Source organism: Lampris incognitus, chromosome 10 (assembly GCF_029633865.1).
Source record: "Lampris incognitus isolate fLamInc1 chromosome 10, fLamInc1.hap2, whole genome shotgun sequence".
In the NCBI taxonomy this organism is placed as follows: domain Eukaryota; kingdom Metazoa; phylum Chordata; class Actinopteri; order Lampriformes; family Lampridae; genus Lampris; species Lampris incognitus.
This window is the reverse complement of record NC_079220.1, coordinates 22,075,725-22,130,484: the sequence shown is the minus strand read 5'-3', so window position 1 is coordinate 22,130,484 and position 54,760 is coordinate 22,075,725. Positions and strand designations below refer to the sequence as shown.

The window sequence follows — 54,760 nt, the reverse complement described above, 5'->3', positions numbered from 1 at the left end:
GACCCTGTGTTTAAAAGAAAGAGGTACAGGAGAAGGATAGGAGGAGAGATCGGGAATCTGGAAAAAAAAACAACAAAAAACAAAAACAACAAAAAACAAAAACAAAGATATAATTAGATTGCATGACTCTGTTCTATTGAAGATGATCATTTTTGTCTTCATTGGATAGGAAAGTGTTGTGGCACGGCGGTGCAGTGGTTAGCACGGTCGCCTTACAGCAAGAAGGTTCTGGGTTCAAGCCCCGGGGTAGTCCAACCTCGAGGGCCGTCCTCTGTGTGGAGTTTGCATGTTCTTCTCCTTGTGTCTGTGTGGGTTTCCTCCCACAGTCCAGACATGTAGGTCAGGTGAATCGGCCATACTAAATTGTCCCTAGGTGTGTGTGATGGCCTGGTGGCCTGTCTAGCCTGCTGGGATAGACATTTTATCCTGAGAGCAGGATAAGCGGTTTGGATAATGGATAGGAAAGTTTAGGGACATGAGGTGGAGGAGTAAAGACAGATGGGGAGGTAAACCCCCCCCCCCAAAAAAACTGGTTGAGCCACCATCAACCCTGGTTACCACCATTTTCGTTTTTTATGGTTTGATTCTAAAACATTTCAAGCAAACGTGGTTCTCAGCAGTGCCGAAGAGCTGCTGAAATACCCTCTGATAAATACTCAACCTAATGGGCAGCCGTCTCCCTCCGCCTCTTACTGTTAGACCCGCCTTAGTGGAGGTGTCCCTGTGATGAGAAGACTGAATGCTTAACACGAGGTCAGACTGGATGAGGGACATTCCAATAGAGGGAGAGAGAGAGAGAGACAGGAAGGCAGACACAGATAGATAGACTGTTATGGCCCCAGTGTTGTGTACAATTACCCTCCCGTATACAAACTTAGGGTTTGTTTTTATGGGAGGGGGTGTTACCGCCCTAGTGCCTAATGTTCCCTCTCCAGGTAATGCCCCGCCTCCTGTGGCACTGCTGATTGAGCCCAGGTGACCCCGATTGTTCATCAGCTGGAGAGACACCCAACAGTGCCAGTGGGCCATTGTTGTCAACCAGAGAGGGAGCTCTTGTGTCATGACTCTATACTCCTTGAGAAGGAGGGAGAAAACCTGTTAGTGTTCTTGTTTCTTTGTTTTTGTTCTTTTTGATCCGTGTTTGTTTTGTTAAAGCCTGGTTAGCTAAGAGCCAGCATCTTTAGTTGCCTTTTTATTCTATATTTTGATTGCAGGTTAATTTTTGTAAATACATCTTTTATTTTTACACCTGGTTCTGCCTCCCACCTTTCTTATTCCGCGGGACACTTTTATTTTATTTCCTTCCCCTCATCCCCTGGACTTTTAACGGGGAACATAACATAGACAGACAGACAGAGGCAGGCAGATACACGCGTAGACTCAGAGACAGACAGACAGATGGATAGAGAGAGAGAGAGAGAGAGAGAGAGAGATGGGGTGCACACTCTCCTCCCACTGGTTTAGGATCCATTTTGCAATGTCTTGTTTTGTGACTAGGATCTCATCCAGCCCTCTTCCTTGCGATTGGCTCGGCATTCAAACTGCTTCCCATTCCAAGATTTCTGTCAGTCTTGCACAAAATCTGTCTAGAGAATTCAAAGAAAGCTGAATCGGCATCAATCACAGTATGGTAAGGTGGTGACAATGTACTTTTAGCCCCCCCTCGGTTCCTAAGAGTACATCTGTCACCCTTTTACTATGCAGTGATTACAAACACTCCCAAATCCTCTGAATAGTACACATGGCCATTGTATCTCTAGTTAATGGTCTATATTCACCTATAGTCGCATCTGAAACCAGTCGTTGGTTTTGGTCTTTATGCCACTGTATTGTTTATAAGGGTGGGGATACCTGCAGTCAGTTTACACTGAAGATGTCACTTAGATGAGTGGCGAAACGTTGTATCCAGATGAACTGATTCAACCTTCTTTGATTTTCTTACCTGTATTATTAGCATGCATAAAGATATCTAGAGAACCGAGAATTATGAAGTTGTGCAGAACAAACATGTTTCTTCTTTTCTATTTTTATAGAGGTAATAAACTACTAAAGGAAATTAAGGTATTCCAAGCTTCCAAATGATCAACAACAGAATCTCTCAGTTGATTTTTAAGTACAAATCATTATTCAAGCGTCATTGTAGAGGTACATGTAGTACATACGTATATACAAGCACTTGATAAAAATGGAAAAGAAACTGGTGGGTACAGGTGTCGTCTTCTGAAACTTTCCTCCTCATCCATGAGGTCAGCCATCTGTTGTCCAAACCACCATGCGTTATTTATGTCTCCCGAAGAATCTCCTTGTGAAAAGCGGTGGTGGTTTTTTTGTTTTTTTTTGCCCAGTCCATTTGGTGAGCTCCATTAGGTTGCACTATCACCCACCATCTGTTTTCTAATTCTTTGTGGCCAAGATCAGGACTTTCAAAGGTTTCAACACTTAGGTGAATTTTCTTTTTACTCGAGCATCTTATAAATGCCATGAGGACATATTGTTCTAGCATAAGTAACCCCTTTAAAACCCAGGCAGTGGTGCCGTTATGTTCTACCCATCCAGCTACGCAGGAACAGTCACATTGTTATGGCTGTGTAAAGGATGTGAAAATAAAAACTGCTCAGTTGTGAACTGTGAAAGAAAATGTGAACGTGTACCACAAAGACTTAGAAAACCAGACTTCCTGTTGTGGTGTGGGTGCAGCCAACGTTCCTCTTCAGAAGTCCTTGTAGTGCAGCAGCCTGGAGGGAAATGACAAGGAAAAATGGTCAAACGGTATCGCCTTGCCTACTTTAGCACAGATACAATGAACCTGACAGTTCCTCTGCGCTTCTCTATGGAATTCCCCTACTGACTCATCAGGGTTTTCACTATAATAACATGTGAGTCTTAGTGATGCTATTTTCAATACCACTGATAACTGGTGTTACTACCTTTCCCCACTAGAGGGGGCTATTTACATACTTTATTGTACATCAAGGCCATTCTCTTTTACTGAAGGGGACAATCCTGAAGATTTACATGCAAACAAATGTCCTTTTCAATACTTTCTATTGCTGGTGTATGTAAGGCAATAGCTAATCCACAAATATGCGGCCCACAAATGCTTCTGGAGTTCCTCATTTTAATGACTACTGTATAGTCAGACTTTATCTGGAGAAACGATACAGCATAGACAGTTTTCCGTCTTTACCTTGGCAACAAAATGTGAAAAAACAAGGTAGGAAGTGGCCAGTTTGAACAGGCAAAGTTGTGGCTGGCAATCAAGATTAGCTGGTTATACTACATCAAACAGCTAAAATCTATGTTCAACCACAGTTTTGTTTTTTTGGTTGTGGGGAAGGTGCTGTGACAGAATAGCACTTGGGAACCATTTCATTTTTAATGGGATTCTGACAGCGGAAACAGCACTGCAATTACCACAAATCACCATAGGTGTCAGTAAAATAAAAATAACAATCTTCAGGCTTCCAATCTTAAAGGTGCAATTTGTAATACTGCAGGTTTCCTGAAGCACAATAAGACTAGTAAATATCAGTATATATTGCTGAGTGGTTGTAACTGTTATGTATGGATGAGGCTATTCTACCAATGACCACTAGGTGGCACCTGTATTCTATATTGCTGTTGTCTGGGTTGTAACCAACAGAAGAAGAGTTCCTAGTAAAGCATGGAAATGAACAGCCGTGTGTGCGTTGTGGTCCCTGCATCGTGTGTGAAATTGTTTACACCATAGTGTTATTAGCCAGCTACATAATAGTAACCATTACAAATTAAACAACTCGTAGCTTGGACAACATTTCATAGCACAAAGCAATATAGTCTTCAGTGAGGTCAAAGGTGAAACTTTGGAAATTTGTAATCAACATTTTAGGTAGAACTTATGACAGGCTCTGGATTAGGAACCTGGAACAAACACCCCAGATGGTGTAAATAAAAGACAAGTGAGGGCTGGCTGTCTGACCTGAACAGGGGGGCTCCACCATTGTTGTTGGCCAATGAGAAGAAGCCACTGTTAGGGGAGAAGTCGAAGCAGGTAGTCCGGAAAATTATTTTCCTTTTGAATATTGGGAAGTTGGAGAACACTGTCAGGCTGGGCAGGTGGACCTGGACAGACAAACATACAGAACCACGTGACACAGCACATCCTAATGCTCCAAAAACAAGAAACCAAGTTTTTAGCTGGGGGGCTTATGTTTTGAATAGCTCTCTCCTTGGTCTTGACTTTTAATGTCCACTCTAAAAAAGATAATTCAGTCAAAATGCAACTGTATTAAACTTAAAAAAGCAGGAGGCGTCAAGGTAGCGAAGTGGTCTATTCCATTGCCTACCAACACGGGGATCCCGGTTCGAATCCCTGTGTTGCCTCTGGCTTGGTTGGGTGTCCCTACAGAAACAATTGGCCATGTCTGCGGGTGGGGATGTGCCTTAGTCGCAGCACTAGCGCCTCCTCTGGTAGGTCGGGGTGGCTATTCGGGGGGGAGGGAAAACTGGGGGGAATAGCGTGATCCTCTCACGTGCTACATCCCCCCGGCAAAACTCCTCACTGTCAGGTGAAAAGAAGTGGCTGATGACGCCACATGTATCGGAGGAAGCATGTGGTCATCTACAGTCCTCCCTGGATTGGCAGAGGGGGTGGAGCAGAGAAAGGGAAGGCTCAGAAGAGTGGGGTAATTGGCTGGATACAATTGTGGAGAAAAAAAAAGGGAGGAGGAGGAGGAGGAGGAGGAGGAGGAGGAGGAGGAGGAGGGGGAGGGGAGGGGGGGGTAAGGAGTGGGCAAATTGACCCCGTTTACTTCCAAAAAAGAGCCAAGTATAATTTGAGACCAGGATACCAAAGGGCCAAATTCATTTTTTTGTAAATCAGAGACCTAGGTAAGCTACAGAACAGCTTTACTGGTGCTATTGGGGGATTATATGTCTTGTTTGAGTCCACAGGACAAATTCACTCATATGAGCTAACATGAGAGAACTGAGCTTAGATATGACGAGTACACAACAATATAGAAAACTCTAATCCTGGTATTGTCATACAGCTTTGAATGCAAGACTCTGATTTGAATCACCAAAACAATGATGATTATTCCCCTATGACCCTTGTGAAAAGTGGACACACTGGGTCATGGGTGGTGGTGATGGGTTGAATTTGAGATCTTCAGGCCACAAGACAAAGTCTCTATGGCTTCCTGGGCACAAACTCACCAATCGCAGAGCGTCGTCTGTCACCCTGGACGCAATGGCCAGGATCTCAGAGGAGGGGTTAAAAGACAGGGAGGTCGCCGAGGTCAGGAGGTTCATCAACGCTTTAAGAGGCTTGGGATTATCTGAATTAAGACATGCATCCTGGGAGTACATGTTGACTACCCCTGACTCAGAGCTGAGTGAGAGAGAGAGAGAGAGAGAGAGAGAGAGAGATGTTACATTCTTCATTCCAGATTTTTAGCTTCGACTCTTATGCAGAGAGGCTTACGATGAGACCAACAATCGAAAAAGATTTACTCAAACATGTTAAATGAGGGTCCTTCTCTCTTTGTTTTGCAGAAATCACAGACAGAATAGCTGAATCTGGGATAAATAACACAAAGCGACCAAGACTTGAAAAGATGGTGTCCTTCTAGAGTTGGGTGGTTTATTGGGCAAGTTGTTATTCTTCTTGTCAGCTAATATTGATTATATTTCATAGTAGGCAAAGATAAAGACAAAGAAAAGTACTTGGTAATATAATAAAGCACTTGCCAACAGCCACGCCATGGCAACTGGGCCCTGATCTTTTTGGAAGGTTGGGGCGGACAGACCCTCCACTTCTGGCTGCCATCTTTTGTAATGTCCACAAATCATTTTTTTATTTTTTTGGCTTTTTCTCCCTTTTTCTCCCCAATTGTATCCGGCCAATTACCCCACTCTTCTAAGCCGTCCCGGTCGCTAATCCACCCCCTCTGCTGATCCGGGGAGGGCTGCAGACTACCACATGCCTCCCCTGACAAATATGGAAGTCGCCAGCCACTTCTTTTCACCTGACAGTGAGGAGTTTCGCCAGGGGGACGTAGCGTGTGGGAGGATCATGCTATTCCTCCCAGTACCCCCTCTCCCCTGAACAGGCGTCCCGACCGACCAGAGGAGGCGCTAGTGCAGTGACCAGGACACATACCCACATCTGGCTTCCCACCCACAGCCACAGCCAATTGTGTCTGAATAGACGCCCGACCAAGCCGGAGTTAACACGAGGATTCGATCCGGCAATCTTGGTATGCAGTGGAATAGACTGCCACGCTACCCGGCACCACAATCCATTTTGAGCATTATTCATGTAACAAATACATTTTCATTTGCATTTTTATCAAAGACTGAATTAGAAAAAAAAACTTCTGCGTCTCAAGCAATAGTAAAAACTTATAGATTGAACAAATGCCAATAGATATTCGTCACTCTTAAAGTCAATATGTGATTTGCATAAACGTGTACTGGGAATACTTGGCTAATTTATGCATGCATTATCTGTGTGCTCCTTTATTATTATTATTGCTCACATGCTCCAAATGTAACTGTGTGTTTATATAATTGTGTATGTTTTCCATGTGTGTTTTTTTAAACCTCAAATTGTGCTTATACAAGTTTGTAACCCCCCCCCCTTTTCTCCCCAATTGTATGCGGCAATTACCCCACTCTTCCGAGCCATCCTGGTCGCTGCTCCACCCCCTCTGCCGATCCGGGGAGGGCTGCAGACTACCACATCTCCTCCAATACATGTGGAGTCGCCAGCCGCTTCTTTTCACCTGATAGTGAGGAATTTTGCCAGGGGGAGGATCACACTACCCCCCCCCAGTTCCCCCTCCCCCCCAGCAGGCGTCCTGACCGACCAGAGGAGGCACTAGTGCAGCGACCAGGGCACATACCCACATCCAGCTTCCCTCCCGTAGACACGGCTAATTGTGTCTGTAGGGACACCCGACCAAGCCGGCGGTAACACAGAGGTTTGAACCAGCGATCCCTGTGTCGGTAGGCAACGGAATAGACCGCCACGCCACCTGGACGCCCCTTGAGTGTGTAACTCTTACCCGCAGGCCAAATACTGTCCGTTTCTTGAAGCAGCGATGGAAATTCCTCTCACACAACCGTCATCTGCAAAACGGTTCACACATCGGCTGCTCCGCATGTCCCACACATACACCTCTCCTTCCTCTGCGCGCACACACACACACACAAAGATTTTCTTTAATTTATTGATACTTAAGGTGATACTGTTAAATGCATTGCTGTCTGATCACTCAAATCCCGGAGGACCTTGTGTAATGAAATGGCGTCACCATGGTGACTGCAGTGCCATGGTGACACCATTTTGCGAGCGTTTTGTGGGCATCTTACTCACCGCCCATAAATAACATGGCTGAACCTGACTTGCACCTGTTGACATGGTCGTATGTGTCGGTAAAGAGCTTCTGCAAGCTTACTCGACTCGTTGGCCACAACAATTTTACACCTTTGAGAAAGTTGTTTGCTACCTGAAATTTTCTTCGGTGCTGACTGCTCTGGTGAAAATATAACATTTTGTGGTCTTATATCAAGTTCTATCAACAGTAACCATTATAATCAGCAACTACAAAAGTGTCAATGATTTGAATATTAACAAATAAGCTATTATTTGAAATATGCCAGAGAAAGTATGGGACACTTGTTTGTATATAAATATTTGGGACAGCAGCTTTTAAGATAACTAAACACCAGGCCATTTAAGTGAGTTTGACATCCACAGGTTAAGACCATGCAAAGGTTAAAAACAAAGCAGACTGGACTTGGTACTCTGTGATGTTAGCATAGCAGGATAAACATAGCCGCAGTTAATATATTAATAATGTGTCATTTGGATTTAAAAAAATTTTTTTTAACTACTTTTATTAATCCCCGCGGGGCAATTCTCTCTGCATTTAACCCATCCTAGCTGTGTGGCTAGGAGCAGTGGGCAGCTGCCGTGCAGTGCCCAGGGACCAACTCCAGTTCGTTTTGCCATGCCTCGGTCAGGGGCACAGACAGGAATATTAACCCTAACATGCATGACTTTTTGATGGTGGGGGAAACCGGAGCATCCGGAGAAAATCCCCCGCAGACAAGGGGAGAACATGCAAACTCCACACAGAGGACGACTTGGGATGACCCCCAAGGTTGGACAACCTCGGGGTTCGAACCCAGGACCTTCTTGCTGTGAGGTGACAGTGCTAACCACTGGGCCACAGTGCTGCCCGGATGAAGGTGTACCAGCACACCTATCAGCACTGACAGACATGCAGGCACTAACAATTGATATCAGCAAACTCACTACAATGGTCTTGGTTTTTTTAGTTACTCTTTAAGCGATCAGTCGGCGTACAGTGAACTTTCGGAGATGCACACACAATGTACGAATACACTCAACACACATGCTCAAACAACAAACATGCACAGACATACACCTGTTTACCCACCAGAGTTAGTGAAGATCTTGCTGCCGTCATGAGAAAAGGCCACTCCTGCAACTTTACCGTTGATTTTCATACTGCGCACCACCTCCCTAGTCTGAAAACACAAACACACACACACACACATACACACGCACACACGCAGGTTACAGGTAACATCAACAAAGTCACAGTCAACCCTTTACAAAGTTGCAATGAATAGACCATTACAGAATAAAATCAAATCACGGTCATTATAAACATCCATCATTATTTCACTGTGATTTTTCAGGCAATAATGTAATTTGAATATTCTACATCGATTTTTATTTTGCTTTCGATCTTGTTGTTTGCTAAACCTTTATCTTTTAGTGCCTCCTCGTTTTTCCTCGCTTAAAAAAAGTTTTATGACTTTATTCTCTAATTTTTTTGATTGCAGAAAAAAATTGTACACTTTCTAAAAACTCCTGAACATGTAGTTAGTTTTTTTTCTCCTTTCCCCTCCCCAATTGCACTTGGCCAATTACCCCACTTTTCCGAGCCATCCCGGTCGCTGCTCCACCCCCTCTGCCATCCCAGTCACTCAGCCATCCCGGTCGCTGCTCCACCCCCTCTGAGGCAAGTGGTAGTCAGCAACCCTCCCCCGACTACCACTTGCCTCCTCCGATACATGTGGAGTCGCCAGCTGCTTCTTTTCACCTGACAGTGATAAGTTTCACCAGGGGGACATAACACGTGGGAGGATCACGCTACTCCCCTCCCCCCCGAACAGGCACCCCGATCGACCAGAGGTGCTAGTGCAGCGACCAGGACACATACCACACATCCGTGCTTCCCACCGGCAGACACGGCCAATTGTGTCTGTAGGGATGCCTGACCAAGCCGGAGGTAACACGGGGATTCGAACCGGCGATCTCTGTTGGTAAGCAACGGAAAAGACCGCCACGCCACCTGGATTATTCTGTATTTTTTTGATCGCAGAAACACTCTGTACACTTTCTAAAAACTCCTGAATATGTAGTTTAGTTTTTACTGAAATGTAGCCTAGCTAATCCTTTAATTCATATTTATTTTTCGCATGACAAAATCTTTTTTTAATCTCTCACTTTAACAGCCTTGCCTTCTGATGTCTGAAATATGCAGTAGAAGTTCAAGTTGAAGTTACAACTGAGTTCAGATGACTGGTTGATTTGAATGCACCATCCTGAGTGATGTCTGGGGCTGATGGGCTCTCTGTGTCCCTCACAACCTACTTTGAGCGTCATGACATGCAGATATCCGTTGTTTCCGGTGAGCAGCAAAGTTTCTCCTTGTGGGGCGACGTAGAAGTCCTTCACCCGGGGCTCATTCAGGCCTGCAGAGAGACACAAACACCAAAACAGTGAACACCACCTATGCTTTCCAGACCAGGAAACTGCACCGTATCTCCGAGTCGGTCTTGCAACGCACAACATGGATAAAAGGACATGAGATGTAAACACTGTATATTAGAGTGTATGACAATGTCTGCAGGAGTGTTTCCATACCTGAGAATATACGACTGTCAAAATATCTTAGTTGCCAAGTAAAGGATTAAGAAATGATTCATATCTTTCTGTACGTAGCGAAAAAGCAAAAACTAATCATGAAAAATAGGATCTACCCAATCTTAATACTGGGTCTCTGTCTTAAGAATTTTATATACATGTCCCCCCCCCCGCTTTTTCCCCAGTTGTACCTGGCCAATATTCCCTGTCTCAACCATCCCGGTCGCTGCTCCACCCCCTCTGCTGAGCCGGGGAGGGCTGCAGACTACCACATGCCTCCTCCAATACATGTGGAGTCGCCAGCTGCTTCTTTTCACCTGACAGTGAGGAGTTTTGCCTAGGGGATGTAGCGCATGGGAGGATCACGCTATTCCCCCCCAGTTACCCCTCCCCCCCGAACAGGCGCCCCGACTAACCAAAGGAGGGGCTAGTGCAGCGACCAGGACACATACCCACACCCGGCTTCCCACCTGCAGACACAGCCAATTGTGTCTGTAGGGATGCGCGACCAAGCTGGAGGTAACACGGGGATTCGAACTGGCGTTCCCCATGTTGGTAGGCAATGGAATAGACCGCTATGCTACCCAGATACCCCTCTATATAGCATTTTAAAATTGTAGTGATATGAAACATTGTTGCTATGGAAACAGAGGGAACATCAGCTGGAGTGGGTGGTTTTAAATGGTTTTGTTACGTTACGGAGAGAACATGTATTTTTATAATTCCCAGTCTTTCTTCTCCTGTCATCTTGTCCTTGTTCAGATTTGAATCCAGCCCAACAGGTTCACATTTATGGCTTTAGACTTTAGTGGCCACATTACTAAATACGGCCACCTTCTGAAAGATGCTAAAACCTTAACCTTCTCCAGAGCACCACACAAGCTGGATGACTCTTCATCCCTACCAGAAGAGCAGAGAATATTCCCTCTTTTGGGGGATGAACAGTTTATCAAACCAAAACTAATCAAGTGTCTTTGTCTCCGTTTTCCTCGTATTTTTTTATCTCTCTCCTAAACTCTTCTACGGCCTCCATTCCTCCCCCTCCTTCTCTTGTAAATGGCTGTCGCTTAGAAATATAAGATATCCCAGCACTCCTTTGAGACAAAAACAATAGACAATTACAAAAAAAAAAAAAGATTGATAAAGAGCAGCCACAATTTTTCTGTCTTCTTCGTCTTTTTTTTTTTTTTTGATTTTTCCCTTTTTTCTCCCAATTTAGTGGCCAATTGATCCCTATTTTAATTAAAACACCCACCCTTGTACTTCATGCGTTCGCCAACTGCATCTCTCCGGCCGGCAGTCTCGAAGGAGACCGCCTCCCCACTTTCGTGACAAGGCGACTCCAGGACGAACCACTGTTTTTTCCGACACACACAGAGACGCATTCACGTGACGAACACAAGCCAACTCTGCCCCCCTCCCGAAGACAGCGTTGCCAATTGTTGCTGCTTCATCGAGTCCGGCCATAGTCGGATCTGATGAGACCGGGGTGCGAACCCCAGTCCCCAGTGGGCAACTGCATCGACACAAAGCCAATGCTTAGACCGCTACACCACCGCGGATCCCTTCTGTCTTCTTTTTAAGTACTTCTTTCACGTCACAGTACAGTGATTAACACTGTTAATGTTAATGTTTGTCTTTCTTGAGTTCTAGCCCTTTTATCATCACACATCTCTCCTCAGGCCCACCACAACTGCTCTCCTTTCCTCTGACTGTCTGCCTGTCAATCAATCATTCCACCATCGTTAAGGTTCAGAGTGTTCTTTCCTGCCATCTGGAGCCTCCACCTTTCTCTCTGTCTCACCTCGGACCGAGTGCACAGGCACCACACGTCCCTCCATCATATCATACAGGTAGAACATCTTGTTCTTCATGCTGGTGGCCACCACCTTCTCCCCGTCAGCTGTGAACTGGGCTTTGTGGACCGGGAAGCGCTCAAGATTGATGCTCTGGATCTTTGGGTTGGTCTTCCCATCTACCTGCTCAGGAGGATAGGGATGGGGAGGGAGGGAAAGCGAGATTTTCACTTGAACTTGAAAAGATCAGATACCACGCAGGGGTCTGCTCTAAGCATTTTTTTAATCCATCCATCCATTCTCTAGGGATGGGTACCGAAACCCGGTATTAAACAGGCACCGGTGCTAGATTATTAAAGACTTATCTCACCAATTCCATTTCTAATTTAAAATAAAATGAAGACATTTGTCTATGATGCATTTTCGCTATTTCCAATCCAGAAGAGATCTCTCTCTCTCTCTCTCTCTCTCGGAGCCTGTCGTATATGTGAGCCGAGGGGGCCGGGCCAGCTCTCGGCCTCTCTCAGATGCGCGCACACACGCACGCGCACGCACGCACGCACACACACACACACACACACACACACACAGAGCCTGCTCTTAATGACAATGGCGGAGACAGAACTAAATGGTCAAAAGTCTGGTTATATTTCACTGGAGTTGATGCTGTCAGTGCTCATTGCCACAAGTCTTTTGCATACAAGGACGGAAACACAAGCAATCTTTACAAACATCTAGTGAAAGTGCATCAAATACAGGTGGCGAAATACACAGTTTTCAGCTGCCTAGCTCGTAGTTCATCTCTCGTTGCCCCATCCACCTCAGCTATGTTATGTGTGCTAGCAGCCTACTTAGCCCACACAGAGTTAACTAAATTATACAAACTCTAGCAGAGGTACCCGGAGTTGCCCGGGGAAAATGTTCTCACCAAAACAACCAACAAGATCTGATCTTTACGATATAATCGATGATGAAATATAGGATAACTTATGATATGATACATGTGATAAACAAATGTTGAACAATCTTATTAACGAAAATTATCAAATGTTATAATTTTCAATCCATTCATCAAGCTTCTTTGCCAATGTGTGTATTAATCACTCAGTGCTCAAGCGCCTCAGGGTAAACCACATTGTGTGTCTTGTGGCAACAAAAAATTGTCACACGCTTTGTGATAAGTAAGCTAAGAGTGCTCACCACTGTCACTCTTGCAACCTCCAATCCAGGGTGACAATCTGCACTAATAACCCTGGCATCGAGGCTGAAAAATTCCTTTGATTGATATGACATAACAATGTATGGCATTGAATATCAAAGAGACGCCACATTTTGCCACAAAATAAACTAAATTTTGCAAATAAATCTACATTTTTACTTGGTTTTTGAAATATTTTTTGAACTGTGCAATCCTTGGAAAGTGCTGATTCTAAAGACACCTTTCTTTTTGTTCTACGATGAGTATTTGTGGAGTTTTAAGCAAACATACAACCATACACTCTTGCTTTATATATATAGATGGGAGAGTGATTAAAAGTAACGCTCTGTCCAGACATGAGAAAATAAAGCAATGTTGATTCTTTCTTAATTTGTTTTGTTTTTTTCTCTTAAAAAAACAAAACAAAAAGAAGCGATAAGAGTACTGGATCAATAAGCAGTATCAGTAATAGTAGTAATGTTAAAATCTTAATAACACTCATCCCTACCATTCTCTTAGGGAAAGTGTTGGCCAGACTGTACCTGGAAGAGGGAGATTGACCTGTCGTGGCCTGCTGTCATGATGACCTGTGCCGAAGGGTGGAACTGGACTGTCGTCAGCCTTTTAGTTGACGTACGATCGCAGTTGGCATGGCTGCACTTTTTCATCTGAAAAAGACAGGGGCCAATTTACACCTGGTATTATCATGCAGTCTGGATGTGTTGTCTTCATAATGAAGTATGTAATCATACCCTTTGAATTTTCACCTGGTATCTAAATGTACGTTTTTTTGTCTGCACTGTGATCGGACATAATTTTTCACACAAAAGTGGCAAGGCAGTCTACTAAAACAAAGGCAAATAAAAAAAACAAAACGGCTGAAGAGCAGAAATTTAAAATGATAATTAAAGGAGTTCGTTTTATAACTCTCACACAAAAAAATGACGCTTTTGCTGCTGTCAAGTATGCAGCTGCGGTGAATATCAATACAGCAGCTTGGGCGTCCACGCAGCCTGGCGGTCTATTCCATTGTCTACCAACACGGGGATCACCGGTTTGGTTGGGCGTCCTTACAGACACAATTCGCTGTGTCTGCGGGCGGGAAGCTGGATGTGGGTATGTGTCCTGGTCGCTGCATTAGCGCCTCCTCTGGTCAGTCAGAGCGCCTGTTTGGGGGGGGGGGGACTGGGGGAATAGTGTGATCCTCCCATGTGCTACGTCCCCCTGGTGAAACTCCTCACTGTCAGGTGAAAAGAAGAGGCTGAGAGGCTGAGAGGCTGGCGACTCCACATGTATCGGAGGAAGCATGTGGTAGTCTGCAGCCCTCCCTGGATTGGCAGAGGGGGTGGAGCAGCAACCGAGATGGCTCGGAAGAGTGGGCTAATTGGCTGGATACAATTGGGGAGAAAAAGGGGAGGGGAAAAAAACACAGTGGCTTAAATTGTTGTGGGAGTGGTTTGTGCCAAAGTTTGACGAGTCTGGGTTGATGGGAAACTTCAACATGTGCTGCCATATGCTTAACTGTTTCCTGTGGGGGGTGACGTTTCTTTCCCGAGGTTGGGACTCTCACCAATGCGAGCACGCTGCATTTACACCTGGCTAATCACAGCTGATCACAATGCAAGCCAGACTAGCGTCAGAGGAGGTCTGGAGGATCCAAACAGGTTCCCATTGCAATCAGAGATGTATGTGTTTGTGCATTACTTTTCATTTTCACTTATCCACAGAAGACATCCAAATGCAGATCACATGCTAATGTGTAGGTGTAAATGGGGCCAAAAATACAGAAACAAAGACTCAAATATGCAGGGACAAAAAAAATCAATCTGAGTCACCCTCTCTTGTGTTCAATGAAATAAATGCTAGTAAACTTGAAAGTATAACCAGATTTAAAAAAATAACTGGGCTATCAATAACTTTGGACTATCAATAATAATAAAACATTCAATACATGTAAAAATGTTTGCCTCTTCTCATAAGTAACCATTATGGCTTGCAAGGTCCACATTTTCATTTTTCTCAGAACATTATAATCTTTTTAAACAGGATTAAAAGATATTTGTCAGTGTCTCACATGACTTATGGATAGTCACCAACAATATGATTCAATTTGATGATACCACCCCATAGCTCAAGATTATATGTTACAACAAATATCATAGCATGAAAAATACCCATGTTAGAAAAAAGGCACTTTTCCGAGAATATTCCTAAATTTTTTGCTTAATTCCATATCTTTTCTGGATCAGCAAACTATAATATTTAATTTACATATTTCATAACTGTTAGGATTTGCACACAAGCCCCAAAGGTGTCTCTTATCTGCCTCTTAAAATTTTAGCCAAAAGATTGAATTGTTGGGGTGGGCTAGGTTGGTAAAGTATGGTCGCCATTACTGACCTCCAGGATCCCTGCAGGCAGGCTGGCAGACGAGGACACAAAATTCCCCGTCTTCCTCAGAAGGTCATCATCTTCATCATCTTCATCCTCCTCATCATTATCATCCTTTTCCACTGATTAAGACACATAGATATGAACATTTTAAACATCAAGAAACCCTTGTTCAAGCATAACATCTTGCACAGATGACACACATTGATGGGGGGGCATGTTGTCAAAAAGTTGTCAAAAAAAATTATGTTTGTTTTTGCTGCTGCTAATCTCTTACCAGGTGTCCCTTAAAGAGAAATGTTTAAAGTTGAGGTGATTTACTGCTTTAAAAATTAGAGCTGTCGCAAATACCTTTTTTTTGGGCTTCGAATATTCGGCAACAAATTACAGCCGTAGACTATAAAAACTAAATTGCTTGAGCAGCTCAGTGGCGTGGGTCTATTCTGCTGCCTACCAACACGGGGATTGCTGGTTCGAACCCCGTGTTACCTCTGGCTTGGTCAGGCGTCCTTACAGACAATTGGCCGTGTCTGCGGGTGGGAAGCTGGATGTGGGTGTCCTGGTTGTTGCACTAGCGCCTCCTCTGGTCGGTCGGGGTGCCTGTTTGGGGTGAGGGGGAACTGGGGGGTATAGCGTGATCCTCCCATGCACTACGTCTCCTTGGCAAAACTCCTCACTGTCAGGTGAAAAGAAGCAGCTGGCGACTCCACATGTATCGGAAGAGGCATGTGGCAGTCTGCAGCCCTCCCCGGATCAACAGAGGGGGTGGAGCAGAGATCGGGATAGCAGGGAAAGTGCTCAACAAATAAGGAGCAAAATAGTCCAGTGAGTCAAGTAAATGACTTGACTCACTGGACTTTTATATATATATATATATATATATATATATATATATATATATATATATATATATATATATATATATATATATATAGATAGATAGATAGATAGATAGATAGATAGATAGATATCATCTCCCAGGGAAAGAAATTGCCGCCAATAACTATGGCAATGATCAAACGCTTCAATGCATTCGGTTCAGCCCTGTTAAAATTTTTTAACAAAATAAAAATATCTCTACATGCCTAGAGGCTTCCCAGCACCACAACCTTATACTGTTGGCCACTGGAGTAGTGGCTGGCTCAAAGTCAATTTTACTGCATTTATTGAGGGATGTGCACCGGCAGCCCTTCCAATCACAGGTCTGCTGCTTAAACTTTTCACTCAACATTTGCAATATAACATTTAAATGTGCTAATTTATCTGTGCTCCATGAGGCACATGACAGTAAAACAGCCTCCTGACACAGTACTCCAGAGGTAAGATCTGTGAAAGCTTGAGATGATGTTTTGTTACCTTTCCTCTTGTTCTTCTTCTTCTTGACTTTGGTTTCAGCCCAGGATGGAGTGCCTCCCATGGACTTCTGAAACCTGGTAACAGACAGACGGAGAGAAGAGGATGGAATGTGTGGTTGAGATAGAGACAACAAGAGACAAAGGGGGCAGAAAAGGAGAAGTGATGTATGTAGACAAAGACAAAGAGACTAACAGACACACAAACCAGAGAAGGAAAGAGACAGTGAAGGGAAAAAAAGCCAGGACAGGTAGGAAAAGAGAAATAGGGAATATTAGAAATGAGAGTCAGGCGACAGACAGAAAAAGACAGCGAGAGAGAGAGATGGTGATAGATAGAAAGAAGGAAAGAGATGGGTGAAGATAATGAAAGAGAGACAGTAATAGGCAGAAAGACGGTGAAACAGGAAAAAAAAACATGGGAGTTAGAATGTGGTACATCACATAGTGTATGTGTGTGTCACTCACTGCTCCTTCATCCTCTTTTGTAACTTCTGTTTAGTCATTGTCATCTCCTTATCTCCTTTCATCAGATTTCTGCGGTAACGATGGGTCATGTCCACCCTGGGAGAAAGAGAGAAAAGATGGTGATGAGAAAGAGCAGGACACAAAAGCTGAACTGAGAGGAGCTCTCTGGTGCTCCATGTAAAGATGAGAAAATTCAGCTTCCAAAGGAAATGGGGGGGGGGCAATAGAAGGTTCCCATATGTCAGCAAGAACAACGATGACTCAACCAAATAAACAACATGTCTGAAGGGCATTATGATCAGTTGACAAAATGGACATGGTGAAAAAATGGCTACAGGTATTGATAAGTTGTGCAACTAAACTGAAGAGCAGGATTACACTAGCTGTGATGACTGAGATTTAGAAGGTCAGCAGCAACAAAAATGTATTTCATCACTGACCTGGGTGGTGAAATTTGCTTTGGAGGGACACAAAATGTGTTCCCTGCTTATTTTGTGGTGACCAGCTACTGTCTATATGGTATATAACTTCACTCTAACTTAGGATGATAGTTGCTTTGGTCCAGTGTTGGTGGTCTAAAACTGAAACAAGTTCAGAACAGTCAAAATGCGATGGCATCCCACTTCACTTGAGTCTTTTGGAGTGCACAGGGCCATTGTTTTTAGCACATCTCACTGACACTTACTGTGAGAAATCTTCTTAAAATGCCCTATGACAGGAATACTATCTGAGCCAATTTTCTCTCACAAACACACACACATACAGATGCACACGGGCTTCTTCTTACTCTTCCTCAATCTCATCATCCTCATCCTCCCAGGCAGGTTTACTGGATGATGGGACCTGAAGGTGGGCCTCACTCTCCCCTTCTGATTCTCCAGAGTCATGATGGTCGGTATCGTCGTCCAACTGGGTTCCACTTTGTCCATCCTTAAAAATGAGTAGAAGGCTTGAGATGGTGCTGGACAATATGGAAAATATTACTACCATGATAATCAGATGGACTTTTACACGATATCGATATGTTTCAGTATCTGCTTTTATATGCAAAAATATCATGCTTAAGAATCTAGCTGAAGTTCATTGTAGTGGATTATTTGGTCAAGTATAACTTCAAACCAAAACTAAATTTCTCACGAATATTTCAGACCTTATTTTGTGCTAGGTAACATTTTGTGATGGGTAACTGATTCTCTCTATCATTAATCTAGACAACAAATCTATCACATTATGTCAATAACCGAATGTCATCCAAATACAATACCATCAAAGATAATGGATGATAGTATTGCACTATTGCCCAACCCTAATCACAACACATTAACACAAAATCGTATGCAAACTATTTATATGTATTTATGCTATTAAACTAGGATGTGCTCCAACATTCTTAACGTTTGCAAATATTACTCCCTTCAAATTTACAAGTAATCCCACAAGAAACACTGAGAAATGTAGCCATTAGCAGGGCTATCCGGTCAGCTTTAAAATATTCCTTATTAACCCGTCTTCTGATGGAAAACACCTCACAGCTATACTGTTAATATCTCATCTCCGCTGCAGATGCGTTGTAGCAATAATGGCCAACTTTAACTAGATCATTTAAAACGCAGTAAAAAGTTGCACTGCTCTGGAACAGGTAGGCATTAGTAGTTTAAACTTTTACACTAACCCTCAAATCCAGCCACTTAAATCAAGTGTCGCAGTACACAGACAATAACGGGTAGAGAAACCAAAGTTAATTGCCGCAAAATCCGGCGGTGATTAGTATCCCATAATGTTGGGTCCCTGGATGATTTTGTGAGACATAAAAATACTACGTAGAGAAATAGCGAGGGGACATGTGCATTTACAAAGCAAGTGATAACGCATGCTAGAGAGAGACATAAGGGGAGAGGTGGGGAGGTTTCTCCTTTAGCTTAGCGTCGTTACCTCCACGAGTCGCTCCACCAGCTCGTCCTCTGCCCCGAAGACGAGATCTTCTAACTGTTTGACCGACGGGTCCTTCTGTCCCAAAACCTTCAGCGTCTTCACATTTTTCCGCCGCTTTATTTCTTCTTTTTCGGGATCATATTTGAGTACCAGGGTCCTCTTTTTGGTTGAGGGTTTCTCATTTGTGTCGGGTAACTTTATCACTTCCTCCATGTTCAGCGCGCAAAACACCACCTACCGAGCAGTCCGGGAGGGAGCCGTTATAACGCCAAGAGTTTAATTACTATGCAACTGAATATAGCACTATTTTAAATTAGTTAGTGAATTATGAACGAATTCGATTCGGAATCAACACTTCCCACATGGTGAAAATGTTTTCGTTTAGAAGCACTTCCGGCTCAGGAACTTGTGACCTCGGAAAGGTTTAATTGGAGCTCGTGGGAAATATCGCGATATCTAGAATTAGAGGCTCTGACGAAGACGTTCAAGATCCGAGGTGTAGCTGCTCAAGTCTACCACTCTTAACTACAAGTGACACGCAAATGATTGTGAATGGCCCAAATTAGAAGAATTAGATCCTGCACCAGGGTTCGTACGGTCATGAAAAACCTGGAAAAGTCATGGAATTTTAAAATGCAATTTCCAGGTCCTGGAAAAGTTATGGAAAATAATATTTTTTCAGAAGTTTTGGAAAAGTCATGGAAATATATCTAAAGTTTCATCAATTAATCCAAACAAAATCGATGTGTCATAATAAAATGGAAATTGCCACGGACCGTCGTGATATTTTGGTGGTGTGAAAAGTTTATTCAGTCTGGCTCAGTCTGTGTTACTGGGCATGCGCCGTGCAAGCGCCTAGGATCTGCAGGCACGCCCACTAGCCTGCAGTTGCTTCTGCTAGCAAACGGACCATTTCGACAAAATGCCAGGGAAGTGCGGCTTCAATAATGCATGGCTTTTTAAGGGTAAATACCAATTATGGCTGGCAAAAGACACTGCTCGTTAGCCACTTGAAGGGGAAAAAGCACAAGACTGTAGCCGCAGTTGCTAGCAGTGCAATACCCATAGGTGAGTTTATGAACGCGGATGCTGTGAGGATGTCCAGCAACACTGCTACAGTTTCCACAGCAACAGAGCGGACAACTTTGGACGTTTCTGCAAAAAATGAAGTCCTCAAAGCGGAGATACTGTGGGCACTAAAAATCATGAATTCACACTACTCATTCAAGTCATCCGAGGACACGACCCGTGTTTTGGCCGCCATGTTCCCGGACAGCCAGATTGCAGCGAAATGTACCTGTGGTGAGAACAAGTGTGCCTATGTCTGCACTTTTGGGCTTGCTCCGCCGCACTTTAAAAGACTCTTACTGTCAGAAGTGTCCCAACAAAAGGCATATGTAGCGCTGTTTGACGAAAGCCCAAACCACCGTTTGCAGTCCAAACAAATGGATTTACACGTGAGGCTGTGGGATGGCGCAGAAGTAAAGACTAAAGACGACACACTGAGTTCCAGACTTTGCATATTCCGTCTCTAGTTTTAGGAGTGGAAGTTAATTTTGGAAGATTTATTTAATTTATTTATGTTATGTCTTTTTTTATACTGACAACTCATGTACTGATTACTGAGTAATCAGTAGTTAGCACTGGCATTCCTACCCCAATGCCCTATTTCTCTGTTTATCTCTGACAGAAAATGTGATGGCATTTTTATCTTTTGAGACATTGACAAAAATGTTAAACCGTTGGAATTAAAATATGAGAAAATTTATCTAAGTGTGCCTGTCTGGTGTTTTTTTTTTTGTTTTAGAGAGGCACCATACATTTCAGATGTAAACCTAATTTTACTTCGTGTTACGATAATTAGTTTTCGGTGGTCCCATTGAGATAAAATAATTTCTTTTGGTCATGGAAATTCAGTAAAAGGTTTTGGAGAAGTCATGGAAAATCATTGGTGAAAAAGTGTAAGAACCCTGCTGCACGATGAAATACTTGTCAGATATTTCTCATCTGTAGGTCTAAATTAGATAGTTTAACATATTGGTACGTTTGGGTTCTCAGAGCAGCTATCTTTGTTGGTTGGCATGTTGTAGATATAAGCTAGGAGCCACAAATAATGTAGAAGTTCCAGCAATCTAATACGTTATGGAAAACCGTCCCTGTATTTAAACCCTAACCATTTATACGGCCAATTACCAAAGAAGGCTCAACCCCCCCCCCCAAAAAATGCACCCCAAATGACCAAATAACACACGGACAGTTTTACTTATTTGGACACCGACCTTTTAATCTGAAGTTTTAGCTGAAACCGTACAACAGCTGGCTGCGCGAAAGACGTGCGAGAACGAGTCAAAGAAATTGATGGGGTTACGATTTTAGGATCAGAAGGAGAAAGAAATTAGAAAAGCGATGAAGAAAAAGGATGGAGAAAATTTGAGAAGGAGATAATTAATTGGGCAGTGTTTATCTCGACGCACAAATCTAGGCTTTTATGCATCTTAAGGAACGGGAGCTTAAACAGACCCATTATCTCCCAAGGACAAATTGCAGGGAAAGATGGAGTATGCGAGATACCATCATCCCCCCCATCTACTTTCCATATTTGTTTAGTCCCACAATTTTATCCTCAAGCCTATTAGACTAACAGTGCTACTTTTCTACCAAGGTATTGTTTTTTTTAAATCAATGGCAAGTATTAAGTCACTTATTAAACAATTCACATATTTTCATTAATCTTTTCAACATAGATGTATACAAATCCTGAATCAACGTGTTTTACAGCGACTGTTTCATAAGGCAAAAGATGAGCGATGGATGGAAGAGGGGGAGGACTACGAAGAGGAGTAAGCATTTTGAATGACAGTTAAGGGTGCTTGTTGTTGCCATGTCTACAGTCAGTAGGAAAATGATGCCGGAAATTTTGAGTAAAGTGCCATTTTCCCACCAAGAATCCTTTTTGTCATCGTACAGTTTGTCAGTAGAGGATACCGCAACAGGGAAAGTTAGGGCTACGTAGGTACAATTACAACCCCAAACCTAACAAAACACAAAGATCCTCTAAGTCAGACTTGCATTGGGGGTTCAAAACCAGTTGTAAATGGGGCTGAAAAGCCTGGACCCCAACCAAACCCCAACCAATTTCCCTTACCCCGTTTTCACATCTGTATGGACAAAAAAAGTCTTGCTCTTTCAATATCAACAACCATGGAAGGACCCTTTGAAACAAGATTTCTAAAAAAAAAAAAACAAACAATGAGCAAAACTCCTTCACTACTGCAGCCACAGGGTCTTTGAAGACACGTTTCATGTCCTCATGACAGACCATAACTCATAACAGTGGGCCTCCTGAAGGCCATCTGGGTTGGAGGGGGCTTCACGTTAAGGTGCCAATTTCGGTAAGGATAGGGTAGGGAAACCTACTTTTAGTAACCAGCCAAGAAAAAAGTTTCTACCTGATGAGCTTCAATAGACTTAAAACAAGGCCACACCATTAATGTTTACACAAGGAAATGATAAGTCTAAGCATTAGTGTTAACTGTATCCGGACAGCCATATTTTTCATTGGGGGTCCTTATACTTTGTTATGATATCTAGATTAAAAAAAAAAAGGAAAAAAAAGAAATAGTTGTTAGTGATCATCATTATTGCAGAATTGTTATTAAAGCTGGTATCAGTGTAGTCTGAAAACCCATATTAGATACTAGGTCATTATCAGTGTTAACGTGGCACTGCCATGCTGTATTGTCCCTGCAGCATGAGTCAGGGGATCTGTAAGGTTCTCATCTTGGGACCATCACTATGACCCAGTCACATTAAAACAGTGGTAATCCTGTCAGGTCAAGACACATAAAAAACAAAACAAAACAAAACAAAACAAAGCATGACACATTTTTAGGTTCTGGACTATAATGTGGGAAACACTGAACGGATGCACAATCCACTTCATTGTAAATTAAAAACGCAAAACAAAAGAAAGTGTCACATTGGGTTCAAATAATGGGGACAAAAATATTTCTGTGCTCGTTTTAACCCTCCCTGAATATGAAATCAGTGGGGTTTTAGCTCGCTGAGACAATCCATTGTGTATTGGATAAGTTGTGAAACCGACAAACATTTTAAGATGGGTTTCAAATATCCTGTGACCGTCAAAACTATCCTATATGGCAAACACCACTGATCTGGCACTCTGAGGTTAAAACACATGCTACCCTTTTCTTTTCTTTTCTTTTTTTTTTAATACTACTTTAATACCGATTCTCTCTACTGGCCCACAGTTCATCATTGTTAGATACAAGCAACGTAAAGGATGGAATGAAAAGGAATGGATTAGATAAAATTGGTCTGTGTTCACACTTTTCTGCCTTTTCCAAACTGCCCCACCTATTTTTTTATTTTTCAATAACCAACATTTTCGAAGTGCTATTCAGAAGCGCAGCAGACTTTAAGTACTTTTTCTGAGTCGACCAATCACAACAGCTTCTGCGCTGTATTGCCAGCAGCCAGTTTGTGCCGACAGGCAGAATCAATGTGGCGAAAACAAACACAAAAGTTGGTCAGCTTCGAGAAAGTCTCAATAGGAAGTCAGCGTTGGAACATATTGGCTTATTGTGTGAGCTTCTGTTGGGTGTTCAAGAGTTGTAGCTTCTTTTTTTTTTGCATGCCAAGAGTAGCAAATACTCAACTACTGCTGTTAGTTAGTTGGCAAAAATTTGGTTAAGGCAGAGCATTTCCACCAAAAAAGTGGATGGTGTGAACACAGCAATGGAGGGTTACCCCATCTTGGATTATCCAATAATACTGCATGTAGAATCCCAAGGTTGCCCCATCATGCTTTTTAACATAGACTGATTAAAGAAAGATAACATGCATCATTTCAGGTATTTCCTCAGAGGAGAGAGGGAGGAAGGAGAGAACATTTCATTTGCTGCAGGATCCCCACATAAACAAAGACATCATCACACACACGGAAGACTGAAATCACGATTGTCTCGGTCCCATCAATCCCCTCACACCCCTATTCCAACAACATGGTACATTCCAGTCCCATTTATCTAACCATGGAGGAGACCATTGACATCCTTGCAGCAGGAGGGTAAGTTGGCTAGCTGTTGGGTTAGATTCATAGAGGAGGAAGAGAAGGCGGGTTCTCAGTTCAATTTTGCCCATCTTGGCACTTGTGTAATTCACCTCCTCAAAAGTCTTTTTTTTTTCCAGAGGAAAAAAACTATTCAGTATGTGAAAACTCTGCTGTAATGGAGGCTTAAGATGATTTTGATATCACTTTCCTCCCTTGCATGTCCTCAAACAGAGCCAGGCCATTTTAAGAGTCTGGTCACTCAAATCATAAGTTTTCCAAAATAGTTCCCATTGCTTTCCATTTCCTGGGATTTTTCATGGATGGGTTTATGGCTACTGGAAGTTCCCACAGAGATGGTGCTCCAGGTTTGGAGCTGCTGTCCACCTGGACCTGTTTCCATGGCAATCAGTTTTTGTGCAGCTTCTAAAATGTTTTGTCTTATTGCATTGTTCTTTAGCACAAGAAAAGCAGTCTGGTCAGTCTCGTTACGTGACGTTCCATCAGGTCTGTGTGCATGGTTTAATCCACAGTACTGGTTCCTATGTTTATCCCCAGAGTCAGGGGACGGCAAACTCGTTAATTACACAGTGAGCGAGCAGCAGACAAATACAATATTTCAACTTCTGACAGGCAGGAAGGGTATCGGACAATTTTATATTTTTAGTAAATGGGTCCAGTTACTATACAGAAAATGTTTCTCATCTGCTGAATGCATTGCCCCCCATGCTGAGCTGCGGTAATACCCCCAAATGTACCAAAGTAGCTTCATAAGTCATCCAGACAGATCGAACATGCCCATGGACCAGCTAGTCTGTTTCCTGCCAGGACCCTCTCACAGTCTGTCTACTACCTTGCTGCAAATTGCTGAAACCTCCCAGAATTAAGTGTCTTTACATATCATCACCCTCATCCAATGTCCTATTAACATGAATAAAACCAAAAGAAAAAAAGAAAAAAATTTGGGTGATTGACATTTGAATTTTTTTAAGAATCTCTTTTCAAGACGCATATTGAAGTTTGAGCAAGTGAATGCAAAGCGAGCCATCAGCAATACAACAGCATGCAGGCTCTGAAAAAAAAAAAAAAAAAACAGCCCTTGACAAATGCCGACTTAAAAAAAAACAAAAGTGCTTCTGTTCAATCATTTTGGATTGAGTTCTCTTCACATTTGTTGACAATTTGGGTCTTAATCTAGTAGTTCATTATGGAGATCTTAAACACCGGACCAACACTGGACACAGTTTTAACAACAGCACTTTATGGGGCACGGGAACATGATCGTCAGACTTTTTCCACAAGTCAAATTTAACCCAATTATCTGAACCACGCATTTGGCAGTGAAAATGAAAGTGAATGTTAATAGTTATCTGAAATGTCCAATATTATCTACGGTTCACAACATTGCTGAGCTACTTCCTGGTTCAACACGCAGGAATGACAATCTTACTTATGGCAGGTAGTAACCACCGACTAACTACCTGGCCAGCGCAAATGAGGAAGTCATAGATAATGGGAAATCCTTAGATAATGCGCGGCACAGTGGCGCAGTGGTCAGCGCTGTCGCCTCACAGCAAGAGGGTCCTGGGTTCAAACCCTGGGGTTGTCCAACCTTGGGGGTCATCCCAGGTCATCCTGTGTGTGGCGTTTTCATGTTCTCTCCATGTCTGCGGTGGGTTTTCTCCGGGTGCTCCGGTTTCCCCCACCATTAAAAAGACATGCAGGTTAGGGTTAATACTCCTGCCTGTGCCCGACCAAGGCATGGCAAGACGAACTGGAGTTGGTCCCCAGGCGCTTCCCACTACTCCTAGCTACACAGCTAGGATGGGTTAAATGCAGAACGTAATTTCCCCACGGGGATCATTAAAGTATATCAAAATAAAAAAATAAAAAATAATAATGATGCATACAGCCTAACAGACACACTACGTTTTTTGTCATTGTTTTGAAAGGACAGGTTTAAGGCTCGTGTTGCGATGCCAGTGATGCCTGTAATGGGGTAGGGTGTGGACCAGCTGCCCAAGTCAGCCTCATTCACTCAGGGCAGATAAAATGGCTTAAACTCCAGAGACACAACAACATTGCTGCGAAGCTGTGCCTGGAGGTGGTCCTGTGTCCAAAATCAGCAAAATGAAGCTGATGAGTGAAATGACATTATAATTGATGTACATGATGGCAAAAAATATGAGCATAAGAACCAGATTGTAAAAAAAAATGGAAGTGGATAAAGTCCAGATGAATGTTATTTCCAGAGCAAGGAAACAATGCCTTGTAATTAGATGTTTTGTTGCATTTTAGAGCACGGACATCTTGAAGAAGGGTGCGTTTCAACATGTCTTTACACTTTAACAGGGATGGACGTGTTTGGCTGTGATGAAAGGACTGAACTTGTAACCCATACGTTGTTTCTTAATCCTGGAGAATGGCTTTTTACTAACCCCCCCCCAAATAAAAACAAAAATAATTAAAAAAAATACTCTTAACTACAGCAAATACTCTTCACTACAGCCTTCTGAGGAGTTGTGTTTCAGAAACCACCAGAGGTCCTTTCACTTCCCAGATGAAGCCTTATGCCATGTTGGGCATCGTCTTGAACATCATCAGGTAGCTATAATACAAGCCAACAACGACATAATTTAGGTGGAACTGTTTGTCTCCAGGTTGACGATAGCAGGTGCACTAATGAACAACATGCACGAGTGGTCAAGCTGGCGAGATGAGGTGGAGACAGGCGTCGAAACAGTTGACCACACACACCCCCACCACATGGTGTGGTGCGATATAAGGTGCAGGTTTGCCAGCAAGAACAGGCAGTCTGGCCCAACTGCCTCAAGGTTACGCTCTATACGGGTAGCAGCAGGTTAAAAGCCTTTAAATTAATTTTTTTTTAAATCTTCTACGCAGTACTTGTACTATATATTCCACGTTCTTCTGTTTTAAATCTCCCTCATTTTGAGAAAACAAGTCTTTCCAAATCAGTCTTCTTTTGCATTAAGAATCCAAGGTTTAATCTTAGAAAATGAGAGCTGTTCTGGTCCTCTAGCTCCTTTCCTGTCCAGTCGCTTGCTCTTGCGGTTCCTTGTGAGAGGGGCTGGAGAACAGCCAAACTGGATCGGTTCGCGTAGCTGTCTGCCACGCTCTCAGATCAGTTGCTCACATCCAGTGAGGAGTGAGTGTCGATGAGGCCAAGATGAACTGAGGATAGAGGCTGGATGCTGCAGAAAAAGTCTTCAAATGAAATGATGTGTGTGTGTGTGTTTCTATGAATCTGTTGGTATCTGTGTGTATATAGTTACATCTATGGAGTGCCTCTATCTATACATGTGTGTTTCTGTTTGTATCTGTAAATGCTTGTGCATGTGTCCTTTATGTGTGGGAAAAAAGTATACATATATACCCATGTAGATATGTATGTATGAATGTGTGAAAGAGAGAGAGAGAGGAAGAGAGAGAGAGAGAGAGAGAGAGAGAGAGAGAGAAAGAGAGAGAGAGAGAGAGAGAGAGAGAGAGAGACTAGGAGTCTAGTCCAGCTTTGATAGCCTTGGTTCACCTCCCAACTGGAGGAAGTGGAGGGGCTCCCCTCATCACTGGAACAACAGACAAACAAACAAACAAACAAACAAACATCAGACAGATAATAATACAAACCAACATTATATGAGTCAGCCAGTACTAACTGAATGAGATTTACTGTTTTGGTCTGATTATGAGACAGTCCTGATTTTAAGACAACTCAACCTTTTCAAAGACTTCTTTTTCTAAGTTTCATGAAAGACCAAATGTTGTCCTTCATTCGGAAATACTTTTACTAAACAAAAGTGCTCTGGTAATACAAAACCAGAAAATCCGTTGTACACAAGAGGTAGGATAAATTTACAGAGAATACTACTAATAAAATATAGAGTAGGCAGATTGAGATAATGAAACTGGATTGTAAAAATAAAACCAAGAGTGCTTTTTCTGTAAGGAAATCACATACTGCAAAAAGAAAGAAAGAAAAAAGTAGCTTCTTTCTAATGTAGCTTAGGAGCAAACGCTGAACTGGGTTTGCTGCCATGCAGTTGGACAGGCTATTGCTGCACATCACTCTTTTACACCAGCCAAGCTCACTTTAAACTCAGTTGTGGGTATGCAGTTTGTTGGCTAATCCCGAAGCTTTCAGCTGGGAAAAAAAAAGCCTCTTAGAAGCAAAACAGAGGTATGTCCATCACCTGTGACTTATCTGCAGTCTCCTATAATGCTCTTCAAAGTGGATGCTTTTGGGACCAAAAAAATGCCTCCCTGCCTGCTAGCATTCGAAGCTGGTCTTCCCCGTTTTCCCACATTACACTGTCATGCCATACTTCTTGGCCAAGAGGGACCTATTTGACACCTCCAATTCCCGGCCACCACATTTTAAAATTGTCAAAAATCTTTCTCATGGGCATCCGGGTGGCGTAGCGGTCTATTCCGTTGCCTACCAACATGGGGGATCACCAGTTCGAATACCCGTGATATCTCCGGCTTGGTCAGGCGTCCCTACAGACACAACTGACCGTGTCTGCAGGTGGGAAGCCACATGTGGGTGTGTGTCCTGGTTGCTGTACTAGCGCCACCTCTGGTCGGTCGGGGCGCCTGTTTGGGAGGAGGGGGAACTGGGAAGAACAGCATGATCCTCCCATGTGCTACGTCCCCCTGGCGAAACGCCTCATTATCAGGTGAAAAGAAGAGGCTGGCGACTCCACATGTATTGGAGGAGGCATGTGGTAGTCTGCAGCCCTCCTGGGATCGGCAGCGACCGGGGCGGCTCGGAAGAGTAGGGTAATTGGCCGGATACAACTGGGGAGAAAAAGGGGGGAAAAAGCCCCCCCCCCAAAAAAATCTTTCTCATTCCTCAGGTTAGTTGGTCTACTGTGGAAAATCTATTCTTATTGTGATCACTGGGTTTTCTAGATTTATCCATCTTTTTCTCTCTCCCCCTGACATTTATAGGACTCATCCTGCTCCAAGTAAGTAAGGGAACCCCCGCTTTACTGGAAATTGGCTCCAAACACAACTGGTTGTTGTGAAGTGTAAGTAAAAATGTTTTAAGTGTAGTTCCCAAATTTAATTTGACTGCTGTTTATTCCACTGTATTTTCAGCAAAAAAGAAAAAAAAGAAAAAAGAAAAAAAAGTACCACCTTTAAGCTGGGGCAATAGAGTTAATGAATTAGCTAGTAAACCAATTACTTGATGTGTTAGCTCTTAGAGCTTGTGTGAGTAAGCCCGTGTAAGCGTGTGGATGTGGATACCTCTGTTAGCCTTGCTGGGGTAGATCTTGGTGAAGTGGCGATATTCATCTGGGGGAGGGAAGTCATCCAGAGAATGGAAAGAATACTTAGACTCAAAATCATCTGTTAAAGAGGAGAGGGGAGGAGGAGAAATGAGAGGGAGAGACAGACGGTAAAGAAGATAAGTGGTGGATAGAGAAGAGATTAGAAGAGAAGATTGGGAGAGTTGGCGCAGGAAAATTTTAATCACTTTTTTCACCATCAGTGTGAAAGACAAAAGATTCAACTAGACAAGTGCACTCAGTAGAGTGCAGACCCCCGACCAGGCATATCTCCCTTCCCTGGTGTTCGAACTTGGCAACAAACCACCTCTTTTTTCGCCTACCGGGAAAAGGTAAACTATGGAGGCACTGCCAGCATATTGCCCCTTCTCCGGTGCTCGGACTTAGGCGAAAAACCAGCTGAGAAGTTAGCACTCAATTGCGGTGCAAAAACAGGTTTTTCAAAGATTTTGAATCACCTCAACCATGAGAGGTCCTTGATCACAGTCATAACTGTGCACAAACATGATTAGGCTGAAAAGCCCAGTAGTATGTGAGCTTAGCAGCGGACAGATGCACACACAAACAGAAAAAACACAGTTTTTCCAGCCATTATAAGACCTTTGCCCAGCGCCCAAGTCTTCTGAAGGGGTAATATGGAAAAAATAAGCTTTACTATACAGTGCTCAAGCTAAAAATCTACCTAATGAAAGCGTTTTGTCTGGCAGTCTGTGGATGCGCAGCCTCCTAGGTGGACCCTCGCAAGAATGCGACCAAGTCTTACATGAACTTGGACTTTGCAAAAAGAAAGGGTCTACTATGTGACTATTTTGGTGAGCATAAACAATTTAGCCAGCTTTATTATATTATGAAAATAAAGACAGAAGGAAGGGCGTCCAGGTGGCATAGCGGTCTATTCCATTGCCTACCAACATGAGGCTCGCGGGTTCGAATCCCCATGTTACCTCCGGCTTGGTCAAGCGTCCCTACAGACACAATTGGCCGTGTCTGCAGGTGGGAAGCCGGATGTGGGTATGTGTCCTGGTCACCGCACTAGCGCTTCCTCTGGTCGGTCGGGGCGCCTGTTCGGGGGACTGGGGCAAATAGCGTAATTCTCCCCCGTGCTATGTCCCCTTGGCAAAGCTCCTCACTGTCAGGTGAAAAGAAGCGGCTGGCGATTCCACATGTATCGGAGGAGGCATGTGGTGGTCTGCAGCCCTCCCCGGATCAGCAGAGGGAGTGGAGCAGTGACCGGGATGGCTCGGAAGAAGGGCAATTGGTCAAGTACAATTGGGGAGAAAAATGGGAAAATATTAAAAAAAGAAAAAAGATAGAAGGAATTTTGGTTCATCCAATGTTCCTCCAGTTCTCCTATGCTGAGATCAGCAGTGAATGATTTGCTAACTTGCAAAATACAATCCATTTCTCATTTACTTTCAAGACTCATACCCGAATACAATGTTTTGACACTGTCGCTGCCCGATCAAAGTCAACCATGTGCATTTGTACGCATGCGGGACTCGCATCTACAGTTGACTCAGATTGGGCAGCGACAAAGAGCAGTGTTGGTCAAGCAAGCTACAGAATGAATGAAGAGAGAGTGGCGGTAGCGAGAACAAACGTTTTTCAAAGGCTTTGAATCACTGCATCCACGAGAGGTTTTTCATCATACAGTCATAACTGTGCACAAAAAAATATTAGGCTGATAGGTCCAGTACCATGTGAGATTAGCTGCGGACAGATACACATGCACACACGACCAAATGCATTATTATCCCCTCCAGGTGGTAGCCTGGAGGGGATAATGAACCATCTCTGAATAGAGCCGGCCTGCATATTTTTTAAAGACTGAAGATCATGCAGCTAGTAAAAGCAGCTCTTTATAAGCTGACCTGGTTTAGAAAGAAAAATAAGAGTTGCAGCAACACACAGTAACCTTTTGGTCTGTTCACATAGAGGACAAACAAAAGAACAGGTGAGGATAAAAAGGAGAAAGAGTGAAAAAGGAAAAAAAAAGGAGGCAAAATAGCGATCTGCAAAAACTTCAATCGTATAAATTGGATCACAGTTTTGAACTATTTTTCAATAATAAGAATATCTGTCTTCTACAACGGAAGAAACATATATAATGATATATTAAACTATATACAAGCAAGTACATACACATTAGTTCATATTACTTTAACTGAGTTCTATCTAATTAACAAAGTTTTAGTGACCTTAAAATTTAACTTTAAACTTCAAGTCTCTATTCTTTAACTCCCACAAACTTCGGAACGTCAGAAAAGACAATATCGCTGCCACAACCATGCCACTGGAACTCAGCACCTGTCCTCTGGCCTCTATTTAAGCCCCATCCCTCTGAATGAACAGGTCTACCTTCTCATACACAGCAACCAAGTAACAGACAGACTCACCAACAAATGAGCGAGGGACAGAGGAATGTCCATTGCGGAGAGGAGGGGGGGGGTGGGGGAGGTCCGGCAGGGGTGCGGGAGGGCGGGGGAGGAGGGGGTTTTCCCCGGGTGGTGGTGGGGTCAGCAGAGGACAGTGAGGGGCTACCGTGCGTCCTGTAGGGAGGGAGTGGCGGGGCTTCTCGGCTGCCTGTCCTCGACGATGGCTGGCCTGGAACTGGAGGCGCTGCAGCAAGAAAAGGAGACAGCTGTCAGTACAAAGAGAAGACGTGAATGTGTTTGACTAACTCCAATGGGTGAATCATTCTCGGTTAAAAATCACTTCCATCAAGCATCATTATACACAGAAATGAAGGTTCAATGTGACATCCAGCATTTAAGGTTTGGCATATGGCTCTGTTGTCTCCATGGCGCCAGGGGTACCATGGAACAAGGCATTGGTTTTGGCATTCCAAATTTAGTATCCAAGCAAAACAATCTATGACAGTGTACACAACATTAGAACATTCTGGAGATGAGGGACTTCTGGGTGGCATAGCGATCTATTCCATTGCCTACCAACATGGGGATCGCCAGTTCAAATCCCCATGTTAGCTGCGGCTTGGTCGGGCGTCCCTACAGACACAACTGGCGGTGTCGGCGGGTGGGAAGCCGAATGTGGGTATGTGTACTGGTCACTGCACTAGTGCCTCCTCTGGTCGGTCAAGGCACCTGTTCAGGTGGAGAGGGGTAACTGGGGGGAATAGCGTGATCCTCCCACGCACTACGTCCCCCTGGCGAAACTCCTCACTGTCAGGTGAAAAGAAGCGGCTGGTGACTCCACATCTATCGGAGGAGGCATGTGGTAGTCTACAGCCCTCCCCGGATTGGCAGAGGGGATGGAGCAACGACAAGGACGGCTCGGAGAGTGGGATAATTGACCGGACACAATTGGGGAGAAAATGGGGGGAACCACCCCCCAAAAATAAATTCTGGAGGACACCAATATAGAAGAGGAGAGTTGAAATATTGCGTCATTTCTGTAAAGCAACTGCTGTGGAAACTATCAGATGACCAAGCATAAATTAAAGGGGGATGGGTCCTTTTTTGTGTTCATGAGGTTTTCATGTCATTCTTTGGCTTTTCAGTAGCGTTCCCTATGTATTCAAGCCCGAAAATTCAAATTTTAGTCGAAATATGTATGTTTAAGCACCAAAATGCTATTTTTCCAAGCCCTTCGAAAAACTTTTCCCCATGTGACCCAATATAGGTTTCTGCACTCTTTTAACACTTTCATCACTCTCCACGTTTACACTTTCAGCGAACTGTGTGTGTGTGTGTGTTGTGTCTGTGGAGGAGGGGTTGAGGGAGGGTCGTGTATCGGCACTATCCCGCGTCACTGCTTACTGCTATCGGCTGAGTGGGTATTTCCATTTGAGCAACCCAGAAAAGAACGCAAATGGCATCGCCCTTTAACCTTGCAGCTACATCTCACATAAATTACATAAAACATTAAAATGGTTCCTGTGGCGATATTGCATTGCTGCAGATAAAAGGAACAAATGATCGCAAAAAGGGAACTTCAACAGAGCAAAACCATATATACCAAGATACAATACAGTATATGTACAAAAGTATTGGGACACCTGGTCATTATACCTACAGCAGCTTTTATGACATCCCATTCTAAATCCATAGGCATTAATATGGAGTTGGTCCCCCTTTGCAGCTACTATAACAGCTTCCACTCTTCTGGGAAGGCTTTCCATAAAATTTTGGAGCGTGTCTGTGGGAATTTTTGCCCATTCATCCAGAAGAGCGTTTGTGAGGTCAGGCACTGATGTTGGACAAGAACACCTGGCTCGCAATCTCTGTTCTAGTTCATCCCAAAGGTGTTCGATGGGGTTGAGGTCAGCGCTCTGTGCGGGCCAGTCAAGTTCTTCCACACCAAACTCACCAAACCATGTCTTAATGGACTTTGCTTTGTGCACTGGGGCACAGTCATGTTGGAACAGAAACGGGCCCTCCTGAAACTGTTCCCACAATGTGGGGAGCATAGAATTGTCCAAAATGTCTTGGTATGCTGAAGCATTAAGATTTCCCTTCACTGGAACTAAGGGGCCTAGCCCAGCCCCTGAAAAACAACCCCATACCATTATCCCTCCTCCACCAAACTTTACAGTTGGCACAATGCAGTCAGGCAGGTAACATTCTCCTGGCATCCGCCAAACCCAGACTGGTCCGTCAGACTGCCAGACAGAAGCGTGATTCGTCACTCCACAGAACACGTTTCCACTGCTCCAGAGTCCAGTGGCAGCGTGCTCTACACCACTCCATCCGACACTTGGCATCGTGCTTGGTGATGTAAGGCTTGCATGCAGCTGCTCGGCCAGCTCCCGGTGCAGTTTTTGTGCTGATGTTAATGCCAGAGGAAGTTTGGAACTCTGCAGCTATTGAGTCAAGAAACTTTTGTGCACTATGCACCTCAGCACTCGTTGACCCCGTTGTGTGACTTTACGTGGTCTGCCACTTCGTGGCGGAGTTGCTATTGTTCCTTAACGCTTCCACTTTTCAATAATACCACTTACAGTTCACCATGGAATATCTAGCAGGGAAGAAATTTCATGAACTGACTTATTGCAAAGGCAGCATCCTATGACAGTACTGACAGTACTGAATTCACTGAGCTCTTCAGAATGACCCATTCTTTCACAAATGTTTGTAAATGCAGACTGCATGGCAAGCTGCTGGATTTTATACACCTGTGGCAATAGGTCTGAATGAAACACCTGAATTCAATGATTAAGAGGTGTGTCCCAATACTTTTGTACATATAGTGTATTTTGAGTATAAAGATTAAAAGATATATAAATTGTCCGCTTATATGTTGGTATCTAATACTTAAAATGTGTTTCTATTGATGTGTACTGCTTGTTTCTGCCATAGCAACCACTGACTACTGAGTGAGTGACACAGACACACACACAGAGAGAGAGAGAGAGAGAGAGAGAGAGAGAGAGAGAGAGAGAGAGAGAGAGAGAGAGAGAGAACATACGGGGAAAGCATGTCAACAGTGCTCTGGCTCTGTTGATGTAATGATCACGGCTCGGACCCTTTAGTTGACTGGTTAGTGTAGTAGCCTGTGGTGCGGGGAACCCAGGTTTGATCCCTGGCTGCGACCTGAATTCACTACATTGGTGTCAGAAGTGGGATGGTGAGACCGTGAGGCCCACCGGAAGCACGTGCGCCCAAAGTCGTGAGGGAGCTGATATGTTGAAGCCGGGGACGCACTTCCCAAAGGAGGAAGGTGGTGTTACGATCACAGATGCCTAGACTCGCTAGCCCTTGGCTAATGGATAGGACCCTTTAGTTGACTGGTTAGCGCAGTCGCCCATGGTCCGGGTTCGATTCCTGGCTGCGACGCATTCTCGGCTGCCCCTGAATTCACTACATTGACATTCCGACCAAAATAACCCATACTAAATTGTAACCTGCGCAACAATGATACTGCACGATGCTTAGAACCAAAATGTTCAATATGGCAGCACTTCCATGCTGCATGTTTTCAAACATACCTGCTCCTCTTCCTGGTGCCTCCCTAACTGGGGGAGGCGGCCTGTTGGCTCCATGCTGGGAGGGGGTGGGGGAAGAGGGGGGAGGAGGTGGAGGAGGAGCAGGGCCCCTGGTAGGTGTGTGGCCTCCGGGCGAGGGGGCGGGCCTCTTATTGCTAAGGGAATTGTGCCTCTGTGGCAACTCAGGCGCCGCCTCACCGCCAACAGGACTAGACAGACCATTAGTGATACGGTAGGGAGGCGGGGGAGGAGCCAAAGAGGAGGAAGAAGAGGAGGACATGGCATTTCCCCCAGAGGTTGGAGGTCGCCTGCTGTTGCCAGGAGAGGGGGGTGGTTTGGCTGGAAGGGGTGGAGTGTTGTTAGGAGTTGGCGGGAGTGGTTTTTCTCTGTTGTAGGAGGAGGGAGGAGAGGGTGCATTGCCACGTCGACATAGAGGGGGAGGCGGAGGGGGGGCAGAGGACGAGTGCTTCATGCCAGTGGAGGGGGAGGTGGCTGTGGATGAAGGGGAGGAGGTGCAGGGGGAGGAGGTGAGATTGGGGAGCGAGGGGCGCTGGAAGCGGGCCGTCTCCGTGGGTGATGAGGCCTGAGGGGAGGGGCTGTCTGTGTCGTCATGGCGATGGCTGGGTGGGCGTGGAGCAGCTGCACGTGTGGACGAAGAGCGACCAACGGAACCATCTAGAAGAGACAATTTCACTTTAGTAAGGCATTCATAACATCCACTTGCTCCATGACCATCAATCAGCAAGCTACCCACCCCCCACTGGCCGCAGTTTGGGAACGCCTCCTTGGAATAGCCCTCCAATTGGTGGAGCAGTGCCCAAGGGGCTTCCTGCTCCGCTGCCAGTGGCTCCTCCTGCTCCTGTCCCACCTCCTTTAGGCTCTGAGAACCATAACCAATGGACAGGTCAGACAAACTGTTGTACCATAAGTGGCATAATAATACCATGCTACACAAACTCTATGACTACTTAGTAACACTACTGCATGAATGTTTAGTAATGGGAAGATGAACTCCGTGGCATGGCAAATTTCTAATGTTCTAATATTGTGTATCTAATGAGATGAAATGCGATGAAATGAGATTCAGTGAGATGAGACAGTAAAATATAATGATTTTTTACGGTCCCACGCAGCTCCTCAGACATCGAAGGAAAGCACAACATATGTAACAGACAAACAGTTGTAAAACATCATTTTACAGTAATGTACATCACAAAACTAATAGGACTGCACAATTATCTGTGAAGAAAAATAAATCTAAATCTCAGCGTTAAAAATTGCAAGTCAGTCAAATGAATTGAAATTGCAGTTTGAATTGCAGACACTGCATTTTGAAGAAACCGCTCAACCTGCCTCGACAAAGCTGAAGATGGTCTTATGCAGAATGGGACACATGAATTACATTGCTCAAAACTGTATATTAAAAGAAAATCTTTTTTTGATCAAAAGGGGAGGGGGCAATCATTTTTTTTCTTCCCCTAGAAACTCTTGGTCAAAACTTTTGGTCAAAAAGATTTATGGGCTTTTCTTCCCAATGACTTAAAAAGAAACTGGAGAATTTATGCCCCCAGTTTTCAAAACTCCTCTTGAAATTGAAACATTAATACTAATGTTGAAAAAACATTTGTTATTGTGCAGCCCTAAGAGATATCCTCCACATAATGGGCCAGATTGTTGCAAAATGTCTGCTACCCAGTTTTATTATGGCAGAAAGCTAGAGCCAGCTAGCAGGAAGAGCTCAGAAGTCTCAATGCCAGAGCCAATTTCATACTCTTGTCACATTTTACTTTACATCCTACTGTTGGCTCTCTTATGAGAATTTCCATTCAACTGAGCAGTTTTATTGGTGGTAAATACTCCACGATATACATACTAAGCTATCAAAATCACTAAACACCAAACACTTTGCTTTTGGAAGTAGCATGGCAAACTGAATATGGTTACCTCCAAAATGCTACGAGTCCATTCTACAGCCAAAAGGACACCTGATCGAAGTGTTACCTTTTCGTAAGTAAAGACCTTGAGAAAGCCAAATACTTCATGTTTCACAATGTGTTGGGACAAATGGTGGAGCCCTCATTTTTGAGAGAAACTCTGAATGGTGTCAAACCAGGACACAGACATTTTTATGCACCTGCTGTTACGTTCCAACCTTTCCTCCGGCCCATTAAAAATATTCCACAGTAGCAAGCAGTCATTGATAAGAGCAGTAGCCTCTATGCAGGATGCCATCAGCTTTGCTCTAGCCAGCCATTTGATTACCTGTTCATTAGCAAAACTTAATCTTCAAGCATTTTAATGCTGTGATTTAAACTGCCAATTGTATACAATGACACACACACGCACATAGTTTAAAAGTGGTGGTAGTGTTCTAGCTAGCTAGCTAGCTAAACGGAAAATACTTAAGTGCTCTTTTAAGATTATCTAAATATTGGTGCTAGACAAAATTAGCCCATTTCCATCCATGGTGTAGTGACAGGAGCTGGTGTTAACCCATCAGTCATTCAAATACTGAGAGTAAGTACTAGTTTAGTCACAACTCCCCTGCTAATTAATCATTAGCAAGAAAAAATAAATAAATAAAAGGAAAAGGTTAAGTGTGGAGAAAAGTACATTACCATAAAAAAAGACGATTCTTAAGATGGGCTAATAAAAATGTCATGACAATTAAAAATACTTGAGCAGAACAGACAGTAAAAACACAGCAGAAGATAGACAACAGAGGTATTAAAAAAAACACAAACAAATGTGCATGAACTAATGATTTACAATCAGATGGGGGAACACATGTATCTAAGCTGGTATTGTCATGAGATCTTGTGCCCCAGATGAATGATGCACAAAAAGATCTGCGCTGATAGGCTGTGTAGGATTACACAACTAGAATTTTCCACCAAAGCATCTGATAGGTCAAAGACACGTTCTAGCTATGCTGGTAATGATAACAGTTACTATGTAGTGTTAGACTCTAGTTTGTTTGTTCTCAATGTTAATAATGTTTAGTTTGAAATCTACATTGTAGAGAGCCAATATTTGGTATTCCCTTAGTATTGTAAATTCATCATATTCCTCCTGTACATACAAATAATATTCTTTGTGTTTTGCAAACTCATTATAGCTTTCAAATACTACAACGTGCCAAAGTATCTCAGTGGGCATCAAATCAAGTTAAAGTCCAGATATGTGAAAATGTACTTGGCAAATAAAATAGATTGGATGTTCTTTGTTTAGCTGTTGTCTGGTATTTAGGACTGACACTTGCTGGGTAAAAAGTGTTTGTCTGAATCATGTCCATGTCATCCCTTTTTTTCCCCTTCTTTTTAAAAAAAAATAATTCCAACTTTTAGAGTGAAATTTTGAATTTAAGTCTGAATTTAGTTTGTGAATTCCTTTTACCTATATGGCTGCAGTGCCTCCTATCCTACACAGTACTGGCTGAGAAGGATCGCTAAACCTGGAAGCAGTCATTCTGCAATTTATATCACAACATTAAAAAAGAAAAACCAAAACGCAGAACTTGGCTACATCTCGAACTGGAGATGCAGGCAAAAGCTGGCTAAGAGAAACAAACCCTAACATCTTGCATACAGCCTATGCGTGATAATGTGCAACTTGCGTTCTTACTGTCTAGTGTCATGGGAGCGCTCCTATCGCTGGCCACCTTCTTCTGCTCCTCAGACGTTGTTGGCTGTTGTTTTTGTTGGTTTAAGTATTGGTATAACCGAATGTATGGGTGGTCTATAGGTGCTGGTGTTTGGCTCTTTGGTGTTTGGGGCTTACTCTCGAGCTGTGGGGCACTACGGTCGTTGACCACGGCCACCTTCCTCAGCTTGGTGCCTCTGCAGATGTCAGAGAGCAAGGCACCGCGACCTTTGGCCTCGTCTCTGCTCAGCTTGGGAGGGGTGGTATTGGCCTGTTGGTGGTAGTGGGGTGATTTTGGGAGGGAGGGCAGAAGAAAAGGAAAAGGGGGGGGGAGAAAAGGATTGGAGGATGGTTAGTGAAATAAAGGGGGAATTAGAGAGTACAGTTTACGTTCTAGAACTCTACATCTGAGTGGCACAGTGACCCAGTGGTTAGCACTGTCGTCTCACAGCAAGAAGGTCCTGGGTTTGAACCCCAGGGTTATCCAACCTTGGGGGTCATCCCAGGTCGTCCTCTGTGTGGAGTTTGTATGTTCTCCCCGTGTCTGCAGTGGGTTTTCTCTGGGTGCTCCGGTTTCCCCCACCATCAAAAAGACATGCATGTTAGGGTTAATACTGCTGTCTGTGCCCTTGACCGAGGCAATGGGATAACAACTGGAGTTGGTCCCCAGGCGCTGCATGAAGGCGGCAGCCCACTGCTCCTAGCTGCATAGCTAGGATGGGTTAAATGCAGAGGAATTTCCTCAAGGGATATACCAAAAAAATCATACAAAGTTGACTGCCATGAAAGTTTGCACCTATTGGGAATTTGTCTTTGTGGGACACTCAATAGTAAGACAAAAGGACATGACCACAGCTTTTTATAGGAAAGGTAAAACAAAAACCAGAACTGAACATTTTCTATACAAGCCAATCAACTAAAATATCTAAATCTAATTCAGCAAGTATATAGGGAATTATGGAAGTATAAGTAACTTTCTGAATGGCGCGCAAAAAGTTAGCACAAACAACCAAAAATGGGTAAAGGTAAAGTCTACAAACAACATGTCTCCACAGAATTCACCATATTTAGTATCAAACTTTTGAGACATCTTACTGTGGTAATAATTTTTTGACGTTTTTTGTTATTTTGATATACTTTATTGATACCCGTGGGGAAATTACACTCTGCATTTAACCCATCCTAGCTGTGTAGCTAGGAGCAGTGGGCAGCTGCTCTGCAGCACCCGGGGATCAACTCAAGTGCTTCTTGCCATGCCTCAGTGATTTGGTGGTTCATTGTCAAGATAACAGTTGTTAGACAGCATCCATCCCTTCAGTCTACCAAGCCAACAAGATAATAACTGACCCATCTCATATGTTACACACCGAGTACCAGCTACTGCCATCAGAGAGGAGGTTTAGAATACCATGCTGTTGACTGAATAGAACCCAGCCACTGAGGATGCACAAGCCAGTGCATATTCTTAGTGTTGGTCCCAAGCCCGGATAAATGGGGAGGGTTGCATCAGGAAGGGCATCTGGCATAAAATCTTCACCAAATCAAATACGTGGATAAGATTTCCATACCGGAACGGTTGAGGCCCAGGTTACCAATGACCGCCACTGGGTGCTGGTGGAAACTATACTACTGTTGTGTGAAGGAGAAGGAGAGGGGGGAAGGCATGTCCAGAGACTGTGAGAGAGAAGGAAGAGTAGGAGTGTGGAGGTGAGAGTTGGAACTTTGAATGTTGGTATTATGACTGGTAAAGGGAGAGAGCTGGCTGATAGGATAGAAAGAAGAAAGGTAGGTATACTGTGTGCGCAAGAGACCAGGTGGGAGGGGAGTAAGGCCAGGAGCATCGGCAGTAGGTTCAAACTCTTCTACCATGGTGCGACTGGGAGGAGAAATGGGGTAGGCGTAATTCTGAAGGAAGAGTCTGTCTGCTGGAGATGAAGTGTCAGAGTGATGAGTATGAAGCTGGAAATCGAAGGTGTATTGATGAATGTTATGAGCACATATGCCCCGCAAGTTGGGTGTGAGATGAAAGAGAAAGAAGAACTCTGGAGTGAGTTGGATGAAGTGGTGGAGAGTATACTCAAGGAGGAGAGAGTGGTGATTGGAGTGGACTTCAATGGGCATGTTGGTGAAGGGAACAGAGGTGATTGGTAGATATGGTGTCAGGGAGAGAAATGTGGAAGGACAGATGGTGGTGGATTTTGCGAAAAGGATGGAAATGGCTGTGGTGAATAGAACACATATTTCAACAAGAGGGAGGAACGAGCGTGACGTACAAGAGTGGAGGAAAGTGCACATGGGTGTACTATATTTTATGTAGAAGGCATGACCTGAAAGGGATTGGAGGTGGTGACAGGGGAGAACGTAGCTTGGCAGCATCGGATGGTGGTCTGTAGGATGACTTTGGAGACCAAGAAGAGGAAGCAAGCGAAGGCAGAGCCAAAGATCAAATGTTGGAAGTTGAAGAAGGAAGACTGTTGTGTGGAGTTCAGGGAGGAGTTAAGACAGGCACTGGGTATTAGTGAAGAGTTGCCGGATGGCTGGGCAACCACTGCAGAATTAGTGAGGGAGACAGCTAGGAAGGAACTTGGTGTGTCATCAGGACAGAGGAAGGAAGACAAGAAGACTTGGTGATGAAATGAGGAAGTACAGCAAAGTATACAGAGGACGCGCTTGGCAAAGAAGACGTGGGATAGTCACAGAGATGAAGAAAGTAGACAGGAGTACAAGGAGATGCAGCGTAAAGTGAAGAGAGAGGTGGCAAAGGCAAAGGAAAAGGCGTATGGTGAGTTGTATGAGAGGTTAGACACTAAAGAAGGAGAAATGGACTTATACCGATTGGCTAGACAGAGGGACCGAGCTGGGAAGGATGTACAGCAGGTTAGGGCGATCAAGGACAGAGATGGAAATGTGCCGATGATCGAGGAGAGTTTGCTGAGAAGGTGGAAGGAGTACTTTGAGGGGCTGATGAATGAAGAAAATGAGAAAGAAAGTTGGGTGATGTGGGGATAGTGAATTAGGAAGTGCAGTGGATTAGCAAGGAGGAAGGACGGGCAGCTATGAAGAGGATGAAGAGTGGAATGGCAGATGGTCATGAAGACATACCTGTGGAGGCATGGGGATGTTTAGGAGAGATGGCAGTGGAGTTTTTAACTAGATTGTTTAACACAATCTTGGAAAGTGAGAGGATGCCTGAGGAGTGGAGAAGAAGCATACTGGTACCGATTTTCAAGAATAAGGGCAATGTGCATAACTGTAGCAACTACAGGGGTATAAAGTTGATCAGCCACAGCATGAAGATATGGGAAAGAGTAATAGAAACTAGGTTAAGAGGAGAGGTGACGATTAGTGAGCAGCAGTATGGTTTCATGCCACGAAAGAGCACTATAGGTGTGATGTTTGGTTTAAGAATGTTGACTGACAAGTATAGAAAAGGCCAGGAGTTACATTATGTCTTTGTGGATTTAGAGAAAGCATATGACAGGGTGCCAAGAGAGGTGCGGTATTGTATGAGGAAGTCGGAAGTTGCAGAGAAGTATGTAGGAGTGGTGCAGGATATACACTCACTGGCCACTTTATTAGGTACACCTTGCTAGTACCGGGTTGGACCCCCTTTTGCCTTCAGAACTGCCTTAATCCTTCGTGGTATAAATTCAACAAGGTACTGGAAACATTCCTCAGAGAGTTTGGTCCATATTGACATGATAGCATCACGCAGTTGCTGCAGATTTGTCGGCTGCACATCCATGATGCGAATCTCCCGGTCCACCACATCCCAAAGGTGCTCTATTGGATTGAGATCTGGTGACTGTAGAGGCCATTTGAGTACAGTGAACTCATTGTCATGTTCAAGAAACCAGTCTGAGATGATTCGAGCTTTATGACGTGGCGCGTTATCCTGCTGGAAGTAGCCATCAGAAGATGGGAACACTGTGGTCATAAAGGGATGGACATGGTCAGCAACAATACTCAGGTAGGCTGTGACGTTGACACGATGCTCAATTGGTACTAAGGGGCCCAAAGTGTGCCAAGAAAATATCCCCCACACCATTACATCACCACCACCAGCCTGAACCGTTTATACAAGACAGGATGGATCCATGCTTTCATGTTGTTGACGCCAAATTCTGACCCTACCATCCGAATGTCGCAGCAGAAATCGAGACTCATCAGACCAGGCAACGTTTTTCCAATCTTCGTGAGCCTGTGCGAATTGTAGCCTCGGTTTCCTGTTCTTAGCTGACAGGAGTGGCACCCGGTGTGGTCTTCTGCTGCTGTAGCCCATCGGCCTAAAGGTTAGACGTGTTGTGCGTTCAGAGATGCTCTTCTGCATACCTCGGTTGTAATGAGTGGTTATTTGAGTTACCGTTGCCTTTCTATCAGCTCGAACCAGTCTGGCCATTCTCCTCTGACCTCTGGCATTAACAAGGCATTTTCGCCCACAGAACTGCCGCTCACTGGATATTTTCTCTTTTTCGGACCATTCTCTGTAAACCCTTGAGATGGTTGTGCGTGAAAATCCCAGTAGATCAGCAGTTTCTGAAATACTCAGACCAGCCCGTCTGGCACCAACAACCATGCCACGTTCAAAGTCACTTAAATCACCTTTCTTCCCCATTCTGATGCTCGGTTTGAACTGCAGCAGATCGTCTTGACCATGTCTACATGCCTAAATGCATTGAGTTGCTGCCATGTGATTGGCTGATTAGAAATTTGCGTTAACGAGCAGTTGGACAGGTGTGCCTAATAAAGTGGCCGGTGAGTGTATATGAGGGAAGTGAGACAATGGTGAGGTGTGCAGTTGGAATGACAGATGGGTTCAAGGTGGAGATGGGATTACAAAGCAAGAGAGGCAAGATTGAGATGGCTTGGACATGTGTGGAGGAGAGATGCTGGGTATATTGGGAGAAGGATGCTGAATATGAAGCTGCCAGGGAAGGGGAAAAGAGGAAGGCCGAAGAGGAGGTTTATGGATGTGGTGAGAGAAGACATGCAGGTGGCTGGTGTAACAGAGGAAGATGTAGAGGACAGGAAGAAATGGAAATGGATGATCCGCTGTGGCGACCCCTAATGGGAGCAGCCGAAAGTAGTAGTAGTAGTAGTAGCTGTCGACTGAATAGATTTAAATACTCTTTTATGCTGACTTCAATTAAAATTTGTATTTTTTTGGATTCCCCCCCTTTTCTCCCCAATTGTATCCGGCCAATTACCCCACTCTTCTGAGCCGTCCCGGTCGCTGCTCCACCCCTTCAGTCGATCTGGGGAGGGATGCAGACTACCACATGCCTCCTCCGATACATGGAGTCACCAGCCGCTTCTTTTCATCAGACAGTGAGGAGTTTCAACAGGGGGACGTAGCGTGTGGGAGGATCACGCTATTCCCCCAGTTCCCCCTCCCCACCGTACAGGCACCTCGATTGACCAGAGGAGGTGCGAATGCAGCGACCAGGACACATACCCACATTCAGCTTCCCACCCGCAAACTGGGGGTGGCTGTAGGGACGCCCAACCAAGCCAGAGGTAACACGGGGATTCAAACCAGCGATCCCTGTGTTGGTAGGCAACGGAATAGCCGCTATGCTACCCGGACGCCCTCGCATTTAAAATTCTAAATAGCATTAGATGAATAACAGAAAGGTGAATCAGTGAATCAAGCTGAATACAACGTTTATTGAGAGAAACGTTTCATCACTCATCTAAGTGACCTCTTCGGTCTCAATTGACTGCAGGTATCCCCAACCTCATAACCAATACAGTGGCATAATGATCAAAAACAACGATCGGTTTCATATGCAAATTGCCGTGACCATTATCAGAGTCCACATAAGTCCACGTGAGTATCAGAACTTGAGTTTCAATGGCCATGTGTACTATTCACAGAGGACTGGGTAATAGTTGCATCACAGCATTGTAAGATGGTGACAGATGTACTCTTACCCCACCCCCCCAACCCCACGGTTCTGGGATGGCAGTAGATGAAATAAGGATGTAATAAATATAAAAACTGACAGAGCTTTATTCTTACTTATCGAGTGATGATGGACTATTTCCAGTTGTAGCCCCTTTCTGCACCTTTGTTTTTTTTATCTACTTAACAACGGTGTACATCTTTGTTTCCCCTGTATGTTTTACCATTATGTTCTTAGATATGTTTCTTGTTCCCTGTAGCTGTTTTATCCTGGCTTTTATGTATGTGGGATGTTTTATTTTTTTCTTTATGGATACAGCATGGGCGGAAGCCAAATCCAAATTTCCTAAAATGTGGGACAATAAACTGAATCTTGAACTATAAATTGTTTATTAAATATTGCCATTCATGCATATGTTTTGTGTGTGAATGTGACGTTTCAGTAATGAAACACTTGGCACCCTTTAAACCATGCTAAGGAAGGGTTTCAGAAATAGGACATGCATATTAAAAAACAAAAACTGTCTAGAGTAGAACACAGAAGAACAGAATAACAGCAAAAACACGGATAAAGTTCTAAATCCCTAATCCACATTGACCTGCTAACAGATTATTTCTAGAATCTTGGGCTATATGTAAAGGATAATCCACAAAAAGGTGTATGTTAAAGGATTTTAACTCATGATGCAGAGGCATAGAACCATCCTCCGCTTCAGGTTGGATGGTTGCCTCCGCGGAGTGTTAAAATCCTGTAATGCACATCTTGCTGTGAATTATCTCGCTTATACCATTGTTACTAGAAAAAAATGAAAATAAAAGAATTCTTATTTTGTCAAATTTTCTGTAATTAAAAGGTTATGAAGCAAAAGTTAGCCATTGGGCTAAAGTTTTGAATGTTTATTGGGCTTGCTAACAAATTCAGCATGTTGCCGTGATTATAAACTGTAATCAAACATGTGCTTAATGCACATCCTCCATGCGTACACACACACACACACACACAAACCAGCCAAAAAGATAAAAACCACTGACAGTTAAGTGAATAACACTGATTATCTCATTACATGGCATCTGTCAAGGGGTGGGATATATTAGGCAGCAAGTGAACAGTCAGTTTTTGAAGTTGATAGTTGGAAGCAGGAAAAAAGGGCAAGCGTAAGGATCTGAGTGGCTTTGACAAGGGCCAAATTGTGATGGCTAGACGACTGGGTCAGAGCATCTCCAAAACGGCAGGTCTTGTGGGGTGTTTCCAGTACGCAGTGGTCAGTACCTACCAAAAGAGGTCCAAGGATGGACAACCAGTGAACCGGCAACAGGGTCATGGGCACCCAGGTCTCACTGATGCACGTGGGGAGCAAAAGCTACCCCGTCTGGTTTGATCTCACAGAAGAGCTACTGTAGCGCAAATTGCAGAAAAAGTTAATGCTGGCTACGATAGACAGGTGTCAGAACACAGAGCATCACAGCTTGCTGTGTATGGGGCTGTGCAGCCACGAAACGGTCAGTGCTCATGATGACCTCTGTCCACCACCGAAAGCACCTAAAATGGGCACGTGAGCATCAGAACTGGACCATGGAGCAGTGAAAGAAGGTGGCCTAGTCTGATGAGTCACTTTTTCTTTTCTTTTTTTTACATCATGTGGACGGCCAGGTGCCTGTGTGTTATTTACCTGGAGAAGAGATGGCACCAGGATGCACTATGAGAAGGCAAGCCGGTGGAGGCACATAGTGATGCTATGGGCGATGTTCTGCTGGGAAACTTTGGTTCCTGGTATTCATGTGGATGTTACTCTGACATGTACCACCTACCTTAACACTGCTGCAGACCAAGTACACCCCTTCATGCTACCAGTATTCCCTGATGGCAGTGACCTTTTTTTCAGCAGGATAATGTGCCCTGCCACTCTCGAAAAATTGTTCAGGGATCATTCGAGAAACATGACGAAGAGTTCAAGGTGTTGCCTTGGCCTCCAAATTCCCCAGATCTTGATCCAATCAAACATCTGTGGGATATACTGGAAAAACACGACCAAGCCATGGAGGCCCCACCTCGCAATGTACAGTATTTAAAGGATCTGCTTATAACGTCTTGGTGCCAGATGCCCAACTTCAGAGGTCTTGTAGAGTCCATGCTTCAACGGGTCAGAGCTGTTTTGGCGGCACGAGGGGGACCTACACAATATTAGGCAGGTGGTTTTAATGTTTTGGCTGATCGGTATATGTATATGTATATACACACACACACACACACACACACACATACACTCACCGGCCACTTTATTAGGCACACCTGTCCAACTGCTCGTTAACGCAAATTTCTAATCAGCCAATCACATGGCAGCAACTCAATGCATTTAGGCATGTAGACATGGTCAAGACGATCTGCTGCAGTTCAAACCGAGCATCAGAACGGGGAAGAAAGGTGATTTAAGTGACTTTGAACGTGGCATGGTTGTTGGTGCCAGACGGGCTGGTCTGAGTATTTCAGAAACTGCTGATCTACTGGGATTTTCACGCACAACCATCTCTAGGGCTTACAGAGAATGGTCCGAAAAAGAGAAAATATCCAGTGAGCGGCAGTTCTGTGGGCGAAAATGCCTTGTTGATGCCAGAGGTCAGAGGAGAATGGCCAGACTGGTTCGAACTGACAGAAAGGCAACAGTAACTCAAATAACCACTCATTACAACCAAGGTATGCAGAAGAGCATCTCTGAATGCACAACACGTCGAACCTTGAGGCAGATGGGCTACAGCAGCAGAAGACCACACCGGGTGCCACTCCTGTCAGCTAAGAACAGGAAACTGAGGCTACAATTCGCACAGGCTCACCAAAATTGGACAATAGAAGATTGGAAAAACATTGCCTGGTCTGATGAGTCTCGATTTCTGCTGCGACATTCGGATGGTAGGGTCAGAATTTGGCGTCAACAACATGAAAACATGGATCCATCCTGCCTTGTATCAATGGTTCAGGCTGGTGGTGGTGGTGTAATGGTATGGGGGATATTTTCTTGGCACACTTTGGGCCCCTTGGTACCAATTGGGCATCGTGTCAACACCACAGCCTACCTGAGTATTGTTGCTGACCATGTCCATCCCTTTATGACCACAGTGTTCCCATCTTCTGATGGCTACTTCCAGCAGGATAACGCGCCACGTCATAAAGCTCGAATCATCTCAGACTGGTTTCTTGAACATGACAATGAGTTCACTGTACTCAAATGGCCTCCACAGTCACCAGATCTCAATCCAATAGAGCACCTTTGGGATGTGGTGGACCGGGAGATTTGCATCATGGATGTGCAGCCGACAAATCTGCAGCAACTGCGTGATGCTATCATGTCAATATGGACCAAACTCTCTGAGGAACGTTTCCAGTACCTTGTTGAATCTATGCCACGAAGGATTAAGGCAGTTCTGAAGGCAAAAGGGGGTCCAACCCGGTATTAGCAAGGTGTATCTAATAAAGTGGCCAGTGAGTGTATATATACACTACCGTTCAAAAGTTTGGGATCACCCAAACAATTTTGTGTTTTCCATGAAAAGTCACACTTATTCACCACCATATGTTGTGAAATGAATAGAAAATAGAGTCAAGACATTGACAAGGTTAGAAATAATGATTTGTATTTGAAATAAGATTTTTTTTACATCAAACTTTGCTTTCGTCAAAGAATCCTCCATTTGCAGCAATTACAGCATTGCAGACCTTTGGCATTCTAGCTGTTAATTTGTTGAGGTAATCTGGAGAAATTGCACCCCACGCTTCCAGAAGCAGCTCCCACAAGTTGGATTGGTTGGATGGGCACTTCTTCTTTGCTAAGAAATTGAAGATTTCCTACACCGGTGTGTACTACTCCCTTCAGAGGACAGCACAAACAGGCTCTAACCAGAGTAGAAAAAGAAGTGGGAGGCCGCGTTGCACAACTGAGCAAGAAGATAAGTACATTAGAGTCTCTAGTTTGAGAAACAGACGCCTCACAGGTCCCCAACTGGCATCTTCATTAAATAGTACCTGTTAGAGCCTGTTTGTGCTGTCCTCTGAAGGGAGTAGTACACACCGGTGTAGGAAATCTTCAATTTCTTAGCAATTTCTCGCATGGAATAGCCTTCATTTCTAAGAACAAGAATAGACTGTCGAGTTTCAGATGAAAGTTCTCTTTTTCTGGCCATTTTGAGCGTTTAATTGACCCCACAAATGTGATGCTCCAGAAACTCAATCTGCTCAAAGAAGTGCCCATCCAACCAATCCAACTTGTGGGAGCTGCTTCTGGAAGCGTGGGGTGCAATTTCTCCAGATTACCTCAACAAATTAACAGCTAGAATGCCAAAGGTCTGCAATGCTGTAATTGCTGCAAATGGAGGATTCTTTGACGAAAGCAAAGTTTGATGTAAAAAAAATCTTATTTCAAATACAAATCATTATTTCTAACCTTGTCAATGTCTTGACTCTATTTTCTATTCATTTCACAACATATGGTGGTGAATAAGTGTGACTTTTCATGGAAAACACGAAATTGTTTGGGTGATCCCAAACTTTTGAACGGTAGTGTATATATAGTATAAAATGAGAAAATCAATCAAGTGTCAGATCTCTGAATAATGCAGCCTTGTTCTGTTCCTACCCTTTCCTCACCACAACTGCAAGGTAGCAGCTTTTTAAAGACAGCACACCTCATGTGTGAAGAAAAGGGATGACAGGCAGAGAATTTGGAGATTATGAGGGAGGAGAAAGCAGAGGGCTGTCATGTAGGGGTGGCTAAGGGGTGAGAAGCAGGAGCAGAAGGAATAGATTGGGAGGAAGAGGGATAAAGATGAGGGAGAGGAGGAGAAGGGAGTGTGGCAGAGGGCAGAAACAAGGGGTGATAGAAATGAAAAGGACCAGTATGGAGACAAGAGGAAAGGAAAAGATAGTAAAAAGGAAGGAGAAGGGGAGATAAGAATGCAAAAAAAACCAGGAAAAAATGAAGGAGTAAGAAAGATGAGAAGGGATGGTGGTGATGAAGAGGTGGAAGGTAGTCCATGTAACACGTTCTATTTCTAGTGTATGTAAAATAATAGTTTATCCATCATATACACACTATGAACCCTTTTGTAGTTAATAACAATCTCTGTGAGGTAGTAGCCTGGAGGGGATTATGTTTCGGTTGAGCGTGTGTGTGTGTTTGTTTCGCAGCTAATCTCACATACCACTGGACCTATCAGCCTAATATTTTTTTTGCAGTTATGACTGCATGATCGAGTACCTCTTGTGGTTGCGCTGACTCAAAACCTCTGACAAACAAGCACTGGAGAAGGGAAAATATGCAGGCAGTACCTCCGTATTTTCCCTTCTCCCGGTAGGCAAAAAAAGGGGTAGTTTTTCTGTTCATGTGTCTCTGTGCTGTTAGGGTTGTTATCCTATTGTGGTCATGTTCGCTCTAATCACGGGGGGAAAAAAAATCCAGAAAGTGCGTTGCTTTTTTTTAGGTGAGTTTATAAAACACACATGCTGATGAGCAAATTCAACAGAACACAAAGCAGACACACATAGGGATAGAGACAGTGACAGGTGGGGCAGGGCAAGCCAGTGTGTGTGTGTGTCTGATTTTAATTAGTGCTCTTTTTGAAACGCTCGTTTGTTGAAAGCCATATGATTCCTGGCAAAGAGCCAAAAATGGCTCGTGAGCCCCCGACCACTGGCATAATACATATAATAAAGTGAAGCATATGGGGGCGTCAGGGTAGTGTGGCGGTCTATCCCGTTGCCTACCAACACGGAGATCGCCGGTTCGAATCCCCATGTTACCTCCGGCTTAGTCAGGCGTCCCTACAGACACAATTGGCAGTGTCTGCGGGTGGGAAACCAGATGTGGGCATGTGTCCTGGTTCCTGCAATAGTGCCTCCTCTGGTCAGTCGGGCGCCTGTTCGGGGGAAAGGGGGAACTGGGAGGGAACAGTATGATCCTCCCACGCACTATGTCCACCTGGCGAAACTCCTCACTGTCAGGTGAAAAGAAGCGGCTGGCGACTACCACATGCATCGGAGGAGGCATGTGGTAGTCTGCAGCCCTTCCCGGATTGGCAGAGGGGGTGGAAAAGCAACCGGCACAGCTCTGAAGAGTCGGGTAATTGGCCAGACACAATTGGAGAGGAAAAGGGGGGGAGGAGTGACGCTTATACAGAGAACAAGAAGATGCTAAACTCGAGAGGCATTGGGAGTTTTACGGTATATTTCCTATACTGTACTACATTTAAACCATACAGAAATTTCATTTGCAATTTGAAAAGCATTTGACAATACTATTGGCTACTGAGTCTCTCCTGAGTTTTGCTCAGCACATAGGGTAGGTAGCCTATAGTCCAGAGAAGGGGAGATATGCCTGGCGGAGAGCTGCACTCTGCTAAGTGCACTCTTCTATGTTTTAACTGTTACTCTCAGGTAGGACTTACCTTGGAAGATACGATATGGTGCAAAGCATTTTACATATTCAACACTTGCCAACCAAATGCAAAAGGAGAAGTCAGACAGCATAGAGTTTTGATATAAAGCAAAATTACTGCATGTAACAATTGAATATGATGGGAGTAATCTCATAGAACACCTTCAGCAACAGATACTTCATTATTAAACCCACTTTGAACCACACTTTGCTTGATGATAGAGAGGGTGCTTATGTTATAGCACTGCTAACTCTTGATTCATTACATATTGTTGTCTGGGATTTGGACTGCTCAACACTGCTGCGATTACAATGGTGTCCACAGGTGTCACTAAGGTTAAAAAAAATTCTTCTGGGATTTATCCTCAAACTGAGAATGCTCTGCTCCTTTTATACAATTGATGTGTGGATCCCTGAAGATGTGAAATTTTAGTGCATTTGAGTGTGTGCATGCGTAAAAGGTGTGTTTAATGGAGGGGAGGCTCTCACCTGGTTGAAGGTGGGGGGAGGTGGTGGCCCCCCCGGGGGAGGAGGAGGAGGAATGGGCATCCTTCTCCTTTGACTGTCAGCCACAGATGGACAGATGGCTATAATACACACACACACCTGTGTAACGCTGTAACACATGCGGTGTATTTTAACATTTGTGAAAACAACATTGATACAAGATTATATCCCGATATTGAAGACACAGATGTATACACAATCACATGTTACATTGCGACCACAATTCAACATATGTTTCTAACACTGACATTTAAATCCCTGGACCAATTCCTCCTCGATAGCTCAATTTTCTTGCTTCTATGTGTACCGCTATTTTAACAAGCTAGGTGCTGTAACGTCATCTTGACCGATGGTTGTTCACGTTAGCTCAGTTAGCAAACTAGGACAAGCTTGTGCGGTTTCAGCTAGCTCGAAATGCTAGCATCACACGCCATAAATATCAGCTTGGCCTGCAACCGTTGCAGGCAGCTAGCTTTGATGTTCGATAGCTTGTTCTACAAGCTAGTGTTGCGAGCCAGACGCTTCCTTGACATACCGTTACAATGACAGCACTACATAGTGCAAATAAAGGCCACTAGTGTAGGCTGTGTCCCATTGATGCAACCGACAAGCTTAAAGTTGGCTCGGCGGGTCGGTCCATCAGCCTAGCCGACTAGCGTCCTAGCATTAGCAGCCCCCCTCCAGCGCAAAGCACTCGCATCACCAAAACAAGTCTGCATCCGAGGAGGTCCAACCTACCTGCAGTATTACCGGCCCATTTCTTCAGCCGTTTGGCGTTTAACTCATATTTGGGTACTGGAAATGCGCTTGGATTTTATAATGAACGGAAGGCGTTCTCATTGCATGTGACAGACACAGGACTCTTCATCTGACCATTATCTGCAGATCGGGACGCTCTTATGCTGAGCCGACATGCACAAGTGCGTTCATGACTCCGAGCGGAAATGCGCTGCTGCCGGCGTGCCGTTGTTATGCAGGCAATACCACCCCCCCCCCCCCCACAGAAAAAGAAAAAAAAGAAAAAGGGACAATTTATATTTTTCCTATAGAGGCATTATTATCGGGTGATTTCGAGGAAAATAAAATACGACAGAGGTCAATTGCTGTTTCTGAGATGTGTTTTAAATTTGAGCAATTTCGCCACATAAACAGAGGGCGTCATTGCTGAGACGTTCAAAAACGTCATCGAATACGTGCCAATCAAATTTGACGTCGTGCCGCTTAAATTTGAAAACAGAAATGGCTGATGTTCAATCGTAAGCCCCAAAACATGTCTTACATTACTAAATATATTTAATACTAGATGTCTAATCAGCTCGTTTTAGCTCTGTCTTTGTTACTTAAGTACTTAACTCAACGCTACCGAGGGTGGTTTACTTATCCACGGCAATGCTACATGAATATTAGCACAGCTTTAAAAGTTAGCTTCCTTGTTATGAGTATTTGGATGTGTTGAACTGTTCTAAGCTAGCTAAACTGTTTCTTTTCGCCTAAAAAACACGAGTCATTGTTATTTCGTATTATTTGGCTCGGGCTCAAGCATGGTTACTATCTTTTATGTGGACTCTGATAAGGATAACCTTGTGTTCATTTCAGAAGTTCTGTGCTCTTCAGCAACCTATTTAGGAAACCAGGGGTAGATCGCACATAGCGTTAAATGCTGCATTATTTGCTCATTTCCCAGTGTAATAACCCTGTGGATAGACTATATATATATATATATATATATATATAGAAATTCAGTGATTCAAGTAAATTATTTATGAGACAGTACAAGCCTGTTTCATGCCGTAAGCAAACAAGCTTGTACTGTCTCATAAAGAATGTATTTTGCTCCTTATTTGTTGAGCACTTTTCCTACCGTTGAGTGTTTCTTTTAGTTAAGTTTTATATATGTATATATATATGTATGCAGCTGATGAGTACGTGACACATGAAACAGGCTTGTACTAAGTTTTTTCCCCCTACATTTATCTTAATAGTCCACTCCTCATTTGTTGAGCACTTTTATCAACGCCATTGACGGTTTCCGGAAAGAAAAAGAAAACACTATCTATCTATCTATCTATCTATCTATCTATCTATCTATCTATCTGTGACACTAGTTAGGATAAGGGGCTCTACAGGGGTGGGGTAGTACTAATGCTTATGGGTAAGAAGCCTGCCATTGCCAATATGCATGAGTCACTGGAATGTAATTATGCTGATGATGATGTGTCTGTTGGTGGCAGTGTATTGGAGAGATGTGATCCTGCCCGCCTGGATCTCTGTGGAGACACAGAGCAGGATGACCATGTGAAGGCCTCCCAGATGGTGCCCTACCTGATAGTATGTGTCTTCTTCCTCATTCTCTGTCGGCTTGTCTCACGTTGTCTGACTCTCCCACTGCTTGTTCTCTCTTTCATATTCAGTTTTTTGTCTGTATGGCTCGTTGCTTGTCTTCCTCTCTGTCTGTCTCTTTTACATCCAAGATGGCGCTGCATATGACTGCCTCTGTGAGTTGGTGCACACTGTTTGCAACTGTACCAGCAACGCCAAGCTAAATTCTTTGTGCATGTAATGCACATGGCAATAAAAGAATTTCTGATTCTTATTTTAACATTATTTAAAGCTCACACACTTGTTTTGCTATTTCTTCTTTCACTGTCTCAATCTTTGTCACTTCCTCTCTAAAAAATGTCAGTATTTGTGTGTGAATGCACTCGCACACATAGTTCTGTGCATGATTCTGTGTGTTTGTGTTAAGGGAAATGTATGATTTTTTGAACTATCAATGTGTGTGTGTGTGTGTGTGTGTGTGTGTGTGTGTGTGTGTGTGTGCACGTAGGACAGTCGTCGTATCCAGAAGATTCTGTGGCGTCAGCTGTGTGT

At 43.9% G+C, this 54,760-nt stretch overlaps 1 protein-coding gene and 1 pseudogene across 1 annotated transcript; both read right to left on the bottom strand.

Moving 5' to 3' along the window:
- Positions 1–2,094: 2,094 nt before the first annotated feature.
- On the bottom strand, positions 2,095–19,476 carry utp18 (UTP18 small subunit processome component). Its single transcript, XM_056288030.1, has 13 exons — positions 19,087–19,476; positions 17,942–18,084; positions 17,155–17,250; positions 16,691–16,764; positions 15,344–15,456; positions 13,486–13,611; positions 11,754–11,928; positions 9,677–9,777; positions 8,451–8,541; positions 7,050–7,173; positions 5,197–5,371; positions 3,959–4,101; positions 2,095–2,735 (listed from the first exon to the last, which is right to left on the bottom strand). Exons 1-13 carry the CDS (start codon positions 19,297–19,299, stop codon positions 2,711–2,713), a joined length of 1,599 nt encoding a protein of 532 aa, XP_056144005.1. The 5' UTR covers positions 19,300–19,476; the 3' UTR covers positions 2,095–2,710.
- An 8,227-nt stretch (positions 19,477–27,703) lies between these two features.
- Positions 27,704–52,786, bottom strand: LOC130120039 (WAS/WASL-interacting protein family member 2-like; annotated as a pseudogene).
- Between the last annotated feature and the right edge of the window lie 1,974 nt (positions 52,787–54,760).

Coding starts and splice junctions, on each gene's coding strand:
- utp18 (XM_056288030.1), bottom strand. CDS start 19,299: ATGGAGGAAGTGATAAAGTTACCCGACACAAATGAGAAACCCTCAACC. Junction 13,612..15,343: donor TGCCTGCAGGGATCCTGGAG/GTCAGTAATGGC, acceptor TGTCTTTTTCAG/ATGAAAAAGTGCAGCCATGC. Junction 2,736..3,958: donor GGTGGAGCCCCCCTGTTCAG/GTCAGACAGCCA, acceptor ATTTCCCTCCAG/GCTGCTGCACTACAAGGACT.